The following is a 72089-nucleotide window of genomic DNA, read 5'->3' as shown; positions in this document are numbered from 1 at the left end:
AGACAAATTTGACCCCAGTAACTACCGTGGGATATGCGTCAACAGCAACCATGGGAAAATACTCTGGATTATAATTAACAGCAGACTCTTACATTTCCTCAGTGAAAACAATGTACTGAGCAAATGTCAAATTGGCTTTTACCAAATTACCGTACGACAGACCACGTATTCACCCTGCACACCTAATTGACAAACAAACAAACCAAAACAAAGGCAGGTCTTCTCATGCTTTGTTGATTTCAAAAAAGCTTTTGACTCAATTTTGCATGTGGGTCTGCTATACAAATTGATGGAAAGTGGGGTTGGGGGAAAAACATACGACATTATAAAATCCATGTACACAAACAACAAGTGTGCGGTTAAAATTGGCAAAAAACACACATATCTCTTTCCACAGGGCCATGGGGTGAGACAGGGATGCAGTTTAAGCCCCACCCTCTTCAACATATATATCAACGAATTGGCGAGGGCACTAGAACAGTCTGCAGCACCCGGCCTCACCCCTACTAGAATCTGAAGTCAAATGTCTATTGTTTGCTGATGATCTGGTGCTTCTGTCACCAACCAAGGAGGGCCTACAGCAGCACCTAGATCTTCTGCACAGATTCTGTCAGACCTTTGCCCTGACAGTAAATCTCAGTAAGACAAAAATAATGGTGTTCCAAAAAAGGTCCAGTTGCCAGGACCACAAATACAAATTCCATCTAGACACCGTTGCCCTAGAGCACACAAAAAACTATACACACCTCGGCCTAAACATCAGCACCACAGGTAACTTCCACAAAGCTGTGAACGATCTGAGAGACAAGGCAAGAAGGGCCTTCTATAACATCAAAAGGAACATAACATTTGACATACCAATTAGGATCTGGCTAAAAATACTTTAATCAGTTATAGAACCCATTGCCCTTTATGGTTGTGAGGTCTGGGATCCGCTCACCAACCAAGAATTCACAAAATGGGACAAACACCAAATTGAGACTCTGCATGCAGAATTCTGCAAAAATATCCTCAGTGTACAACGAAAAACACAAAATAATGCATGCAGAGCAGAATTAGGCCGATACCCGCTAATTATCCAAATCCAGAAAAGAGCTGTTAAATTCTATAACCACTTAAAAGGAAGCGATTCCCAAACCTTCCATAACAAAGCCATCACCTACAGAGAGATTAACTTGGAGAAGAGTCCCCTAAGTAAGCTGGTCCTGGGGCTCTGTTCACAAACACAAACGGACCCCACAGAGCCCCAGGACAACAACAACACAATTAGACCCAACCAAATCATGAGAAAACTAAAAGAGAATTACTTGACACATTGGAAAGAATTAACAAAAAAACAGACTAGAATGCTATTTGGCTCTAAACAGAGAGTACACAGTGGCAGAATACCTGACCACTGTGACTGACCCAAACTTAAGAAAAGCTTTGACTTTGTACAGACTCAGTGAGCCTTGCTATTGAGAAAGGCCGCCGTAGGCAGACCTGGCTCTCAAGAGAAGACAGGCTATGTGCACACTGCCCACAAAATGAGGTGGAAACTGAGCTGCACTTCCTAACCTCATGCCAAATGTATGACCATATTAGAGACACATATTTCCCTCAGATTGCAGACATCCACAAAGAATTTGAAAACAAACCCAATTTTGATAAACTCCCTTATCTACTGGGTGAAATACCACAGTGTGCCATCACAGCAGCAAGCTTTGTGACCTGTTGCCACAAGAAAAGGGCAACCAGTGAAGAACAAACACCATTGTAAATACAACCCATATTTATGTTTATTTATTTTCCCATTTGCTATTTGCACGTTGTTACAACACTGTATATATTGTGGCGTACAGCAGGTCAGCCACCAGGGGGAGACAGACCAATATCGTGACACCACAAGAGCTGCCAGATGATGGTGGGTGCAGTACCAGAGCTGCCGGTACCTATCCTAAAGGGACTGGATTGTCCGCTGTTCACGGCCCTATGGGGGCACGAGTTGAAAAAAAAGATACGAGCCGGCCAAAGAAGAGAGCGGGGACGACCCCTCGCCTGTGCGGCCAGGACGCCACCGGTTAACTAACCCGACTCTACGGGTCCAGAGTCGGAGTCGGAGGGGGAACCGGAACCCGAACCCCCTGGGGAACCACTGGAGGAGGAGCCCAGCCTTCCCCTTCTCGATTTCGAGGGGACAATTCGGGACGGCCCAGGGGGAGGATCCGAATTTGAAAGCTGCCGCAGCCCAAGTGATAGCGGTGGATGGACAGCTACTTCCGGGGGTGAGTGACTGCCAATACCCCCATTTCCATATTAAGATAACCTTTTGTATCAGATGTCGCGCCAACAGGGGTAACTTCGAGAGGTATTGTTGCTGCCCCGACGGTACATAGGAACCGTTCTTCAGCTGGCCCACACCCACCTGTTGGGGGCGCACTTGGGAATGGTGAAGACCCAGGAACGGGTCGCCGCCCGGTTCCACTGGCCCGGGATGAGGAGGGCCGTGGAAGACTACTGTCGCAGCTGCCCAGAGTGTCAACTCACTGCCCCGAAAGCACACTTCCGAAACCCTCTGGTCCCCCTGCCGATCATCGGGGTGCCCTTCGAACGCATCGCCATGGACATAGTGGAACCCTTGGTAAAGACTGCACGAGGACACAGGTACATCTTTGGTAATAGTAGACTATGCCACCCGATATCCTGAGGCCATTCCCCTACGGGGGGGGCGGTATCCAAGGGAATCGCCCTGGAGCTGTTCCACCTCTTTAGCCGGGTGGGCATCCCGAACGAGATCCTGACAGACCAAGGTACAGAGTTTATGTCCCGCGAGAGTTGTGTGCCCTCATGCAGATCAAGCAGATCCTGACCTCCGTTTTTCACCCGCAGACGGATGGGCTCGTCGAGTGCTTTAACAAAACGCTCAAACAGATGCTGCAGAAGGTCATCGAGCAGCACGGGAAGAACTGGGACCAGCTGCTGCCCCACCTAATGTTCTCAATCCGAGAAGTACCCCAATCCTCCACTGGGTTTTCCCCGTTTGAACTCCTCTACGGGAGGAGGCCACGTGGCCTACTGGACCTCGCCAAGGAGGTGTGGGAAGCCCAACCGACTCCCTTACGCAGCGTGCTAGAGCACATGGAGACGATGCGGGAGCGGATGACAGCCATATGGCCAGTCGTGAGGGAACATATGGAGAAGGCCCAACGCGCCCAAGCCCAGGTCTACAATCGAGGAGCCCAGCCCCGAGAATTCCAGGTGGGAGACAGGGTGTTGGTGTTGATCCCCACATCCGAAAGTAAGTTCCTGGCAACATGGCATGGACCATACGAGGTGGTCGAGAAACTGGGACCTGTCAACTACCGCATACGGCAACCGGGGAGACGGAAACCTCTACAGATTTACCACGTGAACCTGTTGAAGAAGTGGCACGAGAGGACAGCCTTGGCCGTGTTATGGTCGGAACCCAGGACGCCAACGGTACCAGTGGTGGTCCCGAGCAGTGAGGACCTCGACCCGGCCCAGAAGCAAGAGCTCCGGGAGCTTGTCGATCGGAACACGGCGGTGTTCTCCGAGAAGCCGGGCCGCACGACCCTCATTGAACACCACATCCTTACCCGGCCCGGGAAAACGGTAAGAAAGAGGCCGTATCGAATTCCGGAGGCCCGACGGAAGGCCGTGAAACAAGAAGTGGAGGCTATGCTGAGGATGGGGGTCGTTGAAGAGTCAAACAGTGCATGGTGCAGCCCCATCGTATTGGTGCCCAAACCGGACGATAGCCTCCGCTTCTGTAATAATTTCTGGGGTGTGAACGACATAAGCGTATTCAATGCCTACCCCATGCCGAGGGTGGACGAGCTAATCGACCGATTGGGAAAGGCCCGGTATATCAGCACCCTTGACCTGACCAAAGGATATTGGTAGGTACCATTGGCAGCCTCCTCCCAGGAGAAGACGGCGTTCTCGACACCAGACGGTCTGTACCAGTACCGGGTGCTCCCATTCGGTCTCTACAGAGCCCCGCCCACATTCCAGCGACTGATGAACAGAGTGCTTCGACCCCACCAGCAGTACGCAGCGGCCTATCTGGAGGAGGAGCACCTGACGCGCCTCCAGGCGGTGCTGGACGCGCTCAGACAAGCCGGGTTGACCGCAAACCCCAAGAAATGCAAGCTAGTGTTCGAGGAAGTGGAGTACCTGGGGTATTTGATCGGACGGGGGAACGTCAAGCCCCAGGAGAGGAAGGTTCACGCGGTACGTGACTGGCCCGTTCCACGCACCAAGACACAGGTCAAGTCCTTCCTGGGACTGGCAGGATACTATAGCCGGGTTTATCCCCAACTTTGCGGCTATAGCTTCCCCCCCTTACAGATCTATCCAGGGCCCGCCTCCCGAAAACAGTGAAATGGACGGACGAGACAGAAGCGGCGTTCAGCCGTCTGAAGGAAGCGCTGTGCTCCCATCCGATTCTCGTAACGCCCGATTTCCAGGTGCCGATGGTGGTCCAGACGGATGCATGTGATACGGGACTAGGGACCGTTCTGTCCCAGATACACAATGGGGAGGAGCACCCTATCATGTACATCAGACGAAAGCTGATACCAAAAATACTCAATTGTTGAGAAAGAGTGTCTGGCGGTGAAGTGGGCGCTAGACACTCTCAAGTATTACCTGCTAGGTACCCACTTCATCCTGGTCACGGACCATGCTCCCCTGGTCTGGATGGCCAGGGGAAAAGACACAAACGATCGGGTCACCAGGTGGTTCTTGTCCCTTCAACGCTTCTCTTTTTCTGTGGCACAGGTCAGGGGCGAAGCATGGAAACGCGGATGCCCTATCGAGAAGGGAGACAGACGTCACTGATGACCGGGGGCGTACAGCAGGTCAGCCACCAGGGGGAGACTCGTCGAGGCCAGGTAACAGATTGAGTATACATCACGAGGTGTTGGCTCCATTTGCTGGACGTGCCAGGTCTCGACGGGCTCCCCGGACAGGACTAATTGGGGCTGATTGGGAGCTGGTGAGTAATTAAGGGCGGATTGCTCACCAGCTGTGCAAGGCCCATAAAGCTGCCAGAAGGGAAGCACATGGGGGAGGACTGGGGGAAGTAAGGTAACCCCTGTGTAGTTGGAGACGATATCCTGGAGAGGGTCTCATGGGGGAGACCTAACTTTTTCTTTTGATTATTGTATTAATAAACATCCTTGAAACCGAGCGAATCATCCTCTGTCCGTGTCTGATCTGTGTAAACGTCTTAACCCAACCCCCTGGTCTGCCACAATATACATAATATGACATTTGAAATGTCTTTATTCTTTTGGAACTTCTGAGTGTAATGTTTACTGTTAATATTTATTGTTTATTTCACTTTTGTTTACTATCTACTTCACTTGCTTTGGCAATGTTAACATAAGTTTCCCATGCCAATAAAGCCCTTAAATTGAATTGAATTGAATTGAGAGAGAGAGAGAGAGAGAGAGAGAGAGAGAGAGAGAGAGAGAGAGAGAGAGAGAGAGAGAGAGAGAGAGAGAGAGAGAGAGAGAGAGAGAGAGAGAGAGAGAGAGAGAGAGAGAATGAGAGCTAGAGAGGGAGAGAGAGAGAGAGAGAGACAGAGAAAAAGAATCAGAGAGAGAGAGAGAGAGAGAGAGAGAAAGAAATAGAGCGAGACAGAGAGAGACAGAGAGAGAGACAGAAAGAGAATGAGTGAGAGACAGAGAGAGAGAGAGAGAGTGAGAGAGAGAGAGAGCGAGAGAGAGAGAGAGAGAGAGAGAGAGAGCGAGAGAGAGAGAGAAAGAGAGAGAGAGGGAGGGAGCGAGACAGAGAGAGACAGAAAGAATGAGAGAGAGACAGAGACAGACAGAGAGAGAGACAGCGAGAGAGAGAGAGAGAGAGAGAGAATGAGAGAGAGAGAGAATGAGAGAGAGACAGAGACAGAGAGAGAAGCATACATAACGTCTCCTTCAGTTAGTTGATATATCGTTTTTCCTGGTCTCCTTATTAATTGTCAGCTGTTTCAGAGCCAATGTCTCTATATCATTCAGCAGCTCAGAGTCAATCACTCTGTTTTCCACACACACACACACACACACACACACACACACTTCATTCAGCAGCTCAGAGTCAATCACTCTGTTTTCCACATGCACACACACACACACACACTTCATTCAGCAGCTCAGAGTCAATCACTCTGTTTTTCCTGACCTGTCCTATTACCATATAAGTAATGTAAGGTCAATAGCACTAGTTTCTAAGAGTGTGTGTGTGTTCTGCCTCGTATCTAAGACCTGAGTGTTTATCCAGAGAAGATGATTAGTCGTACAGTAATAAACGCTGGCAGAGTGATGGGCACACACACACACACACACACAGTCTCGCCTCCAGCCATATTAGGACAAAGTGCCTTTAAAGATGCAAAGTGAAGGTTTTGTTGGGTTTGGCAGAGTGTGGATGTCAGAGAGGAGAGAGATTCATGGTGTTTAATATGCAGCGCAACAGATGAGTGAAAAACCAGACACACACATATCCCCACACACACACACAAACAAAAGTTATGCCCTCATTCACCGGTTGGCTGCTTGGTCGTCAGGCTCTATCGTTGCTAAGAGAGGAGCGAGTTAGGTCACAGAAGAAACTGTCTAAGGCCATTCATACATACACCTGAGACAAACACACACAGACACACATGCTGTGACACACACACAAACGCACAGTGTAGGTGAGAGACAGCAGTTAAAGTGGAATCCCATCAGAATACAGTGAGCCCCAACATCATTAACACTGGATATAATACCATAGCGCTTTAACTGAGATACAGGGGGATGAGAGATAGACAGGAAGAGCAGGAGGGAGAGAGAGAGGAAGAGAAGGAGAGAGAGAGAGAGGAAGAGTAGGAGAGAGGAAGTGTAGGAGGGGAGAGAGAGAGAGAGAGAGAGAGAGAGAGAGAGAGAGAGAGAGAGAGAGAGAGAGGAAGAGTAGGAGAGAGAGGAAGAGCAGGAGGGAGACAGGGCCGTGGGGTGAGACAGGGATGCAGTTTAAGCCCCACCCTCTTCAACATATATATCAACGAATTGGCGAGGCACTAGAACAGTCTGCAGCACCCGGCCTCACCCTACTAGAATCTGAAGTCAAATGTCTTCTGTTTGCTGATGATCTGGTGCTTCTGTCACCAACCAAGGAGGGCCTACAGCAGCACCTAGATCTTCTGCACAGATTCTGTCAGACCTGGGCCCTGACAGTAAATCTCAGTAAGACAAAAATAATGGTGTTCCAAAAAAGGTCCAGTTGCCAGGACCACAAATACAAATTCCATCTAGACACCGTTGCCCTAGAGCACACAAAAACTATACATACCTCGGCCTAAACATCAGCGCCACAGGTAACTTCCACAAAGCTGTGAACGATCTGAGAGACAAGGCAAGAAGGGCCTTCTATGCCATCAAAAGGAACATAACATTTGACATACCAATTAGGATCTGGCTAAAAATACTTGAATCAGTTATAGAACCCATTGCCCTTTATGGTTCTGAGGTCTGGGAGTCCGCTCACCAACCAAGGATTCACAAAATGGGACAAACACCAAATTGAGACTCTGCATGCAGAATTCTGCAAAAACATCCTCTGTGTACAACGTAAAACACCAAATAATGCATGCAGAGCAGAATTAGGCCAATACCCGCTAATTATCAAAATCCAGAAAAGAGCTGTTAAATTCTATAACCACTTAAAAGGAAGCGATTCCCAAACCTTCCATAACAAAGCCATCACCTACAGAGAGATGAACTTGGAGAAGAGTCCCCTAAGTAAGCTTGTCCTGGGGTTCTGTTCACAAACACAAACAGACCCCACACAGCCCCAGGACAACAACAACAACAACAACAACACAATTAGACCCAACCAAATCATGAGAAAACAAAAAGAGAATTACTTGACACATTGGAAAGAACAAACAAATAAACAGAGCAAACTAGAATGCTATTTGGCCCTAAACAGAGAGTACACAGTGGCAGAATACCTGACCACTGTGACTGACCCAAACTTAAGGAAAGCTTTGACTATGTACAGACTCAGTGAGCATAGCCTTGCTATTGAGAAAGGCCGCCGTAGGCAGACCTGGCACTCAAGAGAAGACAGGCTATGTGCACACTGCCCACAAAATGAGGTGGAAACTGAGCTGCACTTCCTAACCTCCTGCCAAATGTATGACCATATTAGAGACACATATTTCCCTCAGATTACAGCGATCCACAAAGAATTCGAAAACAAACCCAATTTTGATAAACTCCCTTATCTACTGGGTGAAAAACCACAGTGTGCCATCACAGCTGCAAGATTTGTGACCTGTTGCCACAAGAAAAGGGCAACCAGTGAAGAACAAACACCATTGTAAATACAACCCATATTTATGTTTATTTATTTTCCCATTTGTACTTTAACTATTTGCACATTGTTACAACACTGTATATATACATAATATGACATTTGAAATGTCTTTATTCTTTTGAAACTTCTGAGTGTAATGTTTACTGTTAATATAATATTTATTGTTTATTTCACTTTTGTTTACTATCTACTTCACTTGCTTTGGCAATGTTAACACACGTTTCCCATGCCAATAAAGCCCTTAAATTGAAATTGAATTGAATTGAGAGAGAGGAAGAGTAGGAGAGAGAGAGAGGGAGAGAGAGAGAGAGGAAGAGTAGGAGGAGAGAGAGGAAGAGTAGGAGAGAGGAAGAGTAGGAGAGAGAGAGAGGAAGAGTGGGAGAGAGAGAGGAAGAGTAGGAGAGAGAGAGAGGAAGAGTAGGAGAGAGAGAGGAAGAGTAGAAGAGAGAGAGAGAGAGGAAGAGTAGGAAAGAGAGAGAGGAAGAGTAGAAGAGAGAGAGAGGAAGAGTAGAAGAGAGAGAGGAAGAGTAGAAGAGAGAGAGAGGAAGAGTAGGAGAGAGGAAGATTAGGAGAGAGAGAGGAAGAGTAGGAGAGAGGAAGATTAGGAGAGAGAGAGGAAGAGTAGAAGAGAGAGAGGGAGAGTAGGAGAGAGAGAGGAAGAGTAGAAGAGAGAGAGGGAGAGTAAGAGGGAGAGAGGAAGATGCTGTCAGTTTAATTCAGAACCTCCTCCTGACTCAGTTAAGCTATGAAGACCAAACGCTCTCACAGTCTCACGTCAGAATTAGACATTCATCCATGTTTCTCAAAACATACAATTTCTAAGTTGTTCCAAACATCAAATTTCAAAGTGTTTAAGGTTAGGTTTATGCATTAACTCCAAAATCTTAAGGTTAGGCATTAATTCTGAATGGTTAAGGTTTTGGGATATGCAACCTTTGGAATCAGAGGCAGATGCTTAGGCCCATCCACCATCCCCGTCCACCATCCCCGTCCACCATCCCCGTCCACCATCCCCGTCCACCATCCCCGTCCACCAGCCCCGTCCATTACACACTAGCAAAACCCAAACCTACTTGAAGGTAACAGCGCTCACTGTTGCCCCTAGTGGCCGGTTTCCATGATGTATCCTGACATCCTCAGTCATGGATGGACGTCAAATACTGACTTGTATCATGGGTGACTTGGCTGATGAATTCAATTCAATTTCAATTTCAATTTCAATTTAAGGGCTTTATTGGCATGGGAAACTTATTTTAACATTGCCAAAGCAAGTGAAGTAGATAGTAAACAAAAGTGAAATAAACAATAAATATTATATTAACAGTAAACATTACACTCAGAAGTTCCAAAAGAATAAAGACATTTCAAATGTCATATTATGTATATATACAGTGTTGTAACAATGTGCAAATAGTTAAACTACAAATGGGAAAATAAATAAACATAAATATGGGTTGTATTTACAATGGTGTTTGTTCTTCACTGGTTGCCCTTTTCTTGTGGCAACAGGTCACAAATCTTGCAGCTGTGATGGCACACTGTGGTTTTTCACCCAGTAGATAAGGGAGTTTATCAAAATTGGGTTTGTTTTCGAATTCTTTGTGGATCGCTGTAATCTGAGGGAAATATGTGTCTCTAATATGGTCATACATTTGGCAGGAGGTTAGGAAGTGCAGCTCAGTTTCCACCTCATTTTGTGGGCAGTGTGCACATAGCCTGTCTTCTCTTGAGTGCCAGGTCTGCCTACGGCGGCCTTTCTCAATAGCAAGGCTCACTGAGTCTGTACATAGTCAAAGCTTTCCTTAAGTTTGGTTCAGTCACAGTGGTCAGGTATTCTGCCACTGTGTACTCTCTTTTTAGAGCCAAATAGCATCTAGTTTGCTCTGTTTTTTTGTTAATTCTTTCCAATGTGTCAAGTAATTCTCTTTTTGTTTTCTCATGATTTGGTTGGGTCTAATTGTGTTGTTTTTGTTGTCCTGGGGCTCTGTGGGGTATGTTTGTGTTTGTGAACAGAGCCCCATGACCAGCTTACTTAGGGGACTCTTCTCCAAGTTCATCTCTTTGTAGGTGATGGCTTTGTTATGGAAGGTTTGGGAATCACTTCCTTTTAAGTGGTTATAGAATTGAACGTCTCTTTTCTGGAATTTGATCGTTAGCGAGTATCGGCCTAATTCTGCTCTGCATGCATTATTTTGTGTTTTACGTTGTACACAGAGGATGTTTTTGCAGAATTCTGCATGCAGAGTCTCAATTTGGTGTTTGTCCCATTTTGTGAATTCTTGGTTGGTGAGCGGACCCCAGACCTCACAACCATAAAGGGCAATGGGTTCTATAACAGATTCAAGTATTTTTTGCCAGATCCTAATTGGTATGTCAAATGTTATTTTCCTTTTGATGGCATAGAAGGCCCTTCTTACCTTGTCTCTCAGATCGTTCACAGCTTTGTGGAAGTTACCTGTGGTGCTGATGTTTAGGCCGAGGTATGTATAGTTTTTTGTGTGCTCTAGGGCAACGGTGTCTAGATGGAATTTGTATTTGTGGTCCTGGCAACTGGACCTTTTTTGGAACACCATTATTTTTGTCTTACTGAGATTTACTGTCAGGGCCCAGGTCTGACAGAATCTGTGCAGAAGATCTAGGTGCTGCTGTAGGCCCTCCTTGGTTGGTGACAGAAGCACCAGATCATCAGCAAACAGTAGATATTTGATTTCATATTATAGTAGGGTGAGGCCGGGTCGCTGCAGACTGTTCTAGTGCCCTCGCCAATTCGTTGATATATATGTTGAAGAGGGTTGGGCTTAAGCTGCTTCCCTGTCTCACCCCACGGCCCTGTGGAAAGAAATGTGTGTGTTTTTTGCCAATTTTAACCGCACACTTGTTGTTTGTGTACATGGATTTTATAATGTCGTATGTTTTTCCCCCAACCCCACTTTCCATCAATTTGTATAGCAGACCCTCATGCCAAATTGAGTCAAAAGCTTTTTTGAAATCAACAAAGCATGAGAAGACTTTGCCTTTGTTTTGGTTTGTTTGTTTGTCAGTTAGGGTGTGCAGGGTGAATACGTGGTCTGTCATATGGTAATTTGGTAAAAAAACTATTTGACATTTGCTCAGTACATTGTTTTCACTGAGGAAAAACTAGTCTGCTGTTAATGATAATGCAGAGCAATTTCCCAAGGTTGCTGTTGACGCATATCCCACGGCAGTTATTGGGGTCAAATTTGTCTCCACTTTTGTGGATTGGGGTGATCAGTCCTTTGTTCCAAATATTGGGGAATATTTCAGAGCTAAGGATGATGTTAAAGAGTTTAAGTATAGCCAATTGGAATTTGTGGTCTGTATATTTTGTAATTTCATTGAGGATACCATCAACACCACAGGCCTTTTTGGGTTGGAGGGTTTGTATTTTGTCCTGTAGTTCTTTCAATGTAATTGGAGAATCCAGTGGGTTCTGGTAGTCTTTAATAGTTGATTCTAAGATTTGCATTTGATCATGTATATTTTTTTGCTGTTTGTTCTTTGTTTTAGGGCCAAAAAGATTGCAGAAGTGGTTTACCCATACAGCTCCATTTTGGATACATAGCTCTTCGTGTTGTTGTTTGTTTAGTGTTTTCTAATTTTCCCAGAAGTGGTTAGAGTCTATGGATTCTTCAATTATATTGAGCTGATTTCTGACATGCTATTCCTTATTTTTCCGTGGTGTATTTCTGTATTGTTTTAGTGATTCACCATAGTGAAGGCGTGGCTCAGGTTTTCTGGGTCTCTATGTTTTTGGTTGGATAGGTTTCTCAATTTCTTTCTTAGGTTTTTGCATTCTTCATCAAACCATTTGTCACTGTTGTTACTTTTCTTCAGTTTTCTGTTATAGATCTCTAGATTTGATAGGGAAGCTGTTTAGGTTTTCTACTGCCAAGTTTACACCTTCACTATTACAGTGTAACGTTTTCTCCAGGAAGTTGTCTAAAAGAGATTTAATTTGTTGTTGCCTAATTGTTTTTTGGTAGGTTTCGACACTACTTTCCTTCCATCTATAGCATTTCTTAATATTATTCAGTTCCTTTGGCTTTGATGCCTAATGATTGAGTATTGCTCTATTCAAGTAGACTGTGATTTTGCTGTGGTCTGATAGGGGTGTCAGTGGGCTGACTGTGAACGCTCTGAGAGACTCTGGGTTGAGGTCAGTGATAAAGTAGTCTACAGTACTACTGCCAAGAGATGAGCTATAGGTGTACCTACCATAGGAGTCCCCTCGAAGCCTACCATTGACTATGTACATACCCAGTGTGCGACAGAGCTGCAGGAGTTGTGACCAGTTTTTGTTGGATATGTTGTCGTAGTTGTGCCTAGGGGGGCATATGGGGGAGGGAATGCTGTCACCCCCAGATAGGTGTTTTTTTTCCCCCTGTGTGCTGAGGGTGGGACAAACACCTCTCTCTCTCCTCCCTCCCTCCCTCCCTCCTCCAGATTGCCACTTTAGTGGTTCTCTGATTTTAGGTCTCTTCATCTTCTAGAGTCCTTTCTGCTTCTGCCAATCAGCTGGTAATACATATCTTCAGTATTACACACACGGAGCAGGGACACACACACACGGTTGAGAGAGTGGCAGTACTTCATTAACCTCTGGGGTGTGGAGATAAGACAACAAGGCACATCAAAGACACACACACACACTGAGCAGACACACACACTGAGCAGACACACACACACACACTGAGCAGACACACACATACACTGAGCAGACAGACACACACTGAGCAGACACACACACACACACTGAGCAGACACACACACACTGAGCAGACACACACACACACACTGAGCAGACACACACACACACACTGAGCAGACACACACATACACTGAGCAGACACACACATACACTGAGCAGACAGACACACACACACACACACACACACACTGAGCAGACACACACACACACACACACACACACACACACACACACACACACACACACACACACACACACACACACACACACTGAGCAGACACACACACACACACACACACACACACACACTGAGCAGACACACACACACACACACTGAGCAGACATACCCGTCTAGTCACAGACACTTAGAGAAACACAAAGAGAGATCCTGAACTAGAAACTTGCTAGGGGTGAAATGATTTCCCACCTGTCAAGGTGTGTGTGTGTGTGTGTGTGTGTGTGTGTGTGTGTGTGCACCTACTCGCCCATGCATGCAGTGTATTTTTTACGTGTGTATGTGTGTGAGACCACATGGGCGACATGCAGGGGCTCAGAGGGGAGTAGGCTAGAGCTGTGATGACTTTTCCAGCTCCCAGTCACAAAGACACACTTATACCTTAGAACAAGACTCTTTGTACGGGGGGAGAGAGAGAGGAGAGATAGAGGGAGGGGGGAGAGAGACAGAAAGAGAGAGAGGTGAGATAAAGAGGAGAGGGGGGAGAGGAGAGGAGAGAGAGGGACTCCTGAATAAAGAGGTTAAAACGCTTCAAAAAAACTATTAGAATGGTGCTGCTATGGAGAGAAACCAAGAGAGTGTGCATCTTAACTGTATAACTGTCTGTGTCTGTGTGAGTGTATTAAGTAGATATTTGAGTAAAACGTAATAATTTCAAACCTTGGTTACATTTGTATACGATCACATATACAGGTAACTGCCAAAATAAAGGAAACACTTGAGGAAATGAGGGATACAAAGTTTATAGTTCCACACAGGTGTGACTCCTGAGTTAATTAAGCAATTAACATCCCCATCATGCTTAGGATCATGTATAAAAATGCTGGGAAAGGCCATTATTTTTCCTACCATGGCTATGCCCCCATAGAATGGCAACGCCCCCATAGGATGGCAACGCCCCCATCCACAGGACACCAGTGGTCTCTGAATGGTTTGATGAGCATGAAAACGATGTAAACCATATACCATGGCCGTCTCAGTCACCAGATCTCAACCCTGTTGAACACTTATGGGAGATTCTGGAGCGGTGCCAGAGCCAGCGTTTTCCACCACCATCAACAAAACACCAAATGATGGAATTTATCATGGAAGAATGGAGTCGCATCCCTCCAATAGAGTTCCAGACACTTGTAGAATCTATGCCAAGGTGCAGTGAAGCTGTTCTGGCTCGTGGTGGCACAACGCCCTAATAAGACAGCTTATGGTGGTGTTTCCTTTATTTTGGCAGTTACCTGTATACATACATCCAAAATAGCTCCAACTGAGAATCAGTCCATAAACACACACCCCAACAAAATGGACATGAGTTAAGCTGTCCACACCGTTATAACACACATATACAATGTACAGGAGTTAAGCTGTCATCACCGTTATAGAGCTGTCATCACCCAAACATGTATTTCACACAGCCTTATACAAGCACAGCTCCTACTCACTTGGGAGGATGTGGGTACACTTTTCTCTAACTCAGTGGAGAGACACCTCTCCCCTTCAGTCCTATATAATACACCTCTCCCCTTCAGTCCTATTTAATACACCTCTCCCCTTCAGTCCTATATAATACACCTCTCCCCTTCAGTCCTATTTAATACACCTCTCCCCTTCAGTCCTATATAATACACTACAGACACCTCTCCCCTTCAGTCCTATATAATACACCTCTCCCCTTCAGTCCTATTTAATACACCTCTCCCCTTCAGTCCTATATAATACACTACAGACACCTCTCCCCTTCAGTCCTATATAATACACCTCTCCCCTTCAGTCCTATATAATACACCTCTCCCCTTCAGTCCTATATAATACACCTCTCCCCTTCAGTCCTATATAATACACTACAGACACCTCTCCCCTTCAGTCCTATATAATACACCTCTCCCCTTCAGTCCTATATAATACACCTCTCCCCTTCAGTCCTATATAATACACCTCTCCCCTTCAGTCCTATATAATACACCTCTCCCCTTCAGTCCTATTTAATACACATCTCCCCTTCAGTCCTATATAATACACCTCTCCCCTTCAGTCCTATATAATACACCTCTCCCCTTCAGTCCTATATAATACACCTCTCCCCTTCAGTCCTATATAATACACCTCTCCCCTTCAGTCCTATATAATACACCTCTCCCCCTTCAGTCCTATAGAATACACCTCTCCCCTTCAGTCCTATATAATACACCTCTCCCCCTTCAGTCCTATTTAATACACCTCTCCCCTTCAGTCCTATAGAATACACCTCTCCCCTTCAGTCCTATATAATACACCTCTCCCCTTCAGTCCTATATAATACACCTCTCCCCTTCAGTCCTATATAATACACCTCTCCCCTTCAGTCCTATTTAATACACCTCTCCCCTTCAGTCCTATATAATACACTACAGATACCTCTCCCCTTCAGTCCTATATAATACACCTCTCCCCTTCAGTCCTATTTAATACACCTCTCCCCTTCAGTCCTATATAATACACCTCTCCCTTCAGTCCTATATAATACACCTCTCCCCTTCAGTCCTATATAATACACCTCTCCCCTTCAGTCCTATAGAATACACTACAGACACCTCTCCCCTTCAGTCCTATATAATACACCTCTCCCCTTCAGTCCTATATAATACACCTCTCCCCTTCAGTCCTATATAATACACCTCTCCCCTTCAGTCCTATATAATACACCTCTCCCCTTCAGTCCTATATAATACACCTCTCCCCTTCAGTCCTATATAATACACCTCTCCCCTTCAGTCCTATATAATACACCTCTCCCCTTCAGTCCTATATAATACACCTCTCCCCTTCAGTCCTATATAATACACTACAGACACCTCTCCCCTTCAGTCCTATAGAATACACCTCTCCCCTTCAGTCCTATATAATACACCTCTCCCCTTCAGTCCTATAAAATTTTTAAAAAATATATAATACACCTCTCCCCTTCAGTCCTATATAATACACCTCTCCCCTTCAGTCCTATTTAATACACCTCTCCCCTTCAGTCCTATATAATACACCTCTCCCCCTTCAGTCCTATATAATACACTACAGACACCTCTCCCCTTCAGTCCTATATAATACACCTCTCCCCTTCAGTCCTATATAATACACCTCTCCCCTTCAGTCCTATATAATACACCTCTCCCCTTCAGTCCTATAGAATACACCTCTCCCCTTCAGTCCTATTTAATACACCTCTCCCCTTCAGTCCTATATAATACACCTCTCCCCTTCAGTCCTATAGAATACACCTCTCCCCTTCAGTCCTATTTAATACACCTCTCCCCTTCAGTCCTATATAATACACCTCTCCCCTTCAGTCCTATATAATACACCTCTCCCCTTCAGTCCTATATAATACACCTCTCCCCTTCAGTCCTATATAATACACTACAGACACCTCTCCCCTTCAGTCCTATATAATACACCTCTCCCCTTCAGTCCTATAGAATACACCTCTCCCCTTCAGTCCTATTTAATACACCTCTCCCCTTCAGTCCTATATAATACACCTCTCCCCTTCAGTCCTATAGAATACACCTCTCCCCTTCAGTCCTATTTAATACACCTCTCCCCTTCAGTCCTATATAATACACCTCTCCCCTTCAGTCCTATATAATACACCTCTCCCCTTCAGTCCTATAGAATACACCTCTCTCCTTCAGTCCTATAGAATACACCTCTCCCCTTCAGTCCTATATAATACACTGCCTATACGCACACTCTCTCCACATGTGTAAACACTTCATCCAGTCTTTACAGACTGTGGACACGTGTAGAGAATTCTTTATGACACTTTAACATCTTTTAGGAATCCTCTTTAGGACCATTCACAGGTTTACAAGTTTCCATCAGAATACCTGACAATACTGTAGAAAAGGAGTATCCATGCAAACAAAACCTTTCTGGTGTAAAAATAACAAAATCATATGTATCTTATTTGATCATAATGATGCCTGTTTTAGCCTCAGAACACTCTGTTTGTGTTTTTCTCTCATCACGAACGAATGAACGAGAGAGAGAGAGCGAGATAGAGAGCGAGAGAGCGAGAGAGAGAGAGAGAGAGAGAGAGAGAGAGAGAGAGAGAGGCTCATAGACGATCCATTGAAACAGCCTGAAAACTGTCAAGCTCTGAAGTTGGGACCATTTTAGCGTTTTTCACAGACGTGGCCTCGCGCCCCTAAACACACACATTCCCCCCAAAGGTAAAATGACTGTTTCAGAGTCACACATCTGATTGATTTCCACATAAAGAGAGAGAGAGAGAGAGAGAGAGAGAGAGAGAGAGAGAGAGAGAGAGAGAGAGAGAGAGAGAGAGAGAGAGAGAGCGAAAGAGAGAGAGAGACAGAGAGAGAGAAGAGAGAGAGAGAGATGGAGAAGAAAGAGCGAAAGAGAGAGAGAGAGAGAACCCCTTCCGTAACAAAATAATCAAGCTTACATTTTTCCAAACAGAATGACAGCTACACACACTAACTTTGGGGAGAATTGAATTTCACAGCCTTGTGTTAAAAACTAACAAAAGAGCAGCAACAACTTCTACTGTTAGAAGATGGATTGTAAGCATTGCTATCTGTCGTGTGTGAATGTAGCTGTTTAAAACTGTATCTTTATCTTATATGAGTCATTCTAATCTATTCTGTTATTTTCCTGTCTAGTTTCTTTTCAGTGTGGTTTTCAGACTTTCTCTCTGGGGTGCGTCCCAACGATCTCTCCTTCCTCCTGAAGTGTACACTCGTTCACTACTTTCCCACAAATCTAAAATGATTGGATTGGTGGAGGCAGGGGCTAGTGGGAGTCTCCACCATATTTCTGATACCAGTAATTTCCTTTCAAATGAGTGAAGGATAGTGATATAGAAATGAAATATATACATGTTAAAAGTAATGAGTAAATGTTCCACCCTTAAATAGAATTGTGAAATGTTCTTATTTTAATTATGATGTACTAATTAACCAATATTGCATAATGTGATAAAGCAAAATGTTCTTCATTATAGGCTTAGACTGTTGTCTCCAGATAGTGGGTAAACAGGTTAGGTACCATTGCTAAAGAGTAGCGGTTGCGGTTTCAATCATGGGGTTAGAACATAACTGTTGTGGGGAATGAGGAAGTCTAGTCTGAGAAATCAGAAAAGCTTATGAAAGAGGATGAAGAGCAAAATTGTTGTTGTTATGTTGTGATATTGTGAAACTAAGTCAGGGAGTGTCTCTCGGGACAAAGAATGTGTGTGTGTATATAATGGTGTTCGTCATTGTGAGGGGCAGAATTCTCAATGTATAAAGACCTGACTATGCAGACTGGGACTCTGTCCTTTTCTTGATCCAAAAGACTTACAACCTTTTGGGAAACGTACAGAGACACTGAAATAGTTGAGTATAACCATTGAGAGTAAATCATTCTCATAACAGGTAGTGAACAAGTGCACACTTTGGAAGGAACGAGAGATCATTTGGACAGAGCCTATTTGTTTGGTAGGCTACACCCTCTGACACTAATTTAGTCCTTCATTGCAGAAGAGCCAGGGGCTGCTTTTGAAGGGTAGATGGACACACACCTTAATTAACTCAGAACACCACCTTTTCTGTAACTGCCATTCATAGTGTTTGTGAGTGACAATATGAGACTAGCTACGTACCAATTATCGCTCTTTACTTCCAAAGTGTGCACTTGTTAACTTCCCTTCACTGATTTGAAAGAAAATGACAGTTAGAAATGACAGTTAGAAATGACTGGTAGAAGACACACGCCTCCATCAAATTAATGCGTTAGAATTTGGGGGAAGTTGTGAACACTTGAGGAAAAATGAGATATTATTGGGATGCAGCGTATCCCTCTCCTAGTGTCAGAGTATCAGGCCTCTACCTAGATGCCAACAGATAAATCCGGATGAGATGAGGGAAGAGACAGAGCTGGTGAGTGCTACCATCTGGTGGCCAGAGCTGGTACTGCAGTCTCTTTTACGCAAACACTCAAACATCACAACTCATTGTTACTCTGTCACCAAGTGATTTACAGTAGCTAATCATCTTCAACAAACACTTCCGACAAAACATTTGTCACCAAGTGCTTCACGGTTACCATATTAATATATAGTACCAGTCAAAAGTTTGGACACACCTACTCATTCAAGGGTTTTTCTTTATTTTGACTATTTTTTACATTGTAGAATAATAGTGAAGACATCAAAACTATGAAATAACACATATGGAATCATGTAGTAACCAAAAAAAGTGTTAAATAAAAATATATTTTATATTTGAGATTCTTCAAAGTAGCCACCCTCTGCCTTGATGACAGCTTTGCACACGCTTGGCATTCTCTCAACCAGCTTCATGAGGTAGTCACCTGGAATGTATTTCAATTAACAGGTGTGCCTTCTTAAAAGTTAATTTGTGGAATTTATTTCCTTCTAAATGGTTTGAGCCAATCAGTTGTGTTGTGACAAGGTAGGGTTGGTATACAGAAGATAGCCCTATTTGGTAAAAGACCAAGTCCATATTATGGCAAGAACAGCTCAAATAAGCAAAGAGAAACGACAGTCCATCATTACTTTAAGACATGGTGAGTCAAACCGGAAAGTGTAGTCGCAAAAACCATCAAGCGCTCTCATGAGGACTGCCACGGGAAAGGAAGACCCAGAGTTACGTTGAAGTCGGAAGTTTACATATACTTAGGTTGGAGTCATTAAAACTATTTTTTCAACCACTCCACAAGTTCCTTGTTAGCAAACTATAGTTTTGGCAAGTCGGTTAGGACATCTACTTTGTGCATGACACAAGTCATCTTTCCAACAATTGTTTACAGACAGATAATTTCACTTATAATTCACTGTATCATTTACATTTAAGTCATTTAGCAGAGCGACTTACAAATTGGTGCATTCACCCTATAGCCAGTGGGTTAACCACTTTACAATTTTTTTTTTTTTTTTGGGGGGGGGGGGTAGAAGGATTACTTTATCCTATCCCAGGTATTCCTTAAAGAGGTGGGGTTTCAAATGTCTCCGGAAGGTGGTGAGTGACTCCGCTGTCCTGGCGTCGTGAGGGAGCTTGTTCCACCATTGGGGTGCCAGAGCAGCGAACAGTTTTGACTGGGCTGAGCGGGAACTATGCTTCCGCAGAGGAAGGGGAGCCAGCAGGCCAGAGGTGGATGAACGCAATGCCCTCGTTTGGGTGTAGGGACTGATCAGAAGTTTACATACACTAAGTTGACTGTGGCTTTAAACAGCTTGGAAAATTCCAGAAAATGATGTCATGGCTTTAGAAGCTTCTGATAGGCTAATTGACATTATTTGAGTCAATTGGAGGTGTACCTGTGGATGTATTTCAAGGCCTACCTTCGAACTCAGTGCCTCTTTGCTTGACATCATGGGAAAATCAAATGAAATCAGCCAAGACCTCAGAAAAAAAATTATAGACCTGCACAAGTCTGGTTCATCCTTGGGAGCAATTTCCAAATGCCTGAAGGTACCACATTCATCTGTACAAACAATAATACGCAAGTATAAACACCATGGGACCACGCAGCCGTCATACCGCTCAGGAAGGAGACACGTTCTGTCTCCTAGAGATGAACGTACTTTGGTGCGAAAAGTGCAAATCAATCCCAGAACAACAGCAAAGGACCTTGTGAAGATGCTGGAGGAAACAGGTACAAAAGTATCTATATCCACAGTAAAACAAGTCCTATATCAACATAACCTGAAAGGCCGCTCAGCAAGGAAGAAGCCACTACTCCAAAACCGCCATAAAAAAGCCAGACTATGGTTTGCAACTGCACATGGGGACAAATATTGTACTTTTTGGAGAAATTTTCTCTGGTCTGATGAAACAAAAATAGAACTGTTTGGCCATATTGACCATCGTTATGTTTTGGAGGAAAAAGGGGGTTGCTTGCAAGCCGAAGAACACCATCCCAACCGTGAAGCACGGGGGTGGCAGCATCATGCTGTGGGGGTGCTTTGCTGCAGGAGGGACTGGTGCACTTCACAAAATAGATGGCATCATGAGGAAGGAAAATTATGTGGATATATTGAAGCAACATCTCAAGACATCAGTCAGGAAGTTAAAGCTTGGTCGCAAATGGGTCTTCCAAATGGACAATGACCCCAAGCATACTTCCAAAGTTGCGGCAAAATGGCTTAAGGACAACAAAGTCAAGGTATTGGAGTGGCCATCACAAAGCCCTGACCTCAATCCTATAGAAAATGTGTAGGCAGAACTGAAAAAGCGTGTGCGAGCAAGGAGGCCTACAAACCTGATTCAGTTACACCAGCTCTGTCAGGAGGAATGGGACAAAATTCACCCAACTTATTGTGGGAAGCTTGTGGAAGGTTACCCGAAAAATTTGACCCAAGTTGAACAATTTAAAGGCAATGCTACCAAATACTAATTGAGTGTATATAAACTTCTGACCCACTGGGAATGTGATGAAAGAAAGAAATAATACATTCTGACATTTCACATTCTTAAAATAAAGTGGTGATCCTAACTGACCTAAGACAGGGAATTTTTACTAGGATTAAATGTCAGGAATTGTGAAAAACTGAGTTTAAATGTATTTGGCTAAGGTGTATGTAAACTTCTGACTTCAACTGTACCTCTGCTGCAGAGGATAAGTTCGTTAAGAGTTACCAGCCTCAGAAATCGACAATTAACTGCACCTCATATTGCAGCCCAAATAAATGCTTCACAGAGTTCAAATAGACACATCTCAACAGCAACTGTTCAGAGAAGACTGCGTGAATCAGGCCTTCATTGTCGAATTGCTGCCAAGAAACCACTACTAAAGGACACCAATAAGAAGAATTGACTTGCTTGGGCCAAGAAACACGAGCAATGGACATTAGACCGGTGGAAATGTGTCCTTGTCTGATGAGTCCAAATTTGAAGTTTTTGGTTCCAACCGCCATGTCTTTGTGAGACGCAGAGTAGGTGAATGGATGATCTCCGCATGAGTGGCTCCCACCGTGAAGCGTGGAGGAGGTGGTGTGATGGTGCTTTTCTGGTGACACGGTTGGTCATTTACTTAGAATTCAAGGCACACTTAACCAGCATGGCTACCACAGCATTCTGCAGCGATACGCCATCCCATCTGGTTTGCGCTTAGTGGGACTATCATTTGTTTTTCAACAGGACAATGACCCAACACACCTCCAGGCTGTGTAAGGGCTATTTGACCAAGAAGGAGTGATGGAGTGCTGCATCAGATGACCTGGCCTCCACAATCAGCAGACCTCAACCCAATTGAGATGGTTTGGGATGAGTTGGACCACAGAGTGAAGGAAAAGCAGCCAACAAGTGCTCAGCATATGTGGGAACTCCTTCAAGACTGTTGGAATAACATTCCAGGTGACTACCTCATGAAGCTGGTTGAGAGAACGCCAAGAGTGTGCAAAGCTGTCATCAAGGCTACTTTGAAGAATCTCAAATATATTTCGATTTGTGTAACACTTTTTGGGTTACTACATGATTCCATGTGTTATTTCATAGTTGGTCTTCACTATTATTCTACAATGTAGAAAATAGTAAAAAAGAAAAGAAAAACCCTTGAATGAGTAGGTGTCCAAACTTTTGACTGGTACTGTGTATATATAACGTGAGGAATTCGAAATATTGAACACCAGGGCAAAATTTACATTTTCCATCATTATTGAATTTATTGAAAGAAAAAAAATGGCGATATCAGAAATAAACAGTGCATAGATACAGGACAGTACATGCAGGGAGACACATGGGAACATAGAGGGAACACAGGATCAGTTATAAGCTTTTAGTGGTTTTGGTCCAACGGTCGTCCAACTGTAGTCTGCATTCCACAGTTTATTACAGCTCATTTAATATCAGTGTGTTGAATTAGAAAGACAATCCTCCATTCTCATAAACCACAAATCAGCTCACAAATTATACCCCCCAAAAAATGACATTTAACAATTGTCTCGAATCATAAAAGCGCATAAGAATTGATCTAAATTCTCCCACAACCATCTAAAAAGAAAACAGTCACTCTTGCCATTTATTAAAAGTGCCGTTATCTTAGAAATTCTCCCCTCAATGACGACTCAGGTATCAGCCATTTTGAACAGCACATTCATTCTCAAATCCAATATGGATCGAATCATTCACTCATTCATTTCCTGGTCAAATAATTCACGCATCCATTTCCTGGTCAAATCATTCACTTCATAGTTTCTCCACAAGACTAAAACTGGGCACATTTCTGTCTCAACTATTGATCATTAACAGAATAGGAATGTGACGTCACTAAGGCACCATGCTGATCATTAGAACAGAATAGGAATGTGAAGTCACTAAGGCACCATGCTGATCATTAGAACAGAATAGGAATGTGAAGTCACTAAGGCACCATGCTGATCATTAACAGAATAGGAATGTGAAGTCACTAAGGCACCATGCTGATCATTAGAACAGAATAGGAATGTGAAGTCACTAACGCACCATGCTGATCATTAGAACAGAATAGGAATGTGACGTCACTAAGGCACCATGCTGATCATTAGAACAGAATAGGAATGTGAAGTCACTAAGGCACCATGCTGATCATTAGAACAGAATAGGAATGTGACGTCACTAAGGCACCATGCTGATCATTAGAACAGAATAGGAATGTGAAGTCACTAAGGCACCATGCTGATCATTAGAACAGAATAGGAATGTGAAGTCACTAAGGCATCATGCTGATCATTAGAACAGAATAGGAATGTGAAGTCACTAAGGCACCATGCTGATCATTAGAACAGAATAGGAATGTGAAGTCACTAAGGCACCATGCTGATCATTAGAACAGAATAGGAATGTGAAGTCACTAAGGCACCATGCTGATCATTAGAACAGAATAGGAATGTGAAGTCACTAAGGCACCATGCTGATCATTAGAACAGAATAGGAATGTGAAGTCACTAAGGCACCATGCTGATCATTAGAACAGAATAGGAATGTGAAGTCACTAAGGCACCATGCTGATCATTAGAACAGAATAGGAATGTGAAGTCACTAAGGCACCATACTGATCATTAGAACAGAATAGGAATGTGAAGTCACTAAGGCATCATGCTGATCATTAGAACAGAATAGGAATGTGACGTCACTAAGGCACCATGCTGATCATTAGAACAGAATAGGAATGTGAAGTCACTAAGGCACCATGCTGATCATTAGAACAGAATAGGAATGTGAAGTCACTAAGGCACCATGCTGATCATTAGAACAGAATAGGAATGTGAAGTCACTAAGGCACCATGCTGATCATTAACAGAATAGGAATGTGAAGTCACTGGCACCATGCTGATCATTATAACAGAATAGGAATGTGAAGTCACTAAGGCACCATGCTGATCATTAGAACAGAATAGGAATGTGAAGTCACTAAGGCACCATGCTGATCATTAACAGAATAGTAATGTGATCATTAACAGAATAGTAATGTGACGTGGTAAAAGCAAGTCTCTTATACTGAATAAAAACCCTTCGGCTGAAGGGTCAGCATTTATACACATTAACTTTGATCAATGCAAAACGCTGCTTAATAAAAGCTCATAAGACACTCATCACTGATCTGGAGTCAAGACATAACATTATAAAACATGAACTAGGGGGCGCTTACAGAGCTAACATCTGATCTGGAGTCAGAAGATAACATAAACCATCACATGGATAGATGAAGCTATAGAGAAACATGATGATTACTATGTCATAAGAAGAGAGTTGGCCGACCCCTCTTCAACAAAACACTGTTTCTCTCTGTAGCTTGTAAACATGGGCGAGGGCGCACACACACACGGTTGAGTGAGTGATGTAAGCCATTAGCAGTGAGTCATTATTAGACAGCGAGGCCATAGTTCCTTTGATATCTTCTAAACCCTACATAATCCCCATCCTACAGATTAACTAACCACAAGCGCACACACACATACACGAGCACACATACACACACACACACACATTAGACAGACAGACACAGTGTGGATGTGCTGTGTGTAGTGTTGTAATGCGTGTCAGCTTGACACAGGGAGGACAGTGTGGGTACATGGATGAGAATGACGGGTCACAAGTCAGGAGTGTATTATAGACACATGAATCAGAGAGTTAACAGACTTCAATACATCAACTATCACCAACAGTAATAATGAATCAGAGAGTTAACAGACTTCAATACATCAACTGTAACCAACAGTAATAATGAATCAGAGAGTTAAGACTTCAATACATCAACTATCAAACCGTAATAACCACATCTAAAGCAGTGTAACAGTGTGTCCCAGAGTCCGTCCCCATGGAATCATCCCTCCTTCTTGTTCCAACCAAACAACTTGAAGCCAGACTTCTTCTTCTTCTCTTTCTTTGTGTCTGAGAGAGAGATACAGAGAGAGAGAGAGAGAGAGAGAGAGACAGAGAGAGAGAGAGAATAAAATGGGAAGATGGACAGAGGGCAGAAAAATTGGTAGAGGGAAAAGAGAGGTTACAATAAGACCAGTGACAAACAAAAGAAGAGAGACAGGGTTAGACAGTATCTCCCATAGGCTACATGTTACAGAGGGTTAGAGAGTAAGGACATTATTAGAGGGATCATTCACACAGTTAAAGAGAGAGAGTGCTTCCTGATTCGGCCTCCTTTTAGATTTGGTTCATTAAGAAATGACTCAATTCAAAACGCCAGTTGGTTTCTGGGTGAGGTTTGAGTGTCTTGTGTGTGTGTGTGTGTGTGTGTTCGCCAAATTATTTCGCCAATTAGCTTCAGCTGGCTGGTGTGCAACCGTGGCAAAGTTGGTTTGACTTTGGATAGCCTATCTCCGGGGCTAGTTAGGGACCGTCAATAAATTACACACTGTAAATGAGACAATATTTACACGTTGCACACCTTTTAGTTCTCATTAAATGTTTTCAATATTTGTATATGAATTTCTACAATTGATAGTTGGTTTGAGGTTTAAGTCATTGAAATGTGGAGCTATTGGAATGTTCTGTGTTGTCCCATGTGCATTCTGCAATTTACTGAAGATTCCATAGGGATATTCAAAGTCAACATACATTTACCACAGGCATCACAATCGGGTTGCGAACAGCTGCACTCCGAATTGATGATTACTTGTGTGCTGCCAGCTGTGTGCAGGATTGAAACACACCCAACCTTCATTTATGCTGTGACGCAGTCACGACCTCAAGTCTCACAAAACTCAGTTTCGGACGAGACTGACGTTATCACCAAAAGTATCCCATTTACACTTTGTAGTCGGTTTTGACAGCAGAATAAATGCTCGACTCATATCGACGCCACATAGGGCTGCTTTCTAAATGAGAAGTTGGTTTCCGGGGGCAGATGCTCTTTAAAAGAAAAGATTGTCTGACAACGAGACCAGTTAAACGCTACAACAGAGCGCAAGCCAAGGTGAGAAAGCATTGGGTTTGATCATGCAGAATGATTTGCATTCAATTAGAAGAGGACTCATTATTTCTCAACTAAGGCACAGATACTGTTTCTACAGAACCCACCACACCCCCCCACACATTAGAATAATAATGCAGCATTAACATGATGAATACATTAAGTCTAAATAGGCAGCCTCTGGCCTCTGGTCGATTTAGAAAAGCTCTCCAAGCTGACCAGACCTGATTACAACATTACCAAGGCCGCGTTCCAAACGGCACCCTATTCCCTATATAGAGCCCTATGAGCCCTGGTCAAAAGTAGTGCACTACATAGGTAATGGGGTGCCATTTGGGACACTGCCCAACATCAGGCGACCATCCGAAAGTTCAACAAACTTTATTTTCTCAATTTCTAGCTCAACACTCAGCATCATATGAATTACAGATGAGACTGACTTCTGACTGACTCTCAGTTTAGGGTCAATTGAACCTGCTACATTAACCAGATACATTACTACACATTAGGCATTTCAGTTTCAGTTAGAGAAAAGGACTAATATGTTGGGGTTTTTCTAATTGAAAGGGGGTGTTAATTGTTAGATGCTTTTCCATTAGTAGCTATTAGATTAAATGAGATGCATATTTTCCCCATGAAAACACACATTTGGACTATTTAAATAAATACAAACTGAAAAACAGTGGTAGCCTCTTCAATTAGACGAACGTTTGAAAGCGAAAGGACTTAAATGAATAAGTTGTGTCAGAGGCAGCTGAAGGGTGACACCTCATGTACTGTAGAATCTCTGGGAAATGTCAAGCTGTGTGTCACCCTTCAGCTGCCTCTGACCTAGGGTTATAGAAGGGAAACTGATCCTAGATCTGTCGTGTAGGAACTGACCTAGGGTCTGATAAGGGTTATAGAAGGGAAACTGATCCTAGATCTGTCGTGTAGGAACTGACCTAGGGTCTGATAAGGGTTATAGAAGGGAAACTGATCCTAGATCTGTCGTGTAGGAACTGACCTAGGGTCTGATAAGGGTTATAGAAGGGAAACTGATCCTAGATCTGTCGTGTAGGAACTGACCTAGGGTCTGATAAGGGTTATAGAAGGGAAACTGATCCTAGATCTGTCGTGTAGGAACTGACCTAGGGGTCTGATAAGGGTTATAGAAGGGAAACTGATCCTAGATCTGTCGTGTGGAACTGACCTAGGGTCTGATAAGGGTTATAGAAGGGAAACTGATCCTAGATCTGTCGTGTAGGAACTGACCTAGGGTCTGATAAGGGTTATAGAAGGGAAACTGATCCTAGATCTGTCGTGTAGGAACTGACCTAGGGTCTGATAAGGGTTATAGAAGGAAACTGATCCTAGATCTGTCGTGTAGGAACTGACCTAGGGGTCTGATAAGGGTTATAGAAGGGAAACTGATCCTAGATCTGTCGTGTAGGAACTGACCTAGGGTCTGATAAGGGTTATAGAAGGGAAACTGATCCTAGATCTGTCGTGTAGGAACTGACCTAGGGTCTGATAAGGGTTATAGAAGGGAAACTGATCCTAGATCTGTCGTGTAGGAACTGACCTAGGGTCTGATAAGGGTTATAGAAGGGAAACTGATCCTAGATCTGTCGTGTAGGAACTGACCTAGGGTCTGATAAGGGTTATAGAAGGGAAACTGATCCTAGATCTGTCGTGTAGGAACTGACCTAGGGTCTGATAAGGGTTATAGAAGGAAACTGATCCTAGATCTGTCGTGTAGGAACTGACCTAGGGGTCTGATAAGGGTTATAGAAGGGAAACTGATCCTATATCTGTCGTGTAGGAACTGACCTAGGGTCTGATAAGGGTTATAGAAGGAAACTGATCCTAGATCTGTCGTGGTAGGAACTGACCTAGGGGTCTGATAAGGGTTATAGAAGGGGAAACTGATCCTAGATCTGTCGTGTAGGGACTGACCTAGGGTCTGATAAGGGTTATAGAAGGGGAAACTGATCCTAGATCTGTCGTGTGGGGACTGACCTAGGGTCTGATAAGGGTTATAGAGGGGAAACTGATCCTAGATCTGTCGTGTAGGAACTGACCTAGGGTCTGATAAGGGTTATAGAAGGGGAAACCGATCCTAGATCTGTCGTGTGGGGACTGACCTAGGGTCTGATAAGGGGTTATAGAAGGGAAACTGATCCTAGATCTGTCGTGTAGGAACTGACCTAGGGTCTGATAAGGGTTATAGAAGGGAAACTGATCCTAGATCTGTCGTGTAGGAACTGACCTAGGGTCTGATAAGGGTTATAGAAGGGAAACTGATCCTAGATCTGTCGTGTAGGAACTGACCTAGGGTCTGATAAGGGTTATAGAAGGGAAACTGATCCTAGATCTGTCGTGTAGGAACTGACCTAGGGTCTGATAAGGGATTATAGAAGGGAAACTGATCCCTAGATCTGTCGTGTAGGAACTGACCTAGGGTCTGATAAGGGTTATAGAAGGGAAACTGATCCTAGATCTGTCGTGGTAGGAACTGACCTAGGGTCTGATAAGGGTTATAGAAGGAAACTGATCCTAGATCTGTCGTGTAGGAACTGACCTAGGGTCTGATAAGGGGTTATAGAAGGGAAACTGATCCTAGATCTGTCGTGTCAGGAACTGACCTAGGGTCTGATAAGGGTTATAGAAGGGAAACTGATCCTAGATCTGTCGTGTAGGAACTGACCTAGGGTCTGATAAGGGTTATAGAGGGAAACTGATCCTAGATCTGTCGTGTAGGGACTGACCTAGGGTCTGATAAGGGTTATAGAAGGGGAAACTGATCCTAGATCTGTCGTGTAGGGACTGACCTAGGGTCTGATAAGGGGTTATAGAAGGAAACTGATCCTAGATCTGTCGTGTAGGAACTGACCTAGGGGTCTGATAAGGGTTATAGAAGGGAAACTGATCCTATATCTGTCGTGTGAGGAACTGACCTAGGGTCTGATAAGGGTTATAGAAGGGAAACTGATCCTAGATCTGTCGTGTAGGAACTGACCTAGGGGTCTGATAAGGGTTATAGAAGGGAAACTGATCCTAGATCTGTCGTGTAGGGACTGACCTAGGGTCTGATAAGGGTTATAGAAGGGAAACTGATCCTAGATCTGTCGTGTGGGGACTGACCTAGGGTCTGATAAGGGTTATAGAAGGGAAACTGATCCTAGATCTGTCGTGTAGGAACTGACCTAGGGTCTGATAAGGGTTATAGAAGGGAAACTGATCCTAGATCTGTCGTGTGGGGACTGACCTAGGGTCTGATAAGGGTTATAGAAGGGAAACTGATCCTAGATCTGTCGTGTAGGAACTGACCTAGGGTCTGATAAGGGTTATAGAAGGGAAACTGATCCTAGATCTGTCGTGTAGGGACTGACCTAGGGGGTCTGATAAGGGTTATAGAAGGGAAACTGATCCTAGATCTGTCGTGTAGGAACTGACCTAGGGTCTGATAAGGGTTATAGAAGGGGAAACTGATCCTAGATCTGTCGTGTAGGAACTGACCTAGGGTCTGATAAGGGTTATAGAAGGGAAACTGATCCTAGATCTGTCGTGTAGGAACTGACCTAGGGTCTGATAAGGGTTATAGAAGGGAAACTGATCCTAGATCTGTCGTGTAGGAACTGACCTAGGGTCTGATAAGGGTTATAGAAGGAAACTGATCCTAGATCTGTCGTGTAGGAACTGACCTAGGGTCTGATAAGGGTTATAGAAGGGAAACTGATCCTAGATCTGTCGTGTAGGAACTGACCTAGGGTCTGATAAGGGTTATAGAAGGGAAACTGATCCTAGATCTGTCGTGTAGGAACTGACCTAGGGTCTGATAAGGGTTATAGAAGGGGAAACTGATCCTAGATCTGTCGTGTAGGGACTGACCTAGGGTCTGATAAGGGTTATAGAAGGGGAAACTGATCCTAGATCTGTCGTGTAGGGACTGACCTAGGGTCTGATAAGGGTTATAGAAGGGAAACTGATCCTAGATCTGTCGTGTAGGAACTGACCTAGGGTCTGATAAGGGTTATAGAAGGGAAACTGATCCTAGATCTGTCGTGTAGGAACTGACCTAGGGTCTGATAAGAGGTTATAGAAGGGAAACTGATCCTAGATCTGTCGTGTAGGAACTGACCTAGGGTCTGATAAGGGTTATAGAAGGGAAACTGATCCTAGATCTGTCGTGTAGGAACTGACCTAGGGTCTGATAAGGGTTATAGAAGGGAAACTGATCCTAGATCTGTCGTGTAGGAACTGACCTAGGGTCTGATAAGGGTTATAGAAGGGAAACTGATCCTAGATCTGTCGTGTAGGAACTGACCTAGGGGCTGGTAAGGGGTTATAGAAGGGAAACTGATCCTAGATCTGTCGTGTAGGAACTGACCTAGGGTCTGATAAGGGTTATAGAAGGGAAACTGATCCTAGATCTGTCGTGTAGGAACTGACCTAGGGTCTGATAAGGGTTATAGAAGGGAAACTGATCCTAGATCTGTCGTGTAGGAACTGACCTAGGGTCTGATAAGGGTTATAGAAGGAAACTGATCCTAGATCTGTCGTGCTAGGAACTGACCTAGGGTCTGATAAGGGTTATAGAAGGAAACTGATCCTAGATCTGTCGTGGTAGGAACTGACCTAGGGTCTGATAAGGGTTATAGAAGGGGAAACTGATCCTAGATCTGTCGTGTAGGAACTGACCTAGGGTCTGATAAGGGTTATAGAAGGGAAACTGATCCTAGATCTGTCGTGTAGGAACTGACCTAGGGTCTGATAAGGGTTATAGAAGGGGAAACTGATCCTAGATCTGTCGTGTAGGAACTGACCTAGGGTCTGATAAGGGTTATAGAAGGGAAACTGATCCTAGATCTGTCGTGTAGGGACTGACCTAGGGTCTGATAAGGGTTATAGAAGGGAAACTGATCCTAGATCTGTCGTGTAGGGACTGACCTAGGGTCTGATAAGGGTTATAGAAGGGAAACTGATCCTAGATCTGTCGTGTAGGAACTGACCTAGGGTCTGATAAGGGTTATAGAAGGGAAACTGATCCTAGATCTGTCGTGTAGGAACTGACCTAGGGTCTGATAAGGGTTATAGAAGGGAAACTGATCCTAGATCTGTCGTGTAGGAACTGACCTAGGGTCTGATAAGGGTTATAGAAGGGAAACTGATCCTAGATCTGTCGTGTAGGAACTGACCTAGGGTCTGAGTAAGGGTTATAGAAGGGAAACTGATCCTAGATCTGTCGTGTAGGAACTGACCTAGGGTCTGATAAGGGTTATAGAAGGGGAAACTGATCCTAGATCTGTCGTGTAGGAACTGACCTAGGGTCTGATAAGGGTTATAGAAGGGAAACTGATCCTAGATCTGTCGTGTAGGAACTGACCTAGGGTCTGCCAAGGGTTATAGAGGGGAAACTGATCCTAGATCTGTCGTGTAGGACCTGACCTAGGGTCTGATAAGGGTTATAGAAGGGAAACTGATCCTAGATCTGTCGTGTAGGAACTGACCTAGGGTCTGATAAGGGGTTATAGAAGGGAAACTGATCCTAGATCTGTCGTGTAGGAACTGACCTAGGGTCTGATAAGGGTTATAGAAGGGAAACTGATCCTAGATCTGTCGTGTAGGAACTGACCTAGGGTCTGATAAGGGTTATAGAAGGGAAACTGATCCTAGATCTGTCGTGTAGGGACTGACCTAGGGTCTTCATCATCTTATTGAGCTGCTCATCTTCCTCATCCTCCCTGAAAAGAGACCAGACAGAGAGGAACACAGCATGATTAGTCTATCACACACACTTTACAACACACACATTAAAACACACTACAACACACACACACACACCATGACATCAACAAAGACAACACACAATCCCAGAGAGCCATTCCCATTAAGACACTCCCCCCCCTCTCACACCTACCTGAGTCTGTCATCGTCCAGTCCGTCTATGATGGCGTTCCTGTCATTGACGATCTCCACTAGCTTGGCCATCAACTCCTCTTCTCTACGACGATCCCACAACGTCTTCAGCCGCTCTGCACACATCATGTTACTGACTACTAATACATTCTGGATCAATCAGTGAAAACCAACACACAAACAACTTTTGCACTGTCCCCAACACACACCCCACCCTCTCTCTCTCCTCACCAGGTTTGACCCCAACACACCCCACCCCCTCTCTCTCTCCTCACCAGGTTTGTCCCCAACACACACCCCACCCTCTCTCTCTCCTCTCACAAGGTTTGTCCCCAACACACCCCACCCTCTCCTCACCAGGTTTGTCCCCAACACACCCCACCCTCTCCTCACCAGGTTTGTCCCCAACACACCCCACTCTCTCCTCACCAGGTTTGACCCCAACACACCCCACCCTCTCTCTCTCCTCACCAGGTTTGTCCCCAACACACCCCACCCTCTCTCTCCCTCACCAGGTTTGTCCCCCACCCCACCCCACCCTCTCTCTCTCCTCACCAGGTTTGACCCCACCCCACCCTCTCTCTCTCCTCACCAGGTTTGACCCCACCCCACCCTCTCTCTCTCCTCACCAGGTTTGTCCCCACCCCACCCCACCCTCTCTCTCTCCTCACCAGGTTTGACCCCACCCCACCCTCTCTCTCTCCTCACCAGGTTTGACCCCACCCCACCCCACCCCACCCTCTCTCTCTCCTCACCAGGTTTGACCCCACCCCACCCTCTCTCTCTCCTCACCAGGTTTGACCCCAACACACCCCACCCTCTCTCTCTCCTCACCAGGTTTGTCCCCACCCCACCCCACCCTCTCTCTCTCCTCACCAGGTTTGACCCCACCCCACCCTCTCTCTCTCCTCACCAGGTTTGACCCCCCCACCCCACCCCACCCTCTCCTCACCAGGTTTGTCCCCAACACACCCCACCCTCTCCTCACCAGGTTTGACCCCAACACACCCCACCCTCTCTCTCTCCTCACCAGGTTTGTCCCCACCCCCACCCCACCCTCTCTCTCTCCTCACCAGGTTTGACCCCACCCCACCCTCTCTCTCTCCTCACCAGGTTTGACCCCACCCCACCCCACCCTCTCCTCACCAGATTTGTCCCCAACACACCCCACCCTCTCCTCACCAGGTTTGACCCCAACACACCCCACCCTCTCTCTCTCCTCACCAGGTTTGACCCCAACACACCCCACCCCTCTCTCTCTCCTCACCAGGTTTGTCCCCAACACCCCACCCCCCCTCTCTCTCTCCTCACCAGGTTTGACCCCACCCCACCCTCTCTCTCTCCTCACCAGGTTTGACCCCAACACACCCCACCCTCTCTCTCTCCTCACCAGGTTTGTCCCCAACACACCCCACCCTCTCTCTCTCCTCACCAGGTTTGTCCCCACCCCACCCCCACCCCACCCCACCCTCTCTCTCTCCTCACCAGGTTTGACCCCACCCCACCCTCTCTCTCTCCTCACCAGGTTTGTCCCCACCCCACCCCACCCCACCCTCTCTCTCCTCACCAGGTTTGACCCCACCCCACCCTCTCTCTCTCCTCACCAGGTTTGACCCCACCCCACCCCACCCTCTCCTCACCAGGTTTGTCCCCAACACACCCCACCCTCTCCTCACCAGGTTTGACCCCACCCCACCCCACCCCCACCCTCTCTCTCTCCTCACCAGGTTTGACCCCAACACACCCCACCCTCTCTCTCTCCTCACCAGGTTTGTCCCCACCCCACCCCACCCTCTCTCTCCTCCTCACCAGGTTTGTCCCCACCCCACCCCACCCTCTCTCTCTCCTCACCAGGTTTGTCCCCACCCCACCCCACCCTCTCTCTCTCCTCACCAGGTTTGTCCCCACCCCACCCCACCCTCTCTCTCTCCTCACCAGGTTTGACCCCACCCCACCCTCTCTCTCTCCTCACCAGGTTTGTCCCCACCCCACCCTCTCTCTCTCCTCACCAGGTTTGACCCCACCCCACCCTCTCTCTCCTCACCAGGTTTGTCCCCCACCCCACCCTCTCTCTCTCCTCACCAGGTTTGACCCCACCCCACCCCACCCTCTCCTCACCAGGTTTGTCCCCAACACACCCCACCCTCTCCTCACCAGGTTTGACCCCACCCCACCCCACCCCACCCTCTCTCTCTCCCTCACCAGGTTTGACCCCAACACACCCCACCCTCTCTCTCTCCTCACCAGGTTTGTCCCCAACACACCCCACCCTCTCTCTCTCCTCACCAGGTTTGTCCCCACCCCACCCCACCCTCTCTCTCTCCTCACCAGGTTTGTCCCCACCCCACCCCACCCTCTCTCTCTCCTCACTGGGTTTGTCCCCACCCCACCCCCCCTCTCTCTCTCCTCACCAGGTTTGACCCCACCCCACCCTCTCTCTCCTCACCAGGTTTGTCCCCACCCCACCCCCTCTCTCTCCTCACCAGGTTTGACCCCACCCCACCCTCTCTCTCCTCACCAGGTTTGTCCCCACCCCACCCCTCTCTCTCTCCTCACCAGGTTTGACCCCACCCCACCCCACCCTCTCCTCACCAGGTTTGACCCCACCCTCTCTCTCTCTCCTCACCAGGTTTGACCCCACCCCACCCCACCCTCCTCACCAGGTTTGACCCCACCCCACGCCACCCTCTCTCTCCTCACCAGGTTTGACCCCACCCCACCCCTCTCTCTCTCCTCACCAGGTTTGTCCCCACCCCACCCTCTCTCTCTCCTCACCAGGTTTGACCCCACCCCACCCTCTCTCTCTCCTCACCAGGTTTGACCCCACCCCACCCCACCCTCTCCTCACCAGATTTGTCCCCAACACACCCCACCCTCTCCTCACCAGGTTTGACCCCAACACACCCCACCCTCTCTCTCTCCTCACCAGGTTTGACCCCAACACACCCCACCCTCTCTCTCTCCTCACCAGGTTTTGTCCCCAACACACCCCACCCTCTCTCTCTCCTCACCAGGTTTGACCCCAACACACCCCACCCTCTCTCTCTCCTCACCAGGTTTGTCCCCACCCCACCCCCACCCCACCCTCTCTCTCTCTCACCAGGTTTGACCCCACCCCACCCTCTCTCTCTCCTCACCAGGTTTGACCCCACCCCACCCCACCCTCTCCTCACCAGGTTTGTCCCCAACACACCCCACCCTCTCCTCACCAGGTTTGACCCCACCCCACCCCACCCCACCCTCTCTCTCTCCTCACCAGGTTTGACCCCAACACACCCCACCCTCTCTCTCTCCTCACCAGGTTTGTCCCCACCCCACCCCCACCCCACCCTCTCTCTCTCCTCACCAGGTTTGTCCCCACCCCACCCCACCCTCTCTCTCTCTCCTCACCAGGTTTGTCCCCCCCCCACCCCACCCTCTCTCTCTCCTCACCAGGTTTGTCCCCACCCCACCCCACCCTCTCTCTCTCTCCTCACCAGGTTTGACCCCACCCCACCCTCTCTCTCCTCACCAGGTTTGACCCCACCCCACCCTCTCTCTCCTCACCAGGTTTGTCCCCACCCCACCCTCTCTCTCTCCTCACCAGGTTTGACCCCACCCCACCCCACCCTCTCCTCACCAGGTTTGACCCCACCCTCTCTCTCTCTCCTCACCAGGTTTGACCCCACCCCACCCCACCCTCCTCACCAGGTTTGACCCCACCCCACGCCACCCTCTCTCTCCTCACCAGGTTTGACCCCACCCCACCCCGCCCCACCCTCTCTCTCTCCTCACCAGGTTTGTCCCCACCCCACCCTCTCTCTCTCCTCACCAGGTTTGACCCCACCCCACCCTCTCTCTCTCCTCACCAGGTTTGACCCCACCCCACCCCACCCTCTCCTCACCAGATTTGTCCCCAACACACCCCACCCTCTCCTCACCAGGTTTGACCCCAACACACCCCACCCTCTCTCTCTCCCCTCACCAGGTTTGACCCCAACACACCCCACCCTCTCTCTCTCCTCACCAGGTTTGTCCCCAACACACCCCACCCTCTCTCTCTCCTCACCAGGTTTGACCCCAACACACCCCACCCTCTCTCTCTCTCCTCACCAGGTTTGTCCCCACCCCACCCCACCCCACCCTCTCTCTCTCCTCACCAGGTTTGACCCCACCCCACCCTCTCTCTCTCCTCACCAGGTTTGACCCCCACCCCACCCCACCCTCTCCTCACCAGGTTTGTCCCCAACACACCCCACCCTCTCCTCACCAGGTTTGACCCCACCCCACCCCACCCCACCCTCTCTCTCTCTCCTCACCAGGTTTGACCCCAACACACCCCACCCTCTCTCTCTCCTCACCAGGTTTGTCCCCACCCCACCCCCACCCCACCCTCTCTCTCTCCTCACCAGGTTTGTCCCCACCCCACCCCACCCTCTCTCTCTCTCTCCTCACCAGGTTTGTCCCCACCCCACCCCACCCTCTCTCTCCTCCTCACCAGGTTTGTCCCCACCCCACCCCACCCTCTCTCTCTCCTCACCAGGTTTGACCCCACCCCACCCTCTCTCTCCTCACCAGGTTTGTCCCCACCCCACCCTCTCTCTCTCCTCACCAGGTTTGTCCCCACCCCACCCCACCCCCACCCTCTCTCTCCCTCACCAGGTTTGTCCCCACCCCACCCCACCCCACCCTCTCCTCACCAGGTTTGACCCCACCCTCTCTCTCTCTCCTCACCAGGTTTGACCCCACCCCACCCCACCCTCCTCACCAGGTTTGACCCCACCCCACGCCACCCTCTCTCTCCTCACCAGGTTTGACCCCACCCCACCCCACCCCACCCTCTCTCTCTCCTCACCAGGTTTGTCCCCCACCCACCCTCTCTCTCTCCTCACCAGGTTTGTCCCCACCCCACCCCACCCCCACCCTCTCTCTCTCTCTCCTCTACCAGGTTTGTCCCCACCCCACCCCACCCTCTCTCTCTCCTCACCAGGTTTGTCCCCACCCCACCCCCACCCTCTCTCTCTCCTCACCAGGTTTGACCCCACCCCACCCTCTCTCTCCTCACCAGGTTTGTCCCCACCCCACCCTCTCTCTCTCCTCACCAGGTTTGTCCCCACCCCACCCCACCCTCTCCTCACCAGGTTTGACCCCACCCCACCCCACCCTCCTCACCAGGTTTGACCCCACCCCACCCCACCCTCCTCACCAGGTTTGACCCCACCCCACGCCACCCTCTCTCTCCTCACCAGGTTTGTCCCCACCCCACCCTCTCTCTCTCCTCACCAGGTTTGTCCCCACCCCACCCTCTCTCTCTCCTCACCAGGTTTGTCCCCACCCCCACCCTCTCTCTCTCTCCTCACCAGGTTTGACCCCACCCCACCCCACCCCACCCTCCTCACCAGGTTTGACCCCACCCCACCCCACCCTCTCTCTCCTCACCAGGTTTGTCCCCAACACACCCCACCCTCTCTCTCCTCACCAGGTTTGTCCATGAGTCTCCTCAGCTCCTGCTCTACACTGGGCTGCTGTTCCTCTAAGTCCTGTGTCTTCGCTCTGCGCGCACACACACACACACACACACACACACACACACACACACACGTTAGAGGACTAGGAAATATCTGTTGTGTGTATTTTATGTGGGTGGGTGTGTGTGTGTGTGTGTGTGGTGCGTGTGTGTGTATGAGAGCGACTCACATATAGACCAGTTCAGACTCTCTCCTCATGGACACCTGTTTGTTTCTGATGAGGTTGAACCATTCCACCATCAGGTCATCCATCACCACGTCCTCTTCTCCCTCTGAAACACACACACACACACACACACACACACACACACACACACACACACACACACACACGAGACACGATTAACAACACAGTGGAATTTAAAAGCAGACTTCAAGATATCAAAAGGTCATGAAATACTAGAGAAATATTAAGACACCATTTCCACCTCTCATCTCCTCTCCTCTCCTCCCTCCCTCCCTCCCTCCCTCCCTCCATCCAGCCACCAGTGCTCTCTTTATGTCCTTGTACTGCCCCTCAATCCCACAGAGACAGGAAGCTATCAGAGACTTTATTAGAGCCAGAAGTGGTGGAAATTCACCAGTCTCTTTTTGGGTCACATCCCCTCAGGTGATACCGACCCCAATCTACACCTCATTTGGGGTACCCTCTTCCCTCTCTCCTCTTCCTCCTCACTCTCAATCTCCCCCTCTGCTCCCTCTCTCAATCTCCCCCTCTCTGCTCCCTCTCTCCTCCACCACTTCTCCCCCTCTCCTCCTCCCTCTCAAACCTCTCCATCACCCTCTCCTCTCATCCCTCTCTCCTCCTCCTCCCTCCCTCTCTCCTCCTCCATCCCTCTCTCCCCCTCTCCCTCCTCACTCTACCTCTCCTCCTCCCCTCTCCTCCTCCCCTCTCCATCTCTCCCTCTGTGTGTCTCTTACTCTCTTCACAGGCCCGTAGTTGTTTCTCCAGGTCCACTCCTTTCCTCTCCAGCTCATTAACACTGTCCTCTATCTCCTGAAGCTCTCTCAGGATCTCTTCCTTCGGGATGTAGTCCGGTTTACCCTGCACACACACACACACATTAATATAACCACACACGTATTAACATCCCTCATCCCATCACCATTTATTTCATGTGTTAAACCTACTGGTTTAGGTGTCTTGGTGTCAGTCTTGGTGCCGTTAGCTGTCGTTGAGCTCTTTCCAGTCAGAAAGCCTGGAAGAGGAGAGGAAACGCAGGAGAATAGTGTGTTTTATGGGGAACTGGGGAAGTGTATGTCTGTCTGTCTATTTTTCTGTGTCTTACCCCATGTCCCAGGGCTGGTGTTCAGCGGGCTGGGTGAGGAGGCTTGTGGAGGGATGGAGGGGGCCAGAGTAGACCCAGTAGGGCCTGAAGCCTGGGGGTTTCCTGATCCACCTGCCCAGGGCCGAGAGGGGGTTTCAGCCTTCTTAATGTCAGTGTGGCGGGGAGAGGATTCTTTAGGACCTGCAGGCCTAGCGAGAGAGATGAGGAGAAAGAGAGAGAGGGGAGGAGGAGGAGAGAGAGGGGGGGGAGAGAGAGAGGAGGGGAGGAGAAAGAGCAAGGGGAGGAGGAGAGAGCGGAAGAACAGATGTAACGTCGTCTTGATTTTCCTTGCCTCCCTGAATGTAATCTGACCTCTGACCTCTCATTTTCTCACAGAAAATATATTTCACCTCTCACCTTCTGTACATTCTGAGGGTCTGAGGGTCAGTAGGACTGAGGAGGAGGAAGAATGGTCATCTGGGGGCAGGGGGATGGGACTCTGAGCACTAATTTCATGTTGCACTAGGGGACGGCTTTAGCCCGACACACCGCAGGTCTGATGTGGGCGAGGAGGGAGGGGAGGGTCTTTGATCTCCGGTGGCCCATGAAAACAGAGCGGCTTGGAGCGGCATGTACAAACCGCCTGCAGAACGAATGAACGGATGGAAAGATGAACGGATGAATACACGAGTACAGGTAATAGGGCCAAGTGATTGTTCTCGGACTGTGGTGCCCTACGGTGGCTGGGACCTCACCCAAGTGACTCTTCTACGGTGGCTGGGACCTCACCCAAGTGACTCTTCTACGGTGGCTGGGACCTCACCCAAGTGACTCTTCTACGGCGGCTGGGACCTCACCCAAGTGACTCTTCTACGGTGGCTGGGGCCAAACCCAGTTGACTCTTCTACGGCGGCTGGGGCCTCACCCAACTGACTCTTCTACGGTGGCTGGGGCCAAACCCAGTTGACTCTTCTACGGTGGCTGGGGCCTCACCCAAGTGACTCTTCTACGGCGGCTGGGGCCTCACCCAACTGACTCTTCTACGGCAGCTGGGGCCAAACCCAGTTGACTCTTCTACGGCGGCTGGGGCCTCACCCAAGTGACTCTTCTACGGTGGCTGGGACCTCACCCAAGTGACTCTTCTACAGTGGATGTGACCTCACACCCAGGTGACCAGACCTCCCAGTATACTAGTGGACCAGGGACAACACAAGTGGAAGTGGGATAGAACCAAGGTGGAATTGAACCAACGTGGAACAGAATAGGAGTAGGGTAGAGTAGAATAGAGTTCTACAGTGTATATGAGAGTTCTGTAGAGTAGCGTTCTACAGTGTATATGAGAGTTCTGTAGAGTAGAGTTCTACAGAGTATTTTAGAGTTCTGTAGAGTAGAGTTCTGTAGAGTATTTTAGAGTTCTGTAGAGTATTTTAGAGTATGTTAGAGTTCTACAGAGTATTTTAGAGTTCTACCGAGTATTTTAGAGTTCTGTGAGTATTTTAGAGTTCTGTCGAGTATTTTAGAGTTCTGTCGAGTATTTTAGAGTTCTGTAGAGTAGAGTTCTACAGAGTATTTTAGAGTTCTACCGAGTATTTTAGAGTTCTGTTGAATATTTTAGAGTTCTGTAGAGTAGAGTTCTACAGAGTATTTTAGAGTTCTGTAGAGTAGTTTAGAGTTCTGTAGAGTATTTTAGAGTTCTGTAGAGTATTTTAGAGTTCTGTAGAGTATTTTGGAGTTCTGTAGAGTATTTTAGAGTTCTGTAGAGTAGAGTTCTACAGAGTATTATCGAGTTCTACATAGTATTTTTGAGTTCTGTAGTTCTACAGAGTATTTTAGAGTTCTGTAGAGTATAGTTCTGTAGAGTATTCTAGAGTTCTGTAGAGTTCTACAGAGTATTTTAGAGTTCTGTAGAGTATTTTAGAGTTCTGTAGAGTAGAGTTCTACAGAGTATTTTAGAGTTCTACAGAGTATTTTAGAGTTCTGTAGAGTAGAGTTCTACAGAGTATTTTAGAGTTCTGTAGAGTAGAGTTCTACAGAGTATTTTAGAGTTCAGTGACAAGAGAATGAGCAGCAGGTGGAATAGAGCACAACAGAAACACAACATAGTGGAATAGAGAGAAGTGGAGTGAAACCAGAGTAGATGTGAATATAGAGTAGAATAGAGCGTAGAGTAGACTATAGAGTCTAATATAGAGTCGAGTAGAATATAGAGTTGAGTAGAATATAGTGCTGAACGTAGAGTATAATATAGAGTAGAGTAGAACACAGAGTAGAGTAGAACAGAGTAGAATAGAATGTAGAGTAGAAAAGAATATAGAGTAAAATATAGAGTAGAGTAGAACAGAGTATACTTACTTGGAGGCAGGTTTGAGGCTGGACCTCCAGTCAGCAGGAGAGCTGCTGTTGTCTGCTGCTGCTACAGAGAGACAAGACATTATAATATACAGCCCCCAAAAACATTACATCAACCATAATAGCCACAAATAATGAACACTGAAATCTGGGAAATGTGGATAACCAACTAGACAGACAGGGCAAATGGTGCTCACCCAGAGAGTTGTTGGGAGGAGTAGCTCTGGGTGCCATATCTAGGGTTTTGTTCCACAGGCCTGTTCTGCTGGCTGGGGTCGGGGTGGGGGTGGGGGTAGGGGTGTTGGGGGTCGGGGTGGGGCTGGAGGTGTGTGTGTTGGGGGAGAGGGGGGCGAGGAGAGAGGGGTCTGCTTTTAGCTTAACTCTGCCCCCCGCCTCCTTTTTAGGAGTCTCTTTCTTAGGTGTTTCAGCAGGGGCAGGTCTGAGAGAGGGAGATCTGTGGGAGACAGAGAGAGGCCTTTCAACATCGTACACACTCAAAAAGTATTTCCTCAATTCCTCACATCTTAACTCCTTGCTTCCTCCTCATACACACATTGGAATAGAAGGTCCCTCCCCTCTGATGAAAAGGTGACGAGGTAAGAGGATGCAAGGAATCAAGGAAAGATGAATTGAGGAAGGGCCACTGACACAAACTGTATAATTGAAGTGCTATTCCCCTATTTCACCAGCAGAGGTCGGGCTCTATACGGTCTATTAAAACGTTTCCCAAACAAAAGTGGTGTACGTTTTGGTTTTTGCCCTAACACCAGTGCTTAATTTGAGCCGGATCCAGTACCTCTCACAGCATGACTTATTAATTGTGTCACTGTTCGCATTGTAGACATTCTAATTAAACTTATCATCATTAAATGATTATTCCCCCCGCCCCCCCAGAAAGACCACCATGTAAAAGCGCGGTGATCCTTCTCTGTATTCATCCTATCCTGCCACACTGATTCCAGACCTGCTCTCTTATTTGTACATAGAGGTTATGTGGAGGGCCTGTGGGGTATGTAACTGATCTTGAGCAGGTGCAATGTTCAGTTCAAGAACAAGCAAACGTATGACCCCTGGCTTGTCATGCAGAATTCAAATAATGATATGCTGTTACTATGACAGCCTACTATGATGTAATGTATTATAACTGATATTAATGATATCAAATCAATTCAAATTCTATTTGTCACATGCGCCTAATACAACAGGTGTAGACCTTACCGTGAAATGCTTACTGACAAGCCCTTAACCAACAATGCAGTTCAAGAAATAGAGTTAAGAAAATTTTACTAAATAAACTAAACGTTTTTAAACAATAGAAGAAGAAATTAACAAGAAAATGACATAACAATAACAAGGCTATATACAGGGGGAACCGGTACAGAGTCAATGTGCTGGGGTACAGGTTAGTCGAGGTCATTTGTAAAGTGACTACGCATAGATGATAAACAGCTGGGATAACAAAAAGATGGTCTGTACAACATGTAACAAGATGGTCTGTACAACATGTAAAAAGATGGTCTTTACAACATGTAAAAAGATGGGGAGCTTGGGTCTAGAAATAACTGGAGGGATTAATAATAATAATAATAATAATAATAATAATAATAATAATAAGCCATTTAGCAGACGCTTTTATCCAAAGCGACTTACAGTCATGCGTGCATACATTATTGTGTATGGGTGGTCCCGGGGATCGAACCCACTACCCTGGCGTTACAAGCGCCGTGCTCTACCAGCTGAGCTAAAGAGGACCACCCATACATAAACTAGTAAAAGAGTGGGTGGAATGTACAGTAACATCCTCTGCCTCAGACGTACAAAGAGTACATTGAACGTTGCCCGAACCAAGGCGCATTTGGTGGCAGCAAGCCTTGTAGACAAGGCTAAAGAGAACACCCAGGTTACAGTTAACACTCCAAATGAAAACACAGACACTACAGCTGGAGAGTTCCGAACAGCCTTAGAATGAGGCTAAACGTCACAGCCACGATCACGGCTTTGAGCAACAAGTTGACTCTCATGAGTTCTATATCGTGGAGCCTCGCCCCATAGGGGGAGCTCTGCTCCTAATGGTTTACCCTCTGCCCCTAAGGCAGCAGCAGCCTGAGACAAAATTATGCACACACCTGCAGCCAATAGGAGTACAGGTGTCCCTATAAGAGGGGGTGCCTCCCTCAATCAGCCTCCCTTTTTCTTCAGCGACTGGATGACTAGACTGAAGAGCCAAGAAGAGACGAGGCACGAAGACTCAGGGACGAAAACGCCGTTGATATTCCAGTCATCAACGTCGTCTAAATGAGCACACCGGGAGATTTTCCACCCCCAAAAGCTCTTTTCAGAGCTCAGTGCAGATGCACTTCCATGGCGGCCGTGACCACCACGACTTATGTTTCGTGTGTTTGGGATCCCAGCATGCCAAGGAAGGCGTCTGCAGTCCCCCAGTGCGCCTCCTGCGCCCTCCTTTCTTTAAAGGAGAGGAAGCAGCGTTGGGCGTTTTTCAGGGAGGACATCCCCCCTTGAGGATGTGTTGTCGATACTAGCCTCTGCTTCAGAGGCGTCGTCCGACGGCGCAGACTCGGGGAAGATGGGGATTTTGAGGAAGGGTCTGGCATTCCAATGGAACAGTCGGACCCCGTCCCTCATACTTTCAAGCCCCCCTTTCCTTTGGAGAGCGAGAGGGCTTGTAGTCCCTATAGCGAAGGGGATACGAGCTCTGAGAGATCAAGCTCTCTCTTTCGCTGCAGCCTCTCTGAGAGCGGATTTTCCGGGTCTCATTGAGAGAGCTGCTCAACGGCTGGCAATAGAGCTGCCCCCTCTTCCCTCCGCACCGGGAGGTTGATATGATGGAGGGCGGTCCTTATTCCAGGCCAAGGAAGGCGGCAGAGCCAGTGGCTCCTGCCATGCCTTCTTTGGCTAGGTACGTTGGAGGCTCGTGGGAGGCACCTTTAGCGGCGCGTTCGCCTGTAAAAGCGTATCTCCCATTCACGAGAGTGGAAGGAAGGCTTCAGGGTCAGGGAATCCCCAGGTTAGAGAGCGCCATGGCGGCGTATCTCGCCGGGTTCGAGCCCTTGGCCCTCTTCCAAGAAGGCCACGTTGCCATCCCAGAAGGACCGACTCACAGCGTCGCTGTTAGAGAAGTCTTTTTGGGTTGGGAGCCCAAGCTGTAGCAGCAGCTAACAACATTGCCCTCTTGGCGGCCTCTCTGTCCCGTTTAACCACGGGTAAGACAGAGATGGCACCGGAGGAGGTGGAGGAGGCGTCCAGAATTTCTGGCGCCATACTCCACCTTACACAGGCGTCCGCAGTCTGCGCGGGAGATCCATGGCCACTTCGGTGGTCGGGGGAACGACACCTCTGGTTGTCTTTGACTTCCATGAAAGAGGCAGACAGGACGTCTCTCTTGAACGCCCCCTCTCTGACGACGGCCTCTTTGGGGTCGCAGTCAAAGAGGCGACGGAGCGTTTTTCGGGTTGGAGGAGGAGAAGAAGCAGTTGGCCAAGCACCTGCCGTTGGCAGAAACGACTCGACCCCCTCCTCCCCAAAAGGCCATCTACCTCCGCCCTCTACGTAGACCGGGGTCTACGAAGAGGCGGCGTATCGGCGTCATCCGGCGGCCACGAGCAGCAAGGGGCGGGCTCGGCCCTCCCAGCAGCTACGGTAGCCCCACTACAGCCGGCGAGGAGGTGACGAGGACGCCGACCTGGCCCTCCAAGGGAGGCAAGAGGAGGCGTACGTGACGGGACGCGGGGGAGAGGATGGAGGACGATCGATGGTGTTGAACGCGCCCACTGTTCCCCCCCACCCTTCGGTTGAAGGGACGGGTGCTGATGTAAATGCTTTTGTTGATGTGTTTAATAAAGAGTTGGCTCCACCTGACTTTGTCAAAAAGAGCCTCTTTTCCATAATACGTCCGAGAGCGTTCAAATCTCACCCTCTCTTCCTTACCACTCTAAGAGCCGTTTCAGCCCACCGAGGGTACGTTGCTGAACAGGCACTAAGAGTAGGTATCCAGAAGACCTCAATCAGGTCGTCACATCACACTTCACGTATAAGAAGTGCTTTACATAGAAGGCAGCAGTCCCGGTCAGATTCTGACATGAGGACGCAGCCGCTATTTGGGATGGCGCACTAGTACAGACTAAGGTCTCCACTAGTACGAGCCAGACCCATGCCGCATTCACGGAGGGCCCGATACCGCGGTCACCAAGGTGCCCAGAGTATCGGCGCCCCAGGCATTGTAACACAGCAGCTATCTGGGGACGGCGCATTATCGCAGACCAAGGTCTCGGTTAATGCGATTCAGACCCATGCTACGTTCACGGAGGGCAGGATTACTAGCGTTATGGGTATAACCAAAGTATCAGCTCCCCTGACAGAACGAGCCAGTACTCACCACACTGAGCGTGAATCAACCCACCAGGGGTGCAGAGTTGAACACACACAGAAGGTGAAAGTTAAGAAGGTATCAAGGCGCCGCCTTGTTTTACCTCATAGAGACCTCATACTACAGACTTCTAGGAGTACTGTAGTGAAGGGGCTCTGATAGCGAATTGCAGTCACCTAAGATGACGCAATCGCTTGCTGGGGATGGTGCCCTGCCGCAGGCCGTGGCCTCGGTCAGTGCAATTCAGACCCCGATGCGTTCAAGGAGGGCAGGAATACGACGGTTACGGGTTTAACCGACGTCCCTACTCCTCTTTCTTTCTCAGAACGCATTTCCTCTCCCTTTCACGGGAGGCCCACCTTGGGCTGTTCCACCACTTCAATGTTGGGGAACAGTGGCGGTAAGGGCCATAGAGGAATACAGGTCCTTCCTACTGGATGCACCACAGCTTCGCGCCCAGCCACTTTCTCTGCATTGCTGGCAGTGGCGAAGAAGCTGCACCCTCTCACGCTGGCTAGAACAGACGTTGCAGAAGGGTTATGCTCTCCAATTCCACGGACCCCACCCCCGTTCAGGGGAGTGGTGGAGACGGTGATGAAAACGCCAGACAAAGTGGCCGCTCTGATGACAGAGAGATTACGGAACTTTTGGCGAAGGAGGCGGTGACAGTAGTTCCCCGGGAGCAAAGGAACAAGGGGCTATATTCGCCTTATTTCCTAGTGCCCAAAAAAGACGGGGGAGTGAGGCCGATTTTGGATTTACGCATTCTCAACGAGAGCATAACCAAACGGCCCTTCCGAATGCTAACGACAAAACGTCTGCTGGAATGTGTCCAGAGAGGGGACTTTTGTACGAGCATAGACCTAAAGGACGCGTACTTTCATGTGCCGGTTCAGCCGCGTCACAGGAAGTTTCTGCGGTCCGCCTTTCAAGGGGTGGCGTACGAATACACGAGGATGCCATTTGGGTATGCCCTGGCACCTCGCACATTTTCCAAGTGTGTGGAGGCGGCATTGGAACCGTTGCGTCGTCAGGGAATACGGCTACTAGCCTACCTGGACGACCTACTGGTTCTCGCCCCGTCAGCAGAGCTGGCGATCACTCACACAACACAGACAGTGATGCATCTCACAAGTCTGGGGTTCGCTGTGAATTGGAAAAAGAGCGCGCCCTGGCCCACTCATCAGATTGTCTACCTGGGGATACAGCTAGACACTGTGAGGATGAGGGCTCGAATTTCGGACCCCCGAAGGGTAGCCTTGTTGCTAGCCCTAAGGAAGTGTCATTGAGAGCAGCACACATTCCGGGCTACTTGAACGTAGGAGCAGACCTCATGTCAAGAGGGGGTCCTCGAGACGACGAGTGGTGTCTGCATCCAGACATTGTTCTCAGATTTGGGAACAATTCGGGAGAGCCGAGTGGACCTATTCACGTCACGCGTGAACGCGCAATGTCCTCTGTGGTTCTCTCTGAGGGAACAGGACGAACCGCCACTGGGTAGGGACGCCTTTGCGCACCAACCGTGGCCGAGAGTTCTCCTGTATGCATTCCCTCCGCTGTCCTGCATTCTCCCACTGCTAGCCAGGGTGAGGTCAGGGGGCTGTCAGTGATACTGATAGCGCCCGATCGCCCGGGGCTCCGTGGTTTGCGGAGATGAGTCAGATGTTGATTGCGCCACCTTGGCCAATTCCACAGACGGGACGCGTTGTCTCAGGCGGCTGGCACGATAGGGAAATTGCCCATAATCGGCCAACCACTGAAGGCCTGGCTGCTGAGAGGGACAGGCTAGAGCGCCGTGGGTTATCTGATGCAGTGATCAGGACCATACAGGGTTCACGTGCCAGTTCCACTTCTAAGATGTATGCCAGTAGATGGAACGTGTTTTCACGATGGTGTGTCACACAAGGTGTGGACCCCATGAGCTGTCAGGTGGAGAGTATTCTCTCTTTTCTGCAGCTCATGTTTGATAAGCAAAAATCGCCTGCCACGATTAGAGTGTTTGCAGCAGCGATTTCAGCTTGTCATGAGGGTTTTGGCAGAGACAATGTCTTTAGTCACCCTCTAGTGAAACGCTTCCTATTAGGAACGCGGCGACTTAGGCCAACACCTAGAGTCACGCTTCCTCAGTGGGATTGGCTTTGGTACTCGAAGCGCTATGTAAGTCGCCGTTCGAGCCATTGAATCAAATACCCCTCAAGATGCTGTCTATCAAGACAGCACTGTTGCTCGCTTTGACTACAGCTAAGCGGGTCAGTGATTTGTGTGCTCTTTCGACGAGACCTGACTGCCTGGCCATCAATGGTGACCTGAGCAGAGCAGTGTTACGTCCTAACCCGGCATTTGTGCCGAAGGTTATTAAGAGTTCATATAGGTCACAGACCGTGGAGCTGTGGGCTTTTTCTCCTCCTCCTCATAGAGAGAGGAGTGAGGGAAAGCTCCATCGCCTGTGCCCGGTACGCGCTTTGGCGTGTTACGTCGAGCGCACAGCAGCGATTAGGTCATCGCCTCAGTTGTTTGTGTGTCACGGTGCGGCTGCACTAGGTAGACCACTTTCAAAACAGAGGCTGTCTCACTGGCTTTGTGAAGGCATTGAGACAGCTTATGAGGTAGCAGGGCGGCAATTGCCTCAGGGTATCAGAGCTCACTCCACTCGTGGAGTAGCGGCTTCTACTGCCCTTTTTAGAGGAACAGGAGTAGAGGATATCTGTAGAGCAGCATCCTGGCCGACACCGTCTCCATTTATCCGTTTCTATCTCTTAGATATGTCTTCTAATTCTCTGGCTCGATCTGTACTCAGCGTGGCTGAAGGGAGATCTTGAGCAAGAAAGAGAGGAGAAGCAGGACTGTGGACTCAGGTTTCCATCAGGTCCGCTTTGGTTAGGAAGACGTGTTTTTGACAGATGTGTTTTCTAACTCTTTGGCTAGGTCTGTATTCAGCATAGCTGAAGGGAGATCTGGAGCTAGGAAGAGAGGGAAAAGCAGGACTATGGACTGGGTTTCCATCAGGTCCGCTTTGGATAAGAAAACATATTTTGTGACATGAATCCTGACTGACAGGATCAGTACAGTAGAGGCATGCGTTGATTAACAGAATATGAGGTCATCTATCTGCTTGTTCAGTTAGTATGACTCATGTTTTTGTTCCTGCCCACTAATCTCTGGGATTCCATTGAGTGAGTGAGGCGGTCTACCGCGTTCATAATGTAGAGTGACACTTGATGTCATTCCATTAGTGGTCGGTAGTGTTTTCACAGGATATTGAGGCACATCTATCTGCTAGTACAGATTAGTATGGCTTCTATTCTGGTGATCTGCCCACTAGTCATTGGCATTGCCATTGGACTAGGTGGGGCGGGTTTTTTAACCGATGACGTGGTATATTGTGACGCCCGTAGGGGTTTTTAGTTGCAGTACTGCGGGACTCGGTTGCAGCCATTGCTAGGCTTGACTTTCTCGTTTCGATGGGAAGTGTTAGGCTCGGCAGGGAGTACATTTTGGAGCGCTACGCTCCGCCTTAAACCATTAGGAGCAGAGCTCCCCTATGGGGCGGAGCTCCACGATATAGAACACTATGTGTTCCGGGACCTCAGAGACCCCCGGATAACCCCCCCGCTTTCGCACTCACTATGTGTTCCGGTACCTCAAAGCCCCCCGGATAACCCCCCCGCTTTCGCACTCACTATGTGTTCCGGGACCTCAGAGACCCCCGGATAACCCCCCCGCTTTCGCACTCACTATGTGTTCCGGGACCTCAGAGCCCCCCGGATAACCCCCCTTTCGCACTCACTATGTGTTCCGGGAAAATGATTATTTGAATCAGCTGTGTAGTTCTAGAGCAAAAACCTAAAAACGTGCACCCCTTGGGGTCCTGAGGACAGAGTTTGGCAAACCCTGCTCTAATATTATTCAGTTATGTGAATGTCTGAGATTTCTCACCTGTTCTCAGTCTTCTTCAGTTCTATAGGGTGCCAGGGAGGACTAGAAGCACCAGCTGTTGTTGTTGTAGTAGTAGTATTGTTGTTGTTGTTTGTTAGTTTCTTAGTGATGACAGCAGCAGCCCGGGTCTTGGTACTATGGTCTTCTTTAGATGGAGAAGCTTTCACATCATCATCCATCTTGAAGACAACTCTACCTTTACCCTGAACCACATCCCTGTCTCCACCTGTACCCCCACCTACAACCACATCCCCTCCCTTAACCCCTATCCCACCGCCACCCAAACTCACTACCACACTCACGCCCTGACCAACACCCACTACTGTCCCCTGCGTGCCCGCGTTCAGGACTCTATTTGTGGGTAGACCCTGTCCCCAAGTCTGGGTCTTGCCCTGGTTCTCCTGCCCAGTGGTGGTGTTGTTCCCAGGCTGGAAGAACTGCAGCCGGGCCTGCTGGGTCTTGGATGCTGTGGGAGTGGTGGTGGCAGCTGTAGTGTTGAAGCTCCGCGAGCTGCGGTGGGTCCAGAGGCTGCAGGGCTCACTATGCCCAGGGAGGAGGCCCGGGCTGGGCCGCGAGGAGGAGAGCCCCGGGCTGGGCCGCGAGGAGAGAGCCCGGGCTGGGCCCCGAGGTGGCGGCAGAGGGGCTAGTGGTTTTGGATCCGTCTGATTTGGAGCTCAGCCAGCTAGGGGCCCAATTTGGAGGGGGTATTGGTGGGTGTCGGAGCAGGGGTGGATTTAGGGGGAGCTGTGTATTTGGGGCCGGGGATATTCCTGGAGAGGTCTGAGAGAGGGGTGGTCTTGACAGTGGGAGGGGGGTGAGGGGTGTATTTGGGCAGGTCTCGGAGGGGGGTGTGTGTTGGCGTCGTCCCCTCGGGGTGGTGGTGGGAGGTACAGATGAAGGAGCCAGGTGTTGCTCCAGGTTTACAGTTACCAGACAGCAGGGTGCTGGAACACTCACTACACCTGGAGAACAGAGATGACATAGAACACCAACTATATATGGAGAACACACAAGACCAGTGGTAGCTGAAACAAAAACACTAACAATGTTCTGTGTCTGTCTGGACGTCTGTCAACCAACCAAATCTATGTCCCCACCTGTCTGTGTATAAACTGATATATCTGTGTATAAACTGATACATGTTACAGTAATGAATGCCGTGTAAAGTACAGGTGTCTTACTAGGTACATATCCATATAGTGAACCATTTCAATAGGTGACTGGTATAACAATACATGGTAGAGTAATTAACATGGTAAAGTCTTACCTGAAACAGTTCCTGTGATACAGGCTCTGATTGTTATAGTAATACATGTTACAGTAGGAAGGTGTTGCAGTAATTAAACATGGTGAAACAGTTAAGTCTTACTTGGCACAGTTCCTGTGATACAGCCTCCCATCCACTAGGTGTCTCTGGACCAGGTGAACATGTTTATTGCACACGGAACACTTACTGGTCAGAGTCCCTGTCTTATTGGAGCGCTCCGACAACACATCCTTCTGGGGAGGCGGGGTTAGTGATGGGGGGCAGAAAGACAGAATAGCATTCTGTTAGTTACAACAGGAGTATTTAACCTAGGGTCTGCAGCCACCTAGGGGTTCCTGACGGTACTACATGGGGGTCCGTGAAAAATAATATATATATATATATTTATTTATTTAAAAAGAAACAATGATCATTTTTATTTCAATGTTTTTATTACTATCGCTAGCAACAGAAAACGAATGTTGAATTAAAAACCTACATTTATACATTTTGATTACCATTCACCTGATGGTAAGACAAAATGTTTTTGTTAACATATTATGGTGATCCCCGGGCAAGAAACGGTTGAAGAGCCCTGAGTTAGAACAATAGAACCAAATCAAAGTTTTATTGGTCACGTGCACACGGTACAGTGAAATGCCTGCTTGCTAAACTCTTCAACAATGCACTACAATATCAATATACCTACCTAGGTGTCTGGTTAGACTGTAAACTCTCCTTCCAGACTCACATAAAGAATCTCCAATCCAAAGTTAAATCTAGAATCGGCTTCCTATTTCGCAACAAAGCCTCCTTCACTCATGCTGCCAAACATGCCCTCGTAAAACTGACTATCCTACCGATCCTTGACTTCGGCGATGTCATTTAGAAAATAGCCTCCAACACTCTACTCAGCAAATTGGATGTAGTCTATCACAGTGCCATCCGTTTTGTCTCCAAAGCCCCATACACTACCCACCACTGTGACCTGTACGCTCTTGTTGGCTGGTCCTCACTACATGTTCGTCGTCAAACCCACTGGCTCCAGGCCATCTATAAATCACTGCTAGGCAAATCCCGCCTTATCTTAGCTCATTGGTCACCATAGCAGCACCCACCCGTAGTCTGCGCTCCAGCAGGTATATCTCACTGGTCATTCCCAAAGCCAACACCTCCTTTGGCCGCCATTCCTTCCAGTTCTCTGCTGCCAATGACTGGAACGAATTGCAAAAATCTCTGAAGCTGGAGACTCTTATCTCCCTCAATAACTTTAAGCATCAGTTGTCAGAGCACCTTACCGATCACTGCACCTGTACACAGCCCATCTGAAATTAGCCCACCCAACTACCTCATCCCTATATTGTTATTTATTTTGCTCTTTTGCACCCCAGTATCTCTATTTGCACATAATCTCTTGCACATCTAGCATTCCAGTGTTAATACTATTGTAATTATTCTGCACTATAGCCTATTTATTGCCTTACCTCCATAACTTGCTACATTTGCACACACTGTATATATATTTTCTGTTGTATTTCTGACTTTATGTTTTTTACCCCATATGTAACTCTGTGTTGTTTTTATTGCACTACTTTGCTTTATCTTGGCCAGGTCGCAGTTGTAAATGAGAACCTGTTCTCAACTGGCTTACCTGGTTAAATAAAGGTGAAAAAAAAAAAAAAAAAAAAAAAATATCCATCAAGAATCAAATACCCAATACAAAAGTTAAAAAAACTAAACAAGGAGTAATAAAAAGTTGAAGGAAATAAAACAAATAAACTAGTATGAGACGTATGTACGTAATAGAATATACAGTATGAGGGCCTCTCGAGTGGTGCGGCGTCACTATAGCCTGGGGTCCGATCCCAGGCTGTGTCACAACCGGCCGTGACCGGGAGTCCCATAGAGCGTCGTCCGGGTTAGGGGAGGGTTTGGCCGGGGGGCTTTACTTGGCTCATCGCGCTCTAGCGATCCTCTACCCTGCAGCCCTGTTGATATGGATGGGGGCATGCTCCCCCTGCTGTTTCCTGTTGATATGGATGGGGCATACTCCCCCTGCTGTTTCCTGTTGATATGGATGGGGGCATACTCCCCTGCTGTTTCCTGTTGATATGGATGGGGGCATACTCCCCCTGCTGTTTCCTGTTGATATGGATGGGGGCATACTCCCCCTGCTGTTTCCTGTTGATATGGATGGGGGCATACTCCCCCTGCTGTTTCCTGTTGATATGGATGGGGGCATACTCCCCCTGCTGTTTCCTGTTGATATGGATGGGGCATGCTCCCCTGCTGTTTCCTGTTGATATGGATGGGGGGCATACTCCCCCTGCTGTTTCCTGTTGATATGGATGGGGGCATACTCCCCCTGCTGTTTCCTGTTGATATGGATGGGGGCATACTCCCCCTGCTGTTTCCTGTTGATATGGATGGGGGCATACTCCCCCTGCTGTTTCCTGTTGATATGGATGGGGCATGCTCCCCCTGCTGTTTCCTGTTGATATGGATGGGGCATGCTCCCCCTGCTGTTTCCTGTTGATATGGATGGGGCATGCTCCCCCTGCTGTTTCCTGTAGTCCACCATTAGCTCCTTGGTCTTCCTGATGTTTAGGGAGAGGTTGTTATCCTGGCGCCACACTGCCAGGTCTCTGATCTCCTCCCTGTTGGCTGTCTCGTCGCCGATCAGGCCTACCACCGCCGTGTCGTCAGCAAACTTAATGTTGTTGGAGTGGTGCGTGGCTACGCAGTCCTGGGTGAACAGAGAGTGCGGGAGCTGAGCACACACACTCTGGGGGCCCCCGTGTTGAGAGTCAGCTTGGCGGAGGAGTTGTTGCCTACCCTCACCAACTAGGGTCCGCCCGTCAGGAAGTCCAGAATCCAGTTGCAGAGGGAGGTGTTCAGTCCCAAAATGCATCATACCGGCTGTATTTCTTTATTGTGAAAGTTATACATCTTGAAAACGTGATCACTGACATGCAGACATGTTGGGACTATATCAACAATTGGCTAATGAAATAAATTCCAAAAGATAGTTTTTGGATGGAGTTATCCTTTAATGACAAGCTTGGAGGGACTATTGTGCTGAAATTTGAGGTCAACGAACAGCACTCACACATTCCTCTTGTCCAGGTGGGATACAGGGACAACTGTGGACATCTTGATGCATGTGGGGATTACTAACTGGGAGAGGTTGAATGTCCGTGAACACTCCAGCCAACTGGTCTGTGCAAGCTCTGAGGACGTGACCAGGGATACCGTCAGGGCCGGCTGCTTTGCGAGTATTCACGCGCTTAAAAGTCTTACTCATGTCGGCCACAGATAACGAGAGCCCTCATAGGAGGATCAATGTTGTTTTCCTCAACACGAGTATAGAAAGGGTTTGTACTCGTTTGGGAGAGCGGCATCGGTGTTAGACAGCCTCACAGAAGAGTGTATGCGTGTGTAGAGCAGGGTTCTCCAACCCTGTTCCTGGAGAGCTACCCTCTGTAGGTTTTAACGTCAACGCTGTTCCCGCAGAGCTACCCTCCTGTAGGTTTTAACACCAACCCTGTTCCCGGGGAGCTACCCTCCTGTAGGTTTTAACGCCAACCCTGTTCCCAGAGAGCTACCCTCCTGTAGGTTTTAACGCCAACCCTGTTCCCGGAGAGCTACCCTCCTGTAGGTTAACGCCAACCCTGTTCCTGGAGAGCTACCCTCCGGTAGGTTTTCGCTCCAACCCTAATCTAGCAGCTGATTCTAATAATTAGCTTGTTGATAAGATGAATCATGTTAGTTACAACTGGGGCTGGAGTGAAAACCTACAGGAGGGCATCTCTCCCTGGAGAAGAGGATGTAAAGGAGATCCTTACCTGTGCTGGCCTGTCTGGTCTGGGTGAGGCTTTGGGTGAGGAGGAGGGCGGAGGGCGGTTCTCAGTAGTGGATTTAGAGGGGTTAGAGGCGGGGAAGACCTTCGAGACAACTGCTTGGTTCTTTTTCCCAGAAGGCCCCTGTTCTGTGGACGCCTCCGCTGGACGCTTTATCCCCGCCATGCCGCCAACTACACACACACACACACACACACACTAACTGATCACAAAGTTCATTCCAGTGTGTGTGTGCCCGTATCATGTGGGCGTGTATATCTGCTTCCACATGTCTCCTCACTGTGTCTGTGTGTGTGTGTACTCACTAGGTGATTTCCCATGGAAGTAGTTGTAGTATTGAGAGACGTATGTCAGTATACTGAGCCTGTCTGGTATCTTTAGGGCCACCATGTCCTCAGCATCTAACAGAGCTGGGATCCCCAACTCATCCTCCGCTACCCGGAACGCCTGGGAACACACACACACACACATATATATAGAAGGTTGGAACGCCTGGGAACACACAGCTGTATAGAAGGTTGGAACACACAGATATATAGAAGGTTGGAACACACAGACATATAGAAGGTTGGAACACACAGACATATAGAAGGTTGGAACACACAGACATATAGAAGGTTAGAACGCCTGGGAACACACAGAAGAAGAAGAAGGCACGACAACGCCTCTTCCCCCTCAGCAGGATAAAAAGATTTGGCCTCAGATCCTCAAAAAGTTATACAGCTGCACCACTGAGAGCATCTTGACTGGCTGCCTTGTGGTTGAAGGAATTGTCCGTAGAGCTCCGAGACAGGATTGTGTCAAGGCACAGATCTGGGGAAGGGTACCAAAAAAATGTATGCAGCAAGGTCCCCAAGAACAGTGGCCTCCATCATTCTTAAATAGAAGAAGTTTAGAACCACCAAGACTCTTCCTAAAGCTGCCAAGCATCACGTCTGGAGGAAACCTGGCACCATCCCTATGGTGAAGCTTGGTGGTGGCAGCATCATGCTGTGGGGATGTTTTTCAGTGGCAGGGACTGGGAGACGAGTCAGGATCGAGGGAAAGATGAACGGAGCAATGTACAGAGAGATCCTTTATGAAAATATACTCCACAGCGCTCAGGACATCAGACTGGGGCAAAGGTTCACCTTCTAAAAGGACAACGACCCTAAGCACACAGCCAAGACAATGCAGGAGTGGCTTCGGGACAAGTCTCTGAATGTCCTTGAGTTGCCCAGGCAGAGTCCGGACTTGAACATCTCTGGAGAGACCTGAAAATAGCTGTGCAGCGACGCTCCCCATCCAACCCGACAGAGCTTGAGAGGATCTGCAGAGAAGAATGGGAGAAACTCCCAAAATACAGGCATGCCAAGCTTGTAGCATCATACTAGAAGTGGGCGGTATACCAGTATGAACGTGAATACCGGTATGACGTTGTGCCATGATATGGATTTTGCCATATCATGATAAATTAATGTATGAATTAAGGCTTTTTTGTTTCTTTCAAAATGTCCCTGTCGAGTGATACAGCCTAGCGGGCTAGTTCAAATGGTTTATTATACTAAAAACAAAGAAAAAAAACTAGTAAGCAAACATTTAGTGAAGTAAACTCCTTTCGGTAGCAAAAGTGTCCGAAACTCAAGCCTTGGGGTTGACTGAAGACAAGGAAAATAACGCTAAAGGTTGATTTGCAGAATGACGAAGAATTGGTTCGAAAAAAAGAGGGCCTCCTCTGTCGTTTGGAACTGGTTTGGCTTTAAGATATCCGACCTCGACCAACAAACAGTACTGTGTAAGTTGTGTTGACCCATTGTGCTAGCCAAAGGTGGAACCAGTACTGTGTAAGTTGTGTCGACGCATTGTGCTAGCCAAAGGCAACCAGTACTGTGTAAGTTGTGTCGCCGCATTGTGCTAGCCAAAGGCAACCAGTACTGTGTAAGTTGTGTCGCCGCATTGTGCTAGCCAAAGGCAACCAGTACTGTGTAAGTTGTGTCAGCCGCATTGTGCTAGCCAAAGGCAACCAGTACTGTGTAAGTTGTGTCGCCGCATTGTGCTAGCCAAAGGCAACCAGTACTGTGTAAGTTGTGTCGCCGCATTGTGCTAGCCAAAGGCAACCAGTACTGTGTAAGTTGTGTCGCCGCATTGTGCTAGCCAAAGGCAACCAGTACTGTGTAAGTTGTGTCGCCGCATTGTGCTAGCCAAAGGCAACCAGTACTGTGTAAGTTGTGTCGACGCATTGTGCTAGCCAAAGGCAACCAGTACTGTGTAAGTTGTGTCGCCGCATTGTGCTAGCCAAAGGCAAACAGTACTGTGTAAGTTGTGTCGCCGCATTGTGCTAGCCAAAGGCAAACAGTACTGTGTAAGTTGTGTCGCCGCATTGTGCTAGCCAAAGGCAACCAGTACTGTGTAAGTTGTGTCGCCGCATTGTGCTAGCCAAAGGCAAACAGTACTGTGTAAGTTGTGTCGCCGCATTGTGCTAGCCAAAGGCAAACAGTACTGTGTAAGTTGTGTTGACCCATTGTGCCAAAGGCAAACAGTACTGTGTAAGTTGTGTTGACCCATTGTGCCAAAGGCAACCAGTACTGTGTAAGTTGTGTTGACCCATTGTGCCAAAGGCAACCAGTACTGTGTAAGTTGTGTTGACCCATTGTGCCAAAGGCAACCAGTACTGTGTAAGTTGTGTTGACCCATTGTGCCAAAGGCAACCAGTACTGTGTAAGTTGTGTCGCCGCATTGTGCCAAAGGCAACCAGTACTGTGTAAGTTGTGTTGACCCATTGTGCCAAAGGCAACCAGTACTGTGTAAGTTGTGTTGACCCATTGTGCCAAAGGCAACCAGTACTGTGTAAGTTGTGTTGACCCATTGTGCCAAAGGCAACCAGTACTGTGTAAGTTGTGTTGACCCATTGTGCCAAAGGCAACCAGTACTGTGTAAGTTGTGTTGACCCATTGTGCCAAAGGCAAACAGTACTGTGTAAGTTGTGTCGCCGCATTGTGCCAAAGGCAAACAGTACTGTGTAAGTTGTGTCGCCGCATTGTGCCAAAGGCAAACAGTACTGTGTAAGTTGTGTCGCCGCATTGTGCCAAGGTGGAACCAGTACTGTGTAAGTTGTGTCGCCGCATTGTGCCAAAGGTGGAACCAGTACTGTGTAAGTTGTGTCGCCGCATTGTGCCAAAGGTGGAACCAGTACTGTGTAAGTTGTGTCGCCGCATTGTGCCAAAGGCAACCAGTACTGTGTAAGTTGTGTCGCCGCATTGTGCCAAAGGTGGAACCAGTACTGTGTAAGTTGTGTCGCCGCATTGTGCCAAAGGTGGAACCAGTACTGTGTAAGTTGTGTCGCCGCATTGTGCCAAAGGTGGAACCAGTACTGTGTAAGTTGTGTTGACCCATTGTGCCAAAGGTGGAACCAGTACTGTGTAAGTTGTGTTGACCCATTGTGCCAAAGGTGGAAACACCAGCAATCTTTTTCACCACCTGAAAACCCTGCATGTGCGCGAATATGAAGATTCTACCAGAATGCGAGCAACAAACCCCCGGAGCAGCGGAGCAAGTCCCAAGACATCTTCACGGCAGTCCCGCACTCAGCTGTCACTCAAGGCATCATTCGTTAGTGGTACTCCCTATGACAAGAAGAGCAAGAAGTGGAATGAGATAACGAGTGCAATTACGTATCACATAGCGAAAAAGACATGGAACCAATTCCAACAAGAGCCGTAAATACTTTCAGCAAAACATGTCTGTCAGAACTCTACACAGAATGTCGGGACAGAGTTGCCAACGAAATCCGCAACGCTGCATTCTTCTCTACCACTGCCGACTTATGGTCAAGATGGACCACAGAGCCATACATTAGCCTCACGATTCATTACATTGACGACAACTGGAAGCTGCAAAGCAAATGCCTTCAGACCTCTTATTTCCCAGACGACCACACTGGAGAAATAATTGCAGCTGGGCTGAGGGAGGCACTTTCATCCTGGGGCTTGAAAGAGTTGCGTCAAGTGTGTATGACTACCGACAGCGGATCGAACATGGTCAAGGCATTGGAGCAGAACAAATGGACAAGACTAGGGTGTTTCAGACACAGGCTACACATTGTAAGTTTCAACGTCCAAAACGCGTAGAAAAATAACGTAACTTAAGAACAACAACTTCAAATGCAGAATAACTTATTAACTGTAACTGACCTCGAATAATGCAAAGAAAATAAGTTCATGTTCATTTTTAAACCACACAATACTAATGTTTTAACTAAGGAAGAGTTCAGAAATCAATATTTGGTGGAATAACCCTGATTTTCAATCACAGCTTTCATGCGTCTTGGAATGCTCTCCACCAGTCTTTCACATTGATGTTGGGTGACTTTATGCCACTCCTGGCGCAGAAATTCAAGCAGCTTGGCTTTGTTTGATGGCTTGTGACCATCCATCTTCCTCTTGATCACATTCCAGAAGTTTTCAATGGGGTTCAAGTCTGGAGATTGGGCTGGCCATGACAGGGTCTTGATCTGGTGGTCCTCCATCCACACCTTGATTGACCTTGGCTGTGTGGCATTGCGCATTGTCCCGCTGGAAAAACCAATCCTCAGAGTTGGGGAACAATGTCAGAGCAAAAGGAAGCAAGTTTTCTTCCAGGACAACCTTGTACATGGCTTGATTCATGCGTCCTTCACAAAGACAAATCTGCCCGATTCCAGCCTTGCTGAAGCACCCCCAGATCATCACCGATCCTCCACCACAGTGGGTGCGAGACACTGTGGCTTGTAGGCCTCTCCAGGTCTCCGTCTAACCATTAGACGACCAGGTGTTGGGCAAAGCTGAAAATTGGACTCATCAGAGAAGATGACCTTACTCCAGTCCTCTACGGTCCAATCCTTATGGTCTTTGCAAACCTCAGCCTGGCTCTTCTTTGCTTCTCATTGATGAAGGGCTTTTTTCTAGCTTTGCACGACTTCAGCCCTGCCCCTAGGAGCCTGTTTCAAACCGTCCTCGCTGTGCACTTCACCCCAGCTGCCGTTTGCCATTCTTTTTGTAGGTCACTTGATGTCATCCTCGGTTGTTGAGTGACATTCGAATGAGTTGGCGGTCATCCCGGTCAGTAGAGAGTTGTTTTCGCCCTCTGCCAGTCTGTAGCTTTGTTGTCCCCAATGTCTGCTGCTTGACCTTGTTCTTATGAACCGCCGTCTTTTAAATTTTAAGGATGGAAGCAACCTGACGCTCACTGTATCCCTCTGCCAGTAAAGCCAGAATTGAACCCTTCTTTTCCTCACTCAAAACTTTCCTTTTCAACTCTTTTGGCATGGTCAATAGTTATTTTTTGATTAATATTACTTTTGAGGTACTATTAGCACTGTTTTTACCATCCAGCTGGTCCTATTGCAAGAGGATAGTGATGACCACAGCAGTGGATTTTATACTTTTCCTCGTTAAATAAGATTTGGTTCATGCGATCACCTAATCAGTACCTAATTCAGTAGAATGAGGTGTGCCTGTGTTGGAATTCAACGGACACTGGATGGAATGGCTGTCATACATGTAGAGATGCTGATTTAAGAAAAACTTCGCTGTGGTCTCTTAATTTTTTTCCACAGCTGTATATACAGCTATGCAAATCTATAATATTACATGGATTACATTGCTTTTATTTATAATTGATACATTAGCCTAGGGTTTCAATATCCTCTTTCAATAATAAATAGCCTACTCAATAAATGATCCCGTTTTCTAAAGCAACATAGCTCTCTTAATCACAGCAGTTGTGTGTAAATCTATAGATGGATAAAATGTGTAATCATGTCCCGTGTCCATGCTGTAAGTTGTTGTAATTACAGCAGATGCAAATGTTATTTATATTGAATAATTCTGATTCATATGTAATTCCTTTTTTCACCTTTTTATTTTTCAGAGAGGAGTGTCCAAAACGAACCTCGGGTTTCCCGAGCCACAGGAGTGTGCAGGAAAGTGGTCAGCACATTTTCCTATAGTTGGAAGAAGCAGAAGGCCCTGACAAGTGCACAGGATAAACTGAGCCTGCCCCTCCACAAGCTCATCACGGAAACCCCGACAAGGTGGGGATCTCGACTACAGATGATGGAAAGAGTCCTGGAGCAGGAAAAGGCCATCACAGTCCTGGCAGCAGACAAAAAAACATGTCACCTTGCACCCTCCTGGCAAGACATTGAGGTATTTGAATCTATCATGGCAGCACTTCAGCCCCTCCCAGGATTTCACAGATGCCCTGTCAGGAGAGACATACGTGAGTGTGTCCTATCTGGAGTCGGTCCTCCATTTGTTCAAGACGGAGGTTCTGAAATCAAATGAGGGCGAATCCAAACTGACCCGAGAGATTAATTACCTGAATGACAAATACACCGACCCTGAAACAGATGAGCTGCTCACCATGGCTACCTTTCTGGACCCAAGGTTCAAGACCACCTACATGACCACTGAGAAGCTGGTGGAGTTGAAGGTGAGAGCTGCCTCCGAGACTGAAGCCCTCCTGGTAGGGGAACACAGCAGTGGGAGATTTCTCTCTTGAAGAGGTCCAGAGTGAGAGAGAGAAAGAAGCTGCCACTGCTCCACAATCAGAAAAGAAGTCCAAGAAGAGCTTCTTTAAGAAAACCAGTAGTTCACCTGCCTTTAGAACCCAGAGACAGGTCATCGAGCAAGAACTGGACAGCTACACTGATGATGGCAGCAGACAGTGAGGCTGATCCTTTGTAGTGGTGGCGAGTTCACGCATCCAACTTCCCACAATTGAGTTGTCTGACAAATAAATACTTATGCATCCCTGCCACAAGTTCACCCTCTGAGCATTTAGCACTGGGGGGCAATGTGGTCACATGCCACAGGGCAACTTTGAAGCCAGAAATGCAGAGTAGGTGAACGGATGATCTCAGCATGTGTGGTTCCCATCGTGAAGCACGGAGGAGGAGGTGTGATGGTGTGGGGGTGCTTTGCTGAACACTTAACCAGCATGGTTACCACAGCATTCTGCAGCGATACGCCATCCCATCTGGTTTGCGCTTGCGCTTAGTGGGACTATCATTTGTTTTTTTCAACAGAACAATGACACAAAACACACTTCCAGGCTGTGTAAGGGCTATTTGACCAAGAAGGAGAGTGATGGAGTGCTGCATCAGATGACCTGGCCTCCACAACCAACCGACCTCAACCCAATTGAGATGGTTTGGGATGAGTTGGACCGCAGAGTGAAGGAAAAGCAGCCAACAAGTGCTCAGCATATGTGGGAACTTCTTCAAGACTGTTGGAAAAGCATTCCAGGTGAAGCTGGTTGAGAGAATGCCAAGAGTGTGCAAAGCCGTCATCAAGGAAAAGGGTGGCTACTTTGAAGAATCTCAAATATAAAATATTTGGATTTGGTTAACACTTTTTTGGTTACAACATGATTCCATGTGTGTTATTTCATAGTTTTGATGTCTTCACTATTATTCTACAATGTAGAAAATAGTTTTAAAAAATAAAGAAAACCCAAACTTTTGACTGGTACTGTAGAAGTACAGTAACATTCTAGCCTCTGAATTGTTCTGACATAGAACCAGCGAACAGCTAAATGTTTTTGGCTTTGTTCTAATTCTATTTGAGGCTCCACGTGTTGTCATGGAAAATATTAATGTCACTTGCAACAACCAATGAGAAACTCCACCATAAATCCAGCTGCCTATTCAAAGTTGAGGTTGCTGAAAGGCCCAGTCTATCTGGCAATGACAAGGAGTGGAACGTTAGCTAAAGTGACTGGCACTCAGACTACCGTACACACAGCTCTGTGTCACGCAGGCCAGTTATTAATGATTGACGTAGTTGCCATAGTTACATGTCCTCTGAAAACATAACAGGCCATATCAACAGTCTGGGAAATTAGAGGGAATTTCACCCGTTAGGCTCCATTTCACACTTTACATTTTCACTTTTGTATCGGAATGATCCTGTTTCCCCCCGCCGGGACTGCTTTCCTCAGGGCAAAGAGAGAGAAGGGAGAGTTAGCCTTGAGATTTCAACAGTCAAAGTGTGTCATGGCTGGCCTGCCTTCAGGGGTGAAAGTTGGATCATAGTAATGTAAACAGTTTTTTATAGCTGTAGTGATGAACTGATAACATTCAGCTGGTTTCAGACACAGACATGTTGCCTCTAGTTGGTTATCAAATCATGTTGTCATGGGTTACAGCTCGAATGCCATCCTATTCCCTAAATAGTGCACTACTTTTCACCAGGGTCCATAGGGCTTGGGTCAAAAGTAGTGGACTTTATAGGAACAGGGCCCCTACTTGGAACGCACTCATGGAGTAGCTCTTCTGTCCTTCCTTTCTGTTTCCATGGAGTTGGTGTTCCTGGAAATGGTGTGGATGAGGGGAGCATGTCCATGTCCTGCTGCAGGCAGAGACACACACACACACACTTTGACGGTTGAAACTGCCTAGATTTCCATTCATTCTCCCTGTCATGAGGAAAGCCAGGAACATTTCTGATGCGAAAGTGAGGAATCTAACAGGAGAAATCCCCAACAACTCACCAGACTGTTGATGGTCCTGCTATGCTTTCTCTTTCTGTTCTGAATCATTGCTGTGATCTGTCTTGTCCTGTCTTTACAGGTCTGTCTCTTTCTGTTCTGAATCATTTCTGTGATCTGTCCTGTCCTGTCTTTACATGTCTGTCTCTTTCTGTTCTGAATCATTTCTGTGATCTGTCCTGTCCTGTCTTTACATGTCTGTCTCTTTCTGTTCTGAATCATTTCTGTGATCTGTCCTGTCCTGTCTTTACATGTCTGTCTCTTTCTGTTCTGAATCATTGATGTGATCTGTCCTGTCCTGTCTTTACATGTCTGTCTCTTTCTGTCCTGGAATCATTGCTGTGATCTGTCCTGTCCTGTCTTTACATGTCTGTCTCTTTCTGTCCTGAATCATTGCTGTGATCTGTCCTGTCCTGTCTTTACATGTCTGTCTCTTTCTGTCCTGAATCATTGCTGTGATCTGTCCTGTCCTGTCTTTACATGTCTGTCTCTTTCTGTTCTGAATCATTGATGTGATCTGTCCTGTCTTTACATGTCTGTCTCTTTCTGTCCTGAATCATTGCTGTGATCTGTCCCTGTCCTGTCTTTACATGTCTGTCTCTTTCTGTTCTGAATCATTGATGTGATCTGTCCTGTCCTGTCTTTACATGTCTGTCTCTTTTCTGTCCTGAATCATTGATGTGATCTAGCCTGCCCTATCCGGTCTTGACTGTTTATTTCTTCTCATACTTTTCTGATCTGGCCCACAAATGCGGCTTTAGAACTAGGCCGGCCAGCTATTTCAGTTGCTTGGGCTGCATTCACACACAGTCCATTCCACACACTAAGACCTAAAATAGCAGGTACTCTAAACAAGGAGTTCAAACACACACATTCTGCCATGCAAATTCAGCAGTTAGTGGACTTGTCAAACACAGAAATAGGAACAAAGACATCTCTCACACAGTCACTTTACCAGCTATTCCAGTAATGTGTGGCGTGGGAGTGTTGGAATGAGACAAACTCATTGTCTCAGAGTCTCTGCCACTACAGACAAATCCCTGAGTCAGCAGATCTACATATCGACAGTGTTTTGTAGCATGGCTCTAGCAATCTTAAAAAACAAGATCTAAAATCACATGTTATTTGTCACATGCTTGGTAAACAACAGGTGTAGACTAACAGTGAAATGCTTACTGACGGACCCGTCCCAACAATGCAGAGAGAGAAGAACATAGAGAAGTAGAATAAAAAGTAAATCACACGTAATAATAAATACACAATGAGTAACGATAACTTGGCTATCTACACGGGGTACCAGTACCGAGTCCATGTGCAGGGGTACGAGGTAATAACTTGGCTATATACACGGGGTACCAGTACCGAGTCCATGTGCAGGGGTACGAGGTAATAACTTGGCTATATACACGGGGTACCAGTACCGAGTCCATGTGCAGGGGTACGAGGTAACGGAGGTAGATATGTACGTATAACTAGGGAGTAAAGTGACATAATAAACAGTAGCAGCAGTGTATGTGATGAGTCAAGGTTAGTGCAAAAAGGGTCAATGTAGTTAACCAATAGCTATCTGGACTAACTACAGTGCATTCGGAAAGTATTCAGACACCTTGACTTTTTCCACATTTTGTTATGTTACAGCCTTATTCTAAAATGGATGACATAGTTTTTTTCCCCCTCCTCAATCTACACACAATAAGCCATAATGACAAAACAAAAACAGGTTTTTATAAATTTTTGCAAATGTATTAAAAAATATAAAAACTGATATTGCATTTACATATGGTACCAGTCAAAAGTTTGGTGACACCTACTCATTCAAGGGTTTTTCATTATTTTTACTATTTTCTACATTGTAGAATAATAGTGAAGACATCAAAACTATGAAATAACACATATGGAATCATGTAGTAACCAAAAAAAGTGTTAAACAAATAAAAATATATTTTATATTTCAGATTCTTCAAAGTAGCCACCCTTTGCCTTGATGACAGCTTTGCACACTCTTGGCTTTCTCTCAACCAGCTTCATGAGGTAGTCACCTGGAATGCGTTTCAATTAACAGGTGTGCCTTGTTAAAGTTAATTTCTGGAATTTCTTTCCTTAATGCATTTGAGCCAATCAGTTGCGTTGTGACAAGGTAGGGGTGGTATACAGAAGATAGCCCTATTTGGTAAAAGACCAAGTCCATATTATGGGAAGAACAGCTGAAATAAGCAAAGAGAAACGACAGTCCATCATTACTTTTAAGACATGAAGGTCAGTCAATACGGAAAATTAAGAACTTTGAAAGTTTATTCAAGTGCAGTCGCAAAAACCATCAAGTGCTATGATGAAACTGGCTCTCATGAGGACCGCCACAGGAAAGGAAGACCCAGAGTTACCTCTGCTGCAGAGGATAAACTCATTAGAGTTAACTGCACCTCAGATTGCAGCCCAAATAAATGCTTCACAGAGTTCAAGTAACAGACATCTCAACATCAACTGTTCACAGAGGAGACTGCGTGAATCAGGCCTTCATGGTCAAATTGCTGCAAAGAAACCACTACTAAAGGACACCAATAAGAAGAAGAGACTTGCTTGGGCCAAGAAACACAAGCAATTGACAATAGACCGGTGGAAATCTGTCGATTTCGTCTGGATGAGTCCAAATTTGAGATTTTTGGTTCCAACCACCGTGTCTTTGTGGCCATGAGTAGGTGAACGGATGATCTCAGCATGTGTGGTTCCCACCGTGAAGCATGGAGGAGGAGGTGTGATGGTGCTTTGCTGGTGACAATGATTTATTTAGAATTCAAGGCACACTTAACCAGCATGGCTACCACACATTCTGCAGCGATACACCATCCCATCTGGTTTTGCAGCTTAAGTGGGACTATCATTTGTTTTTCAACAGGACAACGACCCAAAACACACCTCCAGGCTGTGTAAGGGCTTTTTCGACCAAGAAGGAGAGTGATGGAGTGCTGCATCTGATGACCTGCCTCCACAATCACCCAACCTCAACCCAATTGAGATGGTTTGGGATGAGTTGGACCGCAGAGTGAAGGAAAAGCAGCCAACAAGTGCTCAGCATATGTGGGAACTTCTTCAAGACTGTTGGAAAAGCATTCCAGGTGAAGCTGGTTGAGAGAATGCCAAGAGTGCACAACGCTGTCATCAAGGCAAAGGGTGGCTACTTTGAAGAATCTCAAATATATTTTCATTTGATTAACACTTTTTTGGTTACTACATGATTCCATGTGTGTTATTTAATAGTTTTGATTTCTTCACTATTATTCTACAATGTAGAAAATAGTAAAAATAAAGAAAAAACCCCTGAATCAGTAGGTGTGTCCAAACTTTTTGACTGGTACTATATGTCAGAATAATTCAGAGGCTAGAATGTTACTGTAGTTCTATATCAGAATAATTCAGAGGCTAGAATGTTACTGTAGTTCTATATCAGAATAATTCAGAGGCTAGAATGTTACTGTAGTTCTATATCAGAATAATTCAGAGGCTAGAATGTTACTGTAGTTCTATATCAGAATAATTCAGAGGCTAGAACGTTACTGTAGTTCTATATCAGAATAATTCAGAGGCTAGAAACGTTACTGTAGTTCTATATCGAATAATTCAGAGGCTAGAATGTTACTGTAGTTCTATATCAGAATAATTCAGAGCTAGAACGTTACTGTAGTTCTATATCAGAATAATTCAGAGGCTAGAATGTTACTGTAGTTCTATATCAGAATAATTCAGAGGCTAGAACGTTACTGTAGTTCTATATCAGAATAATTCAGAGGCTAGAATGTTACTTTAGTTCTATATCAGAATAATTCAGAGGCTAGAACGTTACTGTAGTTCTATATCCAAACAATTCAGAGGCTAGAATGTTACTGTAGTTCTACATCAGAATAATTCAGAGGCTGAATGTTACTGTAGTTCTATATCAAGTATGGTGCTAGAAGTGTTAGAGTGTTATAGCTAGGGCCCTATTTAATGAATTGGTGCTAAAATGGAGGCCAGTTTTCTGGAGTGTATGGTCTGGAGTGACAGTCAGTTGACTGTATAATCTATAGTAGTCTACGGTGTGGAGTAGTGAGACTCGGCTGGCTGTATAATCTATAGTAGTCTACGGTGTGAGTAGTGAGACTCAGCTGGCTGTATAATCTATAGTAGTCTATGGTGTGGAGTAGTGAGACTCAGCTGGCTGCTATAATCTATAGTAGTCTATGGTGTGGAGTAGTGAGACTCACTGGCTGTATAATCTATAGTAGTCTACGGTGTGGAGTAGTGAGACTCAGCTGGCTTTATAATCTATAGTAGTCTACGGTGTGGAGTAGTGAGACTCGCTGGCTGTATAATCTATATAGTCTACAGTGTGGAGTAGCGAGACTCAGCTGGCTGTATAGATCTATAGTAGTCTATGGTGTGGAGTAGTGAGACAGCTGGCTGTATAATCTATAGTAGTCTCGGTGTTGAGTAGTGAGACTCAGCTGCTGTATAATCTATAGTAGTCTACAGTGTGGAGTAGCTGAGACTCAGCTGGCTGTATAATCTATAGTAGTCTATGGTGTGGAGTAGTGAGACAGCTGGCTGTATAATCCATAGTAGTCTACGGTGTGGAGTGGTGAGACTCGGCTGGCTGTATAATCTATAGTAGTCTACGGTGTGGAGTGGTGAGACTCGGCTGGCTGTATAATCTATAGTGGTATATGGTGTGAGTGGTGAGACTCGCTGGCTGTATAATCTATAGTAGTCTATGGTGTGGAGTGGTGAGACTCAGCTGGCTGTATAATCTATAGTAGTCTACGGTGTGGCTAGTGAGACTCGCTGGCTGTATAATCTATAGTAGTCTACGTGTGGAGTAGTGAGACTCGGCTGGCTGTATAATCTATAGTAGTCTACAGTGTGGAGTAGCGAGACTCAGCTGGCTGTATAATCTATAGTAGTCTATGGTGTGGAGTAGTGAGACAGCTGGCTGTATAATCTATAGTCTACGGTGTGGAGTAGTGAGACTCAGCTGGCTGTATAATCTATAGTGTCTACAGTGTGGTGCAGACTCAGCTGGCTGTATAATCTATAGTAGTCTATGGTGTGGAAGTAGTGAGACAGCTGGCTGTATAATCTATAGTAGTCTACGGTGTGGAGTGGTGAGACTCGGCTGGCTGTATAATCTATAGTAGTCTACGGTGTGGAGTGGTGAGACTCGGCTGGCTGTATAATCTATAGTAGTCTATGGTGTGGAGTGGTGAACTCGGCTGGCCTAAAGGTCAGCAGCTCAGTTAAACAGAAGGCCACCACTGATAGAGACAGATAGTTCTGTAGTGTAGTCTGGTCACTAGCACACACAGGATAGACATGACCTTTCAATACATTAGTTCTGTAGTGTATTCTAGATGCTGGGATGCTCTGCCTAATTTCCCCCACACACACACACACGTGTATATCTATAGATCAGTCAGTCTCATCAGTGAGATAGCCTAGCCTTTTGTCAAATCTTTCTTTAAAGACACAGTAGATTATGGGTTTACAGTAAACAGTTGATGTGTGTGTGTGTGTGTGTGTGTGTTAACAGCAACTTGCCAGGTGGTTGTTGTCATAAACATTCTCCTTCATCAGGGAATCAAAGTCACTGAGGAGGAGGAGAAGAAGCACAGATTAGGTTGGATGACATGACACATCAATCACACCACTGACACAAGCTACCTGCCATTATTCCTGGATCTCAACCTAGTCACACGTTTACCACTCCTTTGCAGGAGCATTCAAAAACGTATTCACTAGAGCTTGAAGCAATCATAAAGATGGCATCAATGATGTCACTCCATCTTATGACCAGCTTCCCTTTGCTATTATTAAATATCAAAAATGCAACTCTCTCAGAATGGAAGGCATGTGTCAGTCACACACACGTTTTCCACTGAATTCTAAATATATATATATATTTGGGGACTTTAGACTGAGTTCACCTTTGAGTGAAACATGCTTGGAAAAGACGCATTGTCTTTCAAACAGTAGACTGCCTAGGCTACTGATTATCTCAAATAGTCATGTTATGTTTAGACTGTTACCCTGTCATCAACTGTTTACTGTAAACCTATAATTTGCGGTGTCTTTATAGAGAATATTTTTTGAAAAGAGTAGGCTAGATCACTGATGAAATTTGACTGATATACAGATATTGTTATAGTCGGAAATCTTGTCAAATTCAGTTTTTAATTTTGGGATTAGTTTATAAATCGGAAGGAAGCACAAATGTTTACTACCACGTTGAGTTGGCAAGAGCTGTAGGGGTTTTCATTCCCATGTTGTTTTGGCTACTGATACTTACAGGGAACTACCTACAGGCAACTAAAAAACTTAACTAATAGACTTTCGTGTTCATACAAGGGCTACTTTGTCTGCGTTAATACGTTCGTGTTCTCCATTCAACTAAACAAAAATCAAACTCCTTCTTTGTTACTGCGTTTTGTCGAGTTTAACCAATTGAATTTTTGCAATTCTCCGAAGTAGTTCTATCATACTGCCCTCTACTTACATGAGGTCGTTGTTTCGGTGAATGAGGGCGCAGAACCATCCCGTCCCTGAAAAGAGTTTCATATTGGTGATTGACATCTCTGTAGCCCTGGACCTGGATCTTACACCACTGTTGCAGCGCTTTCACCGCAGACATCCTAGTTCTCTCCCGACACCCCGGCGGTCAAGCGATTAGACGCGAACCAAGTTCATGAACTGAAGACAACTCAATTAGTTGAGTTCTTCCAACTTTAATAAATAGACTAGTGACTGAAATCCGCCTTCCGTAAAAAAAAAAAAAAAAAAAAAAAATATCAACTTCTGACAATGACTGGGCAAACACATAAAAAAAAATTAAAAAAAAGTCGTCCACTGATTCTGTTCACGATTTATATATACACTAGATCTGATGGGGCCTGTGTTACCATTCCTCTTGCACTCCCCACCGTTTAAAACATATTTTAACTATAAATGCATTAATTAATGTCTACATTCGTTAACCCACATTTATTATATTACAGACACCATATGTCATACTTTACTATTATGTACCTAAACATAATTATAGTTTTAAGGGGAGATTACTAATGTTACTGTCCCCACTACACTATACATACTTTAAATACATTAATTTTTGTCCTTAAACATTTGATTAAATTGTAGAATTCCGCGAATTCTATGCCAACCTCCTCCCTACTGGGGAGAAGCCAATATGGCCGGGGTGTCTCAAAGCCTCTCAATGCCAATACATAGCATCAACAATCTAGGGTTTATATACATCATTGGTTCTGTTTGGCAATCAAATCAAACTAATTTACACCTGAAAAAGAGTTTCGGTCGTGACTAGTGTGGGCGGTCAATGGGTACTTTCAGAAAAAGGGTGTAATCGCAGACCACAATTAAGGGCGTTTTCATATCGGTTTCTTATATCATTACACCCATTGATCTTGTCATTGGTCTGAGGTTCCTTTCGCAGGATAGAAAAGAGGAGAAAGAAAACTAGCTCTATTCATAATTTAATTATAGTATGATTTTGTTGCAAAGAACAAGGCAAATATCAATTACAGTTGTCATAGTGGTTCTTTTTGCGGTGATTAAAATCAACTGATTTACACCTGAAATGAATTTTTCAGGGGAGAAAAAGAAAGCATTACTCTATTCATGAATTTACAATTACAGTATGATTTTATTTGCCCAAACAACCAAATATCGGTACTTTAGCTGACATCAAACCCTCTGACTTTTTTCCTTTGAAGGGCCAGTAGCTGTGTCTCATCTTGGCCTCCTTCAAAGGACAACAGATAACAGCTGACTCACAGTAGAGGCGTACTTTATACTTAACACAGTCTACGCAACGGATCTACAGCGAGGTTCGTTTGCGTAGCTCTCTATACTTATGTGCTGCTGCATTTTTTGGGAACACACACAATCGGACTCCGTAGAATCCTGCTCGGAGACAGTTAAAACACCAGAGTGGTCCCGGTCTACTCTTCCTGAACCTACTGTCCTGTCTTCCTAGAGTTTATGTGTGTGTGTGTGTGAGTGTGTGAAGTGGTTGTGTGTGTGATGTGTAAGTGATAAGAAGTGTGTGTGTGTGAGTGTGTGTGTGTGTGTAATAATGTGTGTGTGAGTGTGTGTGTGTGTGTGAGTGTTGAGTGAGTGAGTGTGAAGTGTGTGTGTGTGTGAGAGTGTGTGTGTGTAAGTGTGAGTGTATGTGAGTTATGTAAGTTGAGTTAGTGTGTGTATGTGGTTGTTTTGTTGTGTGATTGTGTGTGTGTGTGTGTGTGTGTGTTTTCCCACTCCAAGATTACCTACACCTTCCCACTACCTATTAAACCTGTTTCCAGGTAAATGTAGGAGGAACTACTACATACTATTACTAGACACTGATCTAAATCGTTTAATTTTG

General features: G+C 46.7%; 1 protein-coding gene and 1 pseudogene across 1 annotated transcript in view; both read right to left on the bottom strand.

Annotated features, from left to right (window-relative positions):
• The window catches only part of LOC123486594 (extensin-3-like), a 9041-nt gene extending 6753 nt beyond the window's left edge, over positions 1–2288 (bottom strand). Inside the window, exon 1 of the mRNA XM_045217962.1 lies at positions 2283–2288. Coding sequence (XP_045073897.1) covers positions 2283–2288 — 6 coding nt within the window. The remainder of the gene's footprint in view (positions 1–2282) is intronic.
• A 23094-nt stretch (positions 2289–25382) lies between these two features.
• LOC121563073 lies at positions 25383–70337 on the bottom strand (annotated as a pseudogene).
• Between the last annotated feature and the right edge of the window lie 1752 nt (positions 70338–72089).

The sequence above is a fragment of the Coregonus clupeaformis genome, unplaced genomic scaffold, assembly GCF_020615455.1.
Source record: "Coregonus clupeaformis isolate EN_2021a unplaced genomic scaffold, ASM2061545v1 scaf1290, whole genome shotgun sequence".
Taxonomy (NCBI): domain Eukaryota; kingdom Metazoa; phylum Chordata; class Actinopteri; order Salmoniformes; family Salmonidae; genus Coregonus; species Coregonus clupeaformis.
Note: the sequence above shows the minus strand (reverse complement) of the source record. Positions and strands in the feature narration are given on the sequence as shown.